The following is a 72,089-nucleotide window of genomic DNA, read 5'->3' as shown; positions in this document are numbered from 1 at the left end:
GGAACGAAAACAGAGACAGACACAGACTGACAAATGTGGCACCGCTCACACGGAGACATTCAGACAAACATCTAACTCACTTCCAAGGGGTCTTCGGAGTCTGGGGTGGTCGTGCAGATCCCGGACGAGCCCCCATTATGAAAGATCCCACACAGAGAGACCCTTACTCAAGTCTTGGGAAATCGCGGACCCCAGACACAGAGAGACCATTTTGGATGTAATAAGCAAAGATGAGGTTTATTACGGAGAACTATTACAGAGATCTCCGGGCCGACACGTATCCCACTCAGGAGACAGAGGTGTCGACCCCGAGAGGCTGGGAGAAAGAGTATTTAAAGGCAGAGGCTGTGAGCCCAGGGGATGGGGGATGTCAAAGGGGAAGGCACTACAAGTTACAGGATTGTTTTATGGCTCCAGGAGATAAGGGGACGCCAGAAGGTTTTATGGCCCCCTGGTTCCTGGAACAGAGCTACTAAATCAGGAGAATGGTTGGGTCTTTAGGTCCTCATTATTTTTAAAAGTTTGTCAAAATTGATGAAGCATTTGTATTTGAAACACCTCTGGTTAGGCTTGGGCCACTGGTTTCCTGGAGTACTCTCTATAGGACACAATGGCTAGAAAGCACAAGTAGAGGCTTATCATGGTCTGGAGACATCTGGTTAAAGTATGACTCTGAGTAAGCTGGGGGGATATCTTTGGATGGTTTATGGGTCAGTCCTTGATAGCCTGAGCTGGTTTTTTTATTCCTTTTCTTTATCTTTATGGCCTGCTATTCCTGGCGGAGGGGCTTACTGAGTCTGTGACTTTTGGGGCTTACTCTTTTAATTTTATATTTCTAAACCTTTAATTCGTATAATTTTCCTTTCACACCCAAGTCACAGGATTGTTTTATAGCTCCAGGAGACAAGGGGACCCAGAAGGTTTTATGGCCCCCTGGTTCCTGGAACAGAGCTACTAAATCAGGAGAACGGTTGGGTCTTCAGGTCCTCATTATTTTTAAAAGTTTGTCAGAATTGATGAAGCATCTGTATTTGAAACACCTCTGGTTAGGCTTGGGCCACGGGTTTCCTGGAGTGCTCTCTGAAGGATGCAATGGCTGGAAACCACAAGTACGGGCTTAAATAAACATCAAAGGGGCAGAACAAAGAACAGTTACTCACACCCGGTGATAAGCAAAGTAGTTCTCTTGCATTCCTTTTCTTTATCTTTATGGCCTGTTATTCCTGGCAGCAGGGCTTAGCCCTGAGTCTGTGGCTTTTGGGGCTTACTCTTTTAGTTTCATATTTTTAAACCTTAAATTCGTATAATTTTCCTTTCAGTACCAGTTTACAATCCCACCAACAATAGAGGAGTGTTCCTATTTCCCCACATCCTCACCATCATCTACTGCCATCTGAGTTTTTGATCTTAGCCTTTCTGACAGGTGTGAGGTGTTACCTCAGGGTTGTTTTGATTTCCCTGACAACTAAGGATGTTGAAATTTTTTTAGGTAATTTTCAGCCATTCAGAATTCCTCAACTGAGAATTCTTTGTTAAGTTCTAGACCCCATTTTTTAAAAAGATTATTTGGTTCTCTGAAGACTTTGAAGAATTCTTTGTATATATTAGATAGTAGCCTTCTATTAGATATAGGATTGGTAAAGATCTTTTTCTCAATCTGTTGGTTGCTATTTTGGTCCTAAACACAGTGTCCTTTGCCTTACAGAAGCTTTGCATTTTTATGAGGTCCCATTTGTCAATTCTTGATCTTAGACATAAGCCATTGGTGTTTTATTCAGGAAATTTTCCCCTGTACCTATGTGTTCAAGACTCTTCCCCATTTTTCTTCTATTAGTTTGAGTGAATATGGTTTTATGAGGAGATCTTTGATACACTTGGAATTGAGCTTTGTACAAGAAGAAAAAAAATGGGTCGAAAAGGGCGGCACAGATCTTCCTGGTTGTGGCCGCCGAGGAGAGCTCATAAGCAACACCGCACGAGCAAACTTGAGCCTTGGAACCACAGGTAAGACCAACTTTTCTGCTGCAAGCGACCTGCTGGTGAACTCAAGACATACAGAGGAAAAATTCCTCTAGGACTGGACACTTCCAGTATTTAGAGGGAGTCCCAAACCTGCGAATCCCTGCCCGCAGCAGCTCTCTGCTCCCAAACCCCATGGGAGAGAGCCCTCACCACCTGGACAGGTGGGCACTCCTGAGACTGCAGAGTGGAAGAGACCACAAACACTGCCCACCCCTGCCCACATCCCTGGCCCAAGAGGAAACTGTATACGGCCTCTGCGTTCCCTTGGATAAGGGCACAGCTGCAGCGGGTCCCCTGCGTCTGAGACACCGCCAGAACCTGAAGGGACCGACCAGATACACAGTTCTCTGCACCCAAATCCCATGGGAGGGAGAGCTAAACCTTCAGAGAGGCAGACACACCTGGGAAACCAGAAAAGACTGCACTCTGCACACATCTCTGACGCCAGAGGAAAACGCCAAACGCCATCTGGAACCCTGGTGCACTGAAGCTCCCGAAAACGGCGGCACAGATCTTCCTGGATGTGGCCCCTGCGGAGAGCTTATAGGCAGCACCCCACGAGCAAATTTGAGCCTCAGGACCGCAGGTAAGACCAACTTTTCTGCTGCAAGCGACCTGCCTGGTGAACTCAAGACAAAGGCCCAAAGGAACAGCTGAAGAACTGTAGAGAGGAAAAACTACACGCCCGAAAGCAGAACACTCTGTCCCCATAACTGGCTGAAAGAAAACAGGAAAACAGGTCTACAGCACTCCTGACACACAGGCTTATAGGACAGTCTAGCCACTGTCAGAAATAGCAGAACAAAGTAACACTAGAGATAATCTGATGGCAAGAGGCAAGCGCAGGAACCCAAGCAACAGAAACCAAGACTACATGGCAACATTGGAGCCCAATTCTCCCACCAAAGCAAAAACGGAATATCCAAACACACCAGAAAGGCAAGATCTAGTTTCAAAATCATATTTGATCATGATGCTGGAGGACTTCAAGAAAGACGTGGAGAACTCCCTTAGAGAACAAGTAGAAGCCTACAGAGAGGAATTGCAAAAATGCCTGAAAGAATTCCAGGAAAACATAAATAAACAAGTAGAAGCCCATAGAGAGGAGACACAAAAATCCGTGAAAGAATTCCAGGAAAACACAATCAAACAGTTGAAGGAATTAAAAATGGAAATAGAATCAATCAAGAAAGAACACATGGAAACAACCCTGGATATAGAAAACCAAAAGAAGAGACAAGGAGCTGTAGATATAAGCTTCACCAACAGAATACAAGAGATGGAAGAGAGAATCTCAGGAGCAGAAGATTCCATAGAAATCATTGACTCAACTGTCAAAGATAATGTAAAGCAGAAAAAGCAACTGGTCCAAAACATACAGGAAATCCAGGACTCAATGAGAAGATCGAACCTAAGGATAATAGGTATAGAAGAGAGTGAAGACTCCCAGCTCAAAGGACCAGTAAATATATTCGACAAAATCATAGAGGAAAACTTCCCTAACCTAAAAAAAGAGATACCCATAGGCATACAAGAAGCCTACAGAACTCCAAATAGATTGGACCAGAAAAGAAACACCTCCCGTCACATAATAGTCAAAACACCAAACGCACAAAATAAAGAAAGAATATTAAAAGCAGTAAGGGAAAAAGGTCAAGTAACATATAAAGGCAGACCTATCAGAATCACACCAGACTTTTCGCCAGAGACTAGGAAAGCCAGAAGATCCTGGACTGATGTCATACAGACCCTAAGAGAACACAAATGCCAGCCTAGGTTACTGTATCCTGCAAAACTCTCAATTAACATAGATGGAGAAACCAAGATATTCCATGACAAGACCAAATTTACACAGTATCTTTCTACAAATCCAGCACTACAAAGGATAAGAAATGGTAAAGCCCAACATAAGGAGGCAAGCTATACCCTAGAAGAAGCAAGAAACTAATCGTCTTGGCAACAAAACAAAGAGAAGAAAAGCACACAAATATAACCTCATATCCAAATATGAATATAACAGGAAGCAATAATCACTATTCCTTAATATCTCTCAACATCAATGGCCTCAACTCCCCAATAAAAAGACATAGATAAATAAACTGGATACGCAACGAGGACCCTGCATTCTGCTGCCTACAGGAAACAAACCTCAGAGACAAAGACAGACACTACCTCAGAGTGAAAGGCTGGAAAACAACTTTCCAAGCAAATGGTCAGAAGAAGCAAGCTGGAGTAGCCATTCTAATATCAAATAAAATCAATTTTTAACTAAAAGTCATCAAAAAAGATAAGGAAGGACACTTCATATTCATCAAAGGAAAAATCCACCAAGATGAACTCTCAACCCTAAATATCTATGCCCCAAATACAAGGGCACCTACATGCGCAAAAGAAACCTTATTAAAGATCCAAAGACACATTGCACCTCACACAATAATAGTAGGAGATTTCAACATCCCACTCTCATCAATGGACAGATCATGGAAACAGAAATTAAACAGAGACGTAGACAGACTAAGAGAAGTCATGAGCCAAATGGACTTAACACATATTTATAGAACATTCTATCCTAAAGCAAAAGGATATACCTTCTTCTCAGCTCCTCATGGTACTTTCTCCAAAACTGACCATATAATTGGTCAAAAAACAGGCCTCAACAGGTACAGAAAGTTAGAAATAATCCCATGCGTGCTATCAGACCACCACTACCTAAAACTGGTCTTCAATAACAATAAGGTAAGAATGCCCACATATACGTGGAAACTGAACAATGCTCTACTCAATGATAACCTGGTCAAGGAAGAAATAAAGAAAGAAATTAAAAACTTTTTAGAATTTAATGAAAATGAAGGTACAACATACCCAAAATTATAGGACACAATGAAAGCTGTGCTAATAGGAAAACTCATAGCGCTGAGTGCCTGCAGAAAGAAACAGGAAAGAGCATATGTCAGCAGCTTGACAGCACACCTAAAAGCTCTAGAACAAAAAGTAGCAAATACACCCAGGAGGAGGAGAAGGCAGGAAATAATCAAACTCAGAGCTGAAATCTACCAAGTAGAAACAAAAAGGACCATAGAAAGAATCAACAGAACCAAAAGTTGGTTCTTTAAGAAAATCAACAAGTTAGATAGACCCTTAGCCAGACTAACAAGAGGACACAGAGAGTGTGTCCAAATTAACAAAATCAGAAATGAAAAGGGAGACATAACTACAGATTCAGAGGAAATTCAAAAAATCATCAGATCTTACCATAAAAGCCTATATTCAACAAAACTTGAAAATCTGCAGGAAATGGACAATTTCCTAGACAGATACCAGGTACCGAAGTTAAATCAGGAACAGATAAACCAGTTAAACAACCCCATAACTCCTAAGGAAATAGAAGCAGTCATTAAAGGTCACCCAACCAAAAAGAGCCCAGGTCCAGACAGGTTTAGTGCAGAATTCTATCAGACCTTCATAGAAGATCTCATACCAATATTATCCAAACTATTCCACAAAATTGAAACAGATGGAGCACTATCGAATTCCTTCTATGAAGCCACAATTACTCTTATACCTAAACCACACAAAGACCCAACCAAGAAAAAGAACTTCAGACCAATTTCCCTTATGAATATTGACACAAAAATACTCAATAAAATTCTGGCAAACCGAATCCAAGAGGACATAAAAATAATCATCCACCATGATCAAGTATGCTTCATCCCAGGCATGCAGGGATGGTTTAATATACGGAAAACCATCAACGTGATCCATTATATAAACACACTGAAAGAACAAAACCACATGATCATTTCATTAGATGCTGAGAAAGCATTACAAAAAATTCAACACCCCTTCAGGATAAAAGTCCTGGAAAGTATAGGAATTCAAGGCCCATACCTAAACATAGTAAAAGCCATATACAGCAAACCAGTTGCTAACATTAAACTAAAAAGAGAGAAACTTGAAGCAATCCCACTAAAATCAGGGACTAGACAAGGCTGCCCACTCTCTCCCTACTTATTCAATATAGTTCTTGAAGTTCTAGCCAGAGCAATCAGACAACAAAAGGAGGTCAAGAGGATACAGATGGGAAAAGAAGAAGAAAAAAAATATCACTATTTGCAGATGATATGATAGTATACTTAAGTGATCCCAAAAGTTCCACCGGAGAACTACTAAAGCTGATAAACAACTTCAGCAAAGTGGCTGTGTATAAAATTAACTCAAATACATCAGTAGCCTTCCTCTACACAAAAGAGAAACAAGCCGAGAAAGAAATTAGGGAAACGACACCCTTCATAATAGTCCCAAATAGTATAAAGTACCTCGGTGTGACTTTAACCAAGCAAGTAAAAGATTTGTACAATAAGAACTTCAAGACTCTGAAAAAAGAAATTGAAGAAGACCTCAGAAGATGGAAAGATCTCCCATGCTCATGGATTGGCAGGATTAATATAGTAAAAATGGCCATTTTACCAAAAGTGATCTACAGATTCAATGCAATCCCCATTAAAATACCAATCCAATTCTTCAAAGAGTTAGACAAAACAATTTGCAAATGCATCTGGGATAACAAAAAAACCCAGGATAGCTAAAACTATCCTCAACAATAAAAGGACTTCAGGGGGAATCACTGTCCCTGAACTCAAACAGTATTACAGAGCAATAGTGATAAAAACTGCATGGTATTGGTACAGAGACAGACAGATAGAACAATGGAACAGAATTGAAGACCCAGAAATGAACCCACACACCTATGGCACTTGATTTTTGACAAAGGAGCCAAAACCATCAAATGGAAAAAAGACAGCATTTTCAGCAAATGGTGCTGGTTCAACTAGACGTCAACATGTAGAAGAATGCAGATCAATCCATGCTTATCACCCTGTACAAAGCTTAGGTCCAAGTGGATCAAGGACCTCCACATCAAACCAGATACACTCAAACTAATAGAAGAAAAACTAGGGAAGCATCTGGAACACATGGGCACTGGAAAAAATTTCCTGAACAAAACACCAATGGCTTATGCTCTAAGATCAAGAATCGACAAATGGGATCTCATAAAACTGCAAAGCTTCTGTAAGGCAAAGGACACTGTGGTTAGGACAAAACAGCAACCAACAGATTGGGAAAAGATCTTTACCAATCCTACAACAGATAGAGGCCTTATATCCAACATATACAAAGAACTCAAGAAGTTAGACCACAGGGAGACAAATAACCCTATTAAAAAATGGGATTCAGAGCTAAACAAAGAATTCACAGCTGAGGAATGCCGAATGGCTAAGAAACACCTAAAGAAATGTTCAACATCTTTAGTCATAAGGGAAATGCAAATCAAAACAACCCTGAGATTTCACCTCACACCAGTGAGAATGGCTAAGATCAAAAACTCAGGTGACAGCAGATGTTGGCGAGGATGGGGAGAAAGAGGAACACTCCTCCATTGTTGGTGGGATTGCAGACTGGTACAACCATTCTGGAAATCAGTCTGGAGGTTCCTCAGAAAATTAGACATTGAACTGCCTGAGTATCTAGCTATACCTCTCTTGGGCATATACCCAAAAGATGCCCCAACATATAAAAAAGACACGTGCTCCACTATGTTCATAGCAGCCTTATTTATAATAGCCAGAAGCTGGAAAGAACCCAGATGCCCTTCAACAGAGGAATGGATACAGAAAATGTGGTACATCTACACAATGGAATACTACTCAGCTATCAAAAGCAACGACTTTATGAAATTCGTAGGCAAATGGTTGGAACTGGAAAATATCATCCTGAGTGAGCTAACCCAATCACAGAAAGACACACATGGTATGCACTCATTGATAAGTGGCTATTAGCCCAAATGCTTGAATTACCCTAGATGCCTAGAACAAATGAAACTCAAGACGGATGATCAAAATGTTAATGCTTCACTCCTTCTTTAAAAGGGGAACAAGAATACCCATGGCAGGGAATAGAGAGGCAAAGATTAAAACAGACACAGAAGGAACACCCATTCAGAGCCTGCCCCACATGTGGCCCACACATATACAGCCATCCAATTAGACAAGATGGATGAAGCAAAGAAGTGCAGGCAGACAGGAGCCGGATGTAGATCGCTCCTGAGAGACACAGCCAGAATACAGCAAATACAGAGGCAAATGCCAGCAGCAAACCACTGAACTGAGAATAGGACCCCCGTTGAAGGAATCAGAGAAAGAACTGGAAGAGCTTGAAGGGGCTCGAGACCCCATATGTACAACAATGACAAGCAACCTGATCTTCCAGGGACTAAGCCACTACCTAAAGACTATACATGGACTGACCGTGGACTCTGACCTCAGAGGTAGCAATGAATATCCTAGTAAGAGCACCAGTGGAAGGGGAAGCCCTGGGTCCTGCTAAGACTGAACCCCCAGTGAACTAGATTGTTGGGGGGAGGACGGCAATGGGGGGGAGGATGGGGAGGGGAACACCCATAAAGAAGGGGAGAGGGAGGGATTAGGGGGATGTTTGCCCAGAAACCGGGAAAGGGAATAACACTGGAAATGTATATAAGAAATACTCAATTTAATAATAAAAAAAATTAAAAAAAAAAAAGATCCCACTGCTGACTTGTGTGATCTGAACTGCTGATATCCTGACAACACAGATTGGATTTGCTCCAAAGAACTATTTCTAAACAGGTCCACATCTAAGACATTATTTCCTTTGGCAGCCTCCTAGGCAGACCAGCAATTCTGGTATATCCAGAATCCCTCTGTTGCTAAACAACATTCCCCCACTTTCATTCAATTTCACACCCCTACCTTTACATATAAGCAACCCAAACACTCGCATTAGTATCTCTACTAGCTACAGACTCTCTGGTTCCAGCCCCCCCAGGAAAATCAAGAGTCAACCAATTGTAACCCAACAGTAAGATTTACATGTTAAATTCTCAATCCACAATACATTTACACAATAAGCTTACAACCAATGAATAAGAATATAAACCACCCACCTACATAAGCTATAATTTGCCCATCTAGACACACAAAATCATGTACACATCTATCCTTTAAGAATAGCCATCACAACCTGTAAATGTGCAGAGAAGAATCTTAACAGCTACCACAGGTTCTCTCAGCTGCCTCCTCCTTGCTCTGACTCCTCCCTCTCCTTCTAAAACCTCTGTTCCTGCCTCCCATCCTTCTCATGCAATGACGGGCCTCATTTTATCTTATCAGCCTTTACTTGTATAATGACATCAACCTATATTTCACCCTTTCTAAGGAAAAAAACTTTTCTCTCAATGTAAGTTGAGCACAACTATTATCATTTTGTAATTTAAAGGTATAACATATACCTAACACCCAGTCCAACATTTTATCCATTAAACAGAAGATTTAGTTATCTATTCTAGCTTAAGAAAGGTTTAAGTCCCTGCACCTAAATCCCATGGGGGAGAGAACTAAACCCCAAGAAGTGCAGAAAATCCTGGGACCTAGGGACAGACAGCCACTTCTGCCCAATTTTGCTCACATCCTAGCCCAAGAGGAAACTGCATAGTGCCTCTGGATACAGGAGTATAGGAGCAGTGAGTAGCAGGAGCCTGCTGGTTTCTGCCTTCGCCTGAAACTGAACTGAAACAGTCCCACAGTTCCCTGAACCCAAATCCTAGGGAGAGATCTAGACCCTCAGAAGTGTACACACTCCTGAGAATCAGAGGAGACAACTACTTCAGCCCACATTCCTGACCCAAGAGGAAATCTCCTAGTGTCATGTGTGCCTTCTGGGCACAGGGACCTAGGAGCAGTCCGGGGCAGGAGAATTTGGGCTTCTGCCTTCACCCAGAGTTGAAAGCCAGTCGCCAAGAGCAGCCACACAGCTGAGACCAGAGCTCACTCTTCCCAGATCCAGCTGAAAGAAAACAGGTCTACAGGACTGCTGACACACAAGCTTACAGGAGGGTCAAGCCACTGTCAGAAACAGCAAGAAAAGCTAACACCAGAAACAACCTGATGGTAAGAGGCAAGCAAAGGAACCTAAGCAACAGAAACAAAGATTACTTGGCATCATCAGAGCCCAGTTCTCCCACCAAGGCAAATCCTGGATATCCAAACACACTGGAAAACCAATATTTAGACTTAAAATCACATTTTATGATGATGATGGTGGAGGAATTTAAGAAGGACATAAATAACTCCCTTAAGAAATACAGGACAATACAAGTAAACAAGTAGAAGCCCTTAAAGAGGAAACACAAAGCTCCCTTAAAGAATTACAGGAAAACACAACAAAACAGGTGAAGGAATTAAACAAAACTGACCAGGATTTAAAAATGGAAATAGAGGTTTCTGACTGTGCCCAGAACTGAACTGAAATGGTCAAATAGCTCCCTGCACCCAAATCCCATGGAGGAGAGAGCTAGACCCTCAGAAGTGCACATGCTCCTGAGAAATCAGAGGAAATTACCCTCTGCCCACAGTCCCAACCCAAGAGGGAAACGAGTAGTGCTATGTGTGCCCCCTGGGCACAGGGACATAGGAACAGTCAAGGACAGGATCCTTCTGATTCCTGCCTGCACCAAGAGCTGAAAGACAGTCACCAGGAGCACCTACACACCTGAGAACAGAGCACTCTGTTCTGTTTCCAAAAATGGCTGAAAGGAAACAGGAAAAAAAGGTCTACAAGAGTGCTGACACAGAGGGCCACAGAAGGATCAAGTCACTGTCAGAAACAGACAGACAAGCTAACACCAGAGACAAGCTGATGGTGAGAGGCAAGCAAAGGAACCTACGCAACAGAAACCAAGAGTACTTGGAATCATCACAGCTCAGTTCTCCCAGTAAAGCAAATACTGGATATCCAAACACACCAGAAAAGCAAGACTTAGATTTAAAATCACACTTTATGATGATGATGGAGGACTTTAAAAAGATCAAAAATAACAACTCCCTTAAAGAAATACAGGACAGCACAGGTAAAGAAGTAGAATCCCTTAAAGAGGAAATATAAAAATCCCTTAAAAATTATAGGAAAACACAACCAAACAGGTAAAGGAATTGAACAAAACCATGCAGGATTTAAAAATGGAAATAGAAACAATAGAGAAAGCACAAAGGGAGACAATTCTGAAGATAGAAAATCTAGGAAAGAGATCAGGAGTTATCACTAACAGAATACCAGAGATGGAAGGGAGAATCTCAGGAGCAGAAGATACCATAAAAAACATCAACACAGCCATCAGAAATAATGTAAAATGCCAAAAGCTCCTAGCCCAAAACATCCAGGGAATCCAGGACACAATGAGAAGATCAAAACTAAGGATAATGGGTACAGAAAAGAGTGAAGACTCCCAACTCAAAGGGCCAGGAAATATCTTCAAAAAAATTATAGAAGAAATCTTCCCTAACCTAAAGAAAGAAAAGAAACATACAAGAAGCCTGCAGAAGTCCAAATAGATTGGACCAGAAAAAAATTCCTCCCATCACATAATAGTCAAAACACTGAATGCATAAAACAAAGAAAGAATATTAAAAGCAGTAAGAAAAAAAGGTCAAGTGACATAAAAAGGCACACATATAAGAAATACAGCAGACTTCTCACCAGATTCTATGAATGCCAGAAGGTCCGGGGCAGATGTCATGCAGACCCTAAGAGAACACAAATGCCAGCCCAGGCTACTATATCCAGCAAAACTCTCAACTAACATAAATGGAGAAACCAAGATATTCAATGAGAAAACCAAATTTACATAATATCTTTCTACAAATCCAGCCCTACAAAGGATAATAGATGGAAAACTCAAACACAAGGAAGGAACCTACCCCACAGAAAAAAGCAAGAAAGTAATCTCCTTGCAATAAAACCAAAAGAAGAGAGACACACAAACAGAATTCCAGTTTTAAATATGAAAAGAACAGGAAGCAACAATCACTAGTCCTTAATATCTCTCAACATCAATGGACTCAATTCCCCCGAAAAAAGACATAGACTAACAGACTGGATATGTAAAGAGGACCCAGCACTTTGCTGCATGCAGGGAACACACCTCAGAGACAAAGACAGACACTACCTCAGGGTAAATGGCTGGAAAACAAATTTCCAAGCAAATGGCTGGAAGAAAGAAGCTGGAGTTGCCATTCTAATATCAAATAAAATTGACTTTCAACCAAACATCATCCAAAAAGATAAGGAAGGTCACTTCATGTTCATCAAAGGAAAAATCAACCAAGATGAACTCTCAATACTAAATATCTATGCTCCAAATTCAAAGGCACCTACATTCATAAAAGAAACCTTACTAAAACTCAAATCACACACACAAAATGACAGTAGGAGATTTCAACACCCCTCTCTCATCAATGGACAAATCATATACACAGAAAGTAAACAAAGACAAGAGAAACTAACAGAAGTTATGAATCAAATGGATTTAACAGATATTTATTGAACATTCTATTCTAAAACAAAAGGATATACTTTCTCAGCACCTCATGGTACCTTCTCTGAAATTGACCATGTAAACGGTCACAAAACAGGCCTCAAAAGACACAGGAAAATAGAAATAATCCAATGAATCCTATCAGTTCGCCATGGACTATGACTTGTCTTTGATAACAATAACCACAGAATGCCCACTGCCCATATATACATGGAAGTTGAACAACGCTCTACTCAATGAAAATTGGTCAATGAATAAATGAAAAAAAAGCAATTAAAGACTTGTTAAAATTTAATGAAAATGAAGGCACAACATACCCAAAATTATGGTACACCATGAAAGCACTGCTAAGAGCACTGCTATTATTTATAGCTCTGAATGCCTCCAAAAAGAAACAGGAGAGAGCTTGACAGCACACCTAAAAGCCTCTAGAACAAAAAGAAGCAAATACACTCAGGAGGAGTAAAAAGCAGGAAATAATCAAACTCAAGGCTGAAATCAACCAAGTAGAAACAAAAAGGACTATTCAAAGAGTCAACAAACCAGGAACTGGTCCTTTGAGAAAATTAACAAGAGAGATAAACCCTTAGCCAGACTAACCAGAGCACAGGACCAGATGGGTTTAGTACAGAATTCTATCAGCCCTTCATAGAAGACCTCATACAAATACTGTCCAAACTATTCCACAAAATAGAAACAGACAGAGCACTACCCAATTCCTTCTATGAAGCCACAATTATGCTTATACGTAAACCACACAAAGACCCAACAAAGAAGCAAAACTTCAGACCTTATGAATATTGATGCAAAAGTTCTCAATAAAATTCTCACAAACTGAATCTAAGAACACATCAAAATGATCATTCATCATAATCAAGTAGGCTTCATCCCAGGGATACTGGGATGGTTCAATATATGGAAATCCATCAACATAACCTACTATATAAACAAACTCAAAGGAAAAAAAAACACATGATGATCTCATTAGATAGTGAGAAAGAATTTGACAAAATTCAACACCCCTTCATGATAAAAGTCCTGGAAAGATCAGGAATTCAAGGCCCATGCCTAAACATAGTAAAAGCAATATACAGCAAATCAGTAGCCAAAATCAAACTAAATGAAGAAAACTTTGAAGCAATCTCACTAAAATCAGGGACTAGACAAGACTGCCCACTCTCTCACTACTTATTCAATATAGTAATTGAAGTCCTAGCCAGAGCAATCAGACAACAAAGGGAGGTGAAAAGGATACAAATTGGAAATGAAGAAGTCAAAATATCATGAGTGCAGATGATATGATAGTATACTTAAGTGACCCCAAAAGTTCAACCAGAGAACTACTAAGCCTGATTTAAAAAAAACTTTGACAAAGTGGCAGGGAATAAAATTAACTCAAAGAAATCTTCCTCTACTCAAAGGATAAACTGGCTGAGAAAGAAATTAGGGAAATGACACACTTCAAAATAGTCCCAAATAATATAAAATACCTCGGGGTGACTCTAACCAAGAATTGGAAGATCTGTATTACAAGAACTTCAAGTCTCTGAAGAAAGAAATTGAAGAAGATCTCAGAAGATGGAAAGACCTTCCATGGTCATGAATTGGAAGGATTAATATAGTAAAAATGGCCATTTTGCCAAAAGCAATCTACAGATACAATGCAATCCCCTCAACATTCCAACTCAATTCTTCAGAGAGATAGAAATAGCATTGTGCAAATTCATTTGGAATAACAAAAATCACCAGAATAGTGAAAACTACTCAACAATAAAAGAACTTCTGGGGGAATCAACAACCCTGACCTCAAACAGTATTACAAAGCAATAGTGAAAAAAGTGTATGGTATTGGTAGAGACAGGCAGATAGATCAGTGGAATAGAATTGAAGACCCAGAAATGAACCCACACACCTTTGGTCACTTGATTTTTGACAAAGGAGCTAAAACCATCCAATAGAAGAAAGATAGCATTTTCAGCAAATGGTGCTGGTTCAACTGGAGGTCAGCATGTAGAAGAATGCAAATCAATCCATTCTTATCACCCTGTACAAATCTTAAGTACAAGTGGATCAAGGACCTCCACATCAAACCAGTTACACTCAAACTAATAGAAGAAAAAGTAGAGAAGAATCTCAATCACATGGGCACTGGGAAAATTTTCCTGAACAAAACATCAATGGCTTCTGCACTAAGATCAAGAATCAACAAAAGGGACCTCATAAAACTGCAAAGTTTCTGTAAGACAAAGGACACTGTCATTAGGACAAAACTGCAACCTAGAGATAGGGAAAAGATATTTACCAATCCTACATCTGATAGAGGGCTAATATCCAAAATATACAAAGAACTCAAGAAGTTAGACTCCAGAGAGCCAAATAACCCTATTAAAAATGGGGTATAGAGCTAAACAAAGAATTCTCAGCTGAGCAATATTGAATGGCTGAGAAGCACCTAAAGAAATATTTAACAGCCTTAGTCATCAGGGAAATGCAAATCAAAACAACCCTGGGATTCCACCTTATACCAGTCAGAATGGCTAAGATAAAAATCTCAGGTGACAGCAGATGCTGGCAAGGATGTGGATTAAAGAGAAACACTCCTCCATTGTTGGAGTACTACTCAACTAACAACAATGACATCATGAAATTCATAGGCAAATCGATTGAACTACAAAAATATTATCCTGAGTGAGATAACTCAATCACAGAAAAACACACATGTTATACACTCACTGATAAGTGGATATTAGCCCAAAAGCTTGAATTACCCAAGATGCAATCTACAGACCACATGGATCTCAAGAAGAAGGATGACCAAAATGCGGATGTTTCAATCCTTATTAAAAGGGGGAACAAAAATATCCATAGGAGGGTATTTGGAGGCAAAGTTTAGAGCAGAGACTGAAGGAATGGCCATTCAGAGTCTGCCCCACATGTGGCCCATACATAGCCACCAAAACTAAATAAGATTGATGAAGCTAAGAGGTACATGCTGACAGGAACCAGATATAGCTCTCTCCTGAGAGACAGACCCAGAACATGTCAAATACAGAGGCAAACACTAGCAGCAAGCCATTGAACTGAGAACAGGACCCCCATTGGAGGAATTAGAGAAAGGATTGAAAGAGCTGAAGGGGCTTGCAACTCCATAAGGGCAACAATGTTAACCAGCCAGATAGACTATACATGGACTGAACCATGGCTCCAACTGCATATGTAGCAGAGGATGGCCTTGTTGGGTACCAGTGGAAAAAGAAACCCTTGGTCCTGCCAAGGTTGGACCCCAGTGCATGGCAATGTCGGGTGAGGGGTAGTAAGTGGGGGTAGATGGGGGGAACACCCTTATGGAGGAGGGGGAGGGCATAGGTGGCTTATGGACTGGAAACTGGGAAAGGGAATAACATCTCAAATGTAAATTAAAAAATCCAGGGGTTGAGGATTTAGCTCAGTGGTAGAGTGCTTGCCTAGCAAGCGCAAGGCCCTGGGTTCAGTCCCCAGCTCCGAAAAAAAGAAAAGAAAAAAATCCAATAAAATAAAAATAAAAATTAAAGGAAAAAAGAAAGCTTAAAATCTGTGTTATATCTTGGCTTGCTTGTATACTAACTGATAACTATCTACTTAAATATGTATCCTCAAAATTAAACAGCCTGGGTAGGCTATGAAACTATAATCAGTCTTCAATGCCATCAAAAATCTGAGAATGACCAATATATCTGTAAATATAGTAAGCCTAAAATGGCTTCTGTAACTTAGACAGGTTATAGAAACAATTTTCTGTTTGCACAGTTTCCTGTCAGGAACACATGAGAGCAAATCTTCAGCCTTCTGGCCTAGCATCATTTCACAGACTTTTGAAATGCAGAAAACTAGAAAGGCTGATAATTCTGGCTTAGCAAAGATTATCAGTTGACTATTCTGCATAGTGTGTCCCTCTTTGTGTAGTTTTAGTCTATAGGTGAAATAGGCAGTTTCTGCCCAGTGGCTGCCTAGCCACAAAGTATTACCTCACCTGGAGGTAGAGATGTTCAATTTCTTCATTAAATCCATCAAAGGGTGTCATCTCCGTCTCCGTCCCGCAGAAAGGAGCAACACCATGACGTTCTTCTCAAAGCAGTTTATTCAGGAACCTTTCTTTCTGCATGCAAGCAGCAATCTCCTACCCCCAAGCACACTCCCTACTAAAAAAACCGTAACCACGCCCCATCAGTCTAGTCTACATAGTCTCAGTTCATAGGTCCACACCAAATGGCCTGATCTTGTGACATGGTGAGCCTGCGCAGCTCTCCCGATGGGCATGGCTGACTTTTGGGTGTATGAGGAAGTCAGGTGCTAGTCATAAGACTTGGTAGCAGTCCCGGGTGCCATCTTGGGATTGCCGCCACACCCGCTCCCCATAAAAGGGGAACTGTTAGGAGCAGATATGTCTTAACAAAAGATAAAATAACTTTAAATGTCATATTTTGTGGATTTCTGATGTTTTTGAAAACCATCTATCTATATAAGGTAAACTGGACTGTTGATCGTTAACTCTTCTCAGCTATTTCTGATGAGAATATTTGAAAAACACCCTAATTGTGAACTAGGAGCCATGAATTTGTTATTTGTCCTCTTTCCTATGTTTAATAAACTCAGAAGTTCGCAATGGCATCAATAGAAGGACTGGATCCAAACTTTATACTTTTAAATTTTTTGTAACAAGTAAGTTCTATACCAATGTAAAGATATGACTTTAGTTTAGATACCAAATGAGATTATGTCTGTACAAATCAACCTAGCTAATTCCTCCCTGTTACATTATGACCATTTCTAAATTCCTCATAAAAACAGCATAAAAATACCACCTTCAGACCCCCCAAACTCCAGGAAATTGGGGCGATGACTCTTCAAAAGCTTTTTCAAGCTATACGTGGGCATTGGGGGGTAGGAGGTAGGGAAAACGGAATGAATGTTGTAGCCTGATGTGTCTACCTTGACTAGACCCAGCTTAAAGTTCTTGAGATCAGGAATCAAAACAGGTACATTCTGCAATACATAATTCTCAAGACAAAAGTTTAGAATCAAGATATCTCTTTGTTTGATTCTCTTGAATTCAGTTCTTCAGGTGGTCTCTCTTTACCAAATCTAATCAGTATTTAACTCTGGAAGGTGTCTAAAGCCTAATCACCCTCTTTAAAAAAAAAACACAAAGACAAAACCTTTCTCCCAAAATATCATGTTCTTTAGTCTGTAACCAGAAAAACTTGTATCTTGCATTATCTCCCAGAGGAATAATATACTCACAAGACTTAAAATCACACCCATTATGAAAATTAAAACATTCATAAAAGAAACTGTACTAAAGCTCAAAGCACACACTGCACCTCACATGGTAATTATGGGAGCCTTGGAAACTCCATTTTCATCAATGGACTGATCGTGGAAACAGAAAATAAGCAGAGACACAAAGAAACTAACAGAACTTATGAACCAAATGAATTTGACAGATATCTATAGAAAATTTCATCCTAAAATAAAAGAATATAGCTTCTTCTCAGCCCCTCATGGTACCTTCTCCAAAACTGACCATATAATCAGTCACAAAACAGGCCTCAACAGATAAAAGATGATTGAAATAACGCCATGCATCCTATCAGATCACCATGGACTAAGGCTGATATTAAATAACAACAAAAATGTCAAAACACCCACATACACATGTAAGTAGAACAACGTTTTAGTCAATGGTAATTTGGTAAAGGAAGAAATTTTTAAAAATTAAAGAATTTTTAGAACTTAATAAAAATGAAGGCACATACACAAACTTATGGGATACACTGAAAGCAGTGCTAAAAGGAAAACTCATATCTCTGAGGGCCTCCAAAAAGAAAGAGGACAGAGCATACACTAGTAGCTTGCCAGCACACCTGAAATCTCTAGAACAAAAACAAGCAAATACATCCAAGAGGAGTAGAATGCAGGAAATATTCAAACTCAGGGCAGAAATAAACCAAGTAGAGACAAAATATTATATAAAGAATCAACAAAATCAGGAACTGGTTCTTTGAGAAAAATCAGCATGATAGATAAACACTTAGCCAGATTAACCAGAGGCCACGGAGAAAGTATCCAAATTAACAAACTCAGAAATGAGAAGGGAGACATAAGAACAGAAACTAAGAAAACCAAAAAAAAAAAAAAAAAAAAATCAGATCTTGCTCCAAAAGCCTATACTCAACAAAACTGAAAAATCTGGAGGAAATGGACAATTTTCTAGACAGAAACCAGGTACCAAAGTTGAATCAGGATCAGATGAACCATCTCAACAGTCCTATAACCAGTAAAGAAATAGAAGCAGTCATTACAAGTCTCTGAACCAAAACAAGCCCAGGACAAGATGAGTTTTATCAGACCTTCATAGAAGACCTATGCTTTTCAAACAATTCCACAAAATAGTAACAGAACGAACACTACAGAATTCATTCTATGAAGTCACAATTGTGTTTAAACCTAAAGCACACAAAGACTGAACAAAAAAAGAGAACATCAGGCCAATTTCCCTCATGAATATCCATGGAAAAATACACAATGAAATTCTTGCAAACCAAATCCAAGAACACATCAATACAAACATTCACCATGATCAAGTAGGCTTCATCCCAGAGATGCAATATACAGAAACGAGTAGCCAACATCAAACTAAATCGAGAGAAACTTGAAGCAATTCCACTAAAGTCAAGGACTAGAAAAAGCTGCCGACTCTCTCACTACCTATACAAGAAGTCCGAGCCAGAGCTAATAGAGGACAAAGGATACAAATTAGAAAGGAAGAAGTCAAAATATCACTGTTTGCAGATGATATGATAGTACACTTAATTCACTTAAAAATCCCACCAGAAAAATCCCACAGCTGATAAAGAACTTCAGCAAAGTGGCTGGATATAAAATTAACTCAAACGAATCAGTAGCCTTCTTCTACTCAAAGAATAAACAAGGTTAGAAAGAAATTAGGGAAACAACACCCTTCACAATGGTCACAAATAATATAAAATTCCTTGGTGTGACTCTAACCAAGCAAGTGAAAGATCTGTACGACAAGAACTTCAAGTGTCTGAAGAAAGAATTTGAAGATCTCAGAAGATGGAAAGACCTCCCATGCTCATGGATTGGCAAGATTAATATACTAAAAATGGACATTTTGCCAAAAGCAATCTACAAATTCAATACAATCCCATCAAAATCCCAACTCAATTCTTCACAGAGTTAAGAAGAGCATATTTGCAAATTCATTTCAAATGACAAAATACCACAGGATAGCAAAAATTATTCTCAACTGCAAAATACCTTCTGGAGGAAATACCACTCCTAACCACCAGCTATATTACAGAGCAATAGTGATAAAAACTGTATGGTGTTGGTACAGAGAAAGGAAGGTAGATCAGTGGGATAGAATTGAACACCCAGAAATCAAACCAAACACCTATGGTCACTTGATCTTTGACAAAGGAGCTAAAACCAATCAGTGGAAAAAAGATAGCATTTTCAACAAATGATGCTAGTTCAACTGGCAGTCAGCATGTAGATGAGTGCAAATCCATCAATTCTTATTTTCTTGAACAAAGCTCAAGTCCAAGTAGATCAATGACCTCCACATAAAACTAGATACACTAAACTAATAGGAGAGAAAGTGGAGAAGAGCCTCGAACACATGGGCACATGGAATAAATTTCCTAAACAGAACACCAATAGCTTATGCTCTAAGATCAAGAATGGACAAATGGGACCTCATAAAATTGCAAAGCTTCTGTAAGGCAAAGGACACTGTCATTAGGACAAAATATCAACCAACAGATTGGGAAAAGATCTTTACCAAACCTATATCCGAAAGAGAACTACTATCCAATATATACAAAGAACTCAAATAATCTTCATAGAACCAAATAAACTTATTAAAAATGGCGTACAGAGCTAAACAAAGAATCCTCAACTTAGGAATATTGAATGGCCAAGAAGCACCAAAAGAAATGTTCAACATCCTCAGTCATTAGGAAAATGCAAATCAAAACACCCTGAGATTCCACCTCATACCAGTCATAATGGTAAGATCAAAAATTCACGAAACAGTAGATTCTGGCGAAGATGTGGAGATAGAGGAATACTCCTCCATTGTTGGTGGGATTGCAGCTGGTACAACCACTGTGGAAATCAGTCTGGTGATTGAACTCAGAAAATTGGACATAGTACAACCTGAGGACCCAGTTAAATCACTCCTGGGCATATACACAAGCCCCAGCATATAACAAGGCCACATGCTACACTATGCTCATAGCTGCCTTATTTATAGTAGTGAGAAGCTGGAAACAACCCAGATGTCCTTCCACAAAGAAATGGATGCAGAAAATATGGTACATTTACATGATGGAATACTACTAAGATATTAAAAACAATGACTTCATGAAATTCTTAGGCAAATGAAACTAGAAAATATCATCTTTATTGAGGTAACCCAATCACAAAAGAACACACATGGTATGCATTCACTAATAAGTGGACATTAGACCCAAAGCTCAGGATACCCAAGATAAAAATCACAGACAACATGAAGTTCAAGAAGGAAGACCAAAGTGAGTATGCTTCAGTAATTCTTAGAAGAAGGAACAAAAATATTCACAGGAGGATATATGGAGACAAAGTGTGGTGCAGAGACTGAAGGAAAGGCCATCCAGAGACTGCCGCATCTGAAAGATCCATCCTATATACAGTCACCAAATCTAGACAATATTGAGGATGCCAAGAAATGCATGCTGAGGGGAGCCTGACATAGCTGTCTCCTGAGAGGCTCTGCCAAAGCCTGATAAATACAGAGGTGGATGCTTACAGCCAACCACTCAGATGAGAACGGGATCCCCAATGGTGGAATTAGATAAAGGACTGAAGGAACTGAATGGGGTTGCAACTCCATAAGAAGAACAACAATATTAACCAACCCAACCCCACCAGAGCTCCCAGGAACAAAACCACCATCCCAAGAGTACACTGGGATAGACCTACGTCTCCAACAGCATATGTAGCAGAGGATTGCCTTGTTGGGCATCAATGGGAGGAGAGATTCTTGGTCCTACCAAGGCTTAATGCCCCAGTGTAGTGGAATGTCAGGATGGGGAGGTGGGAGAGGGTTGGTGGCAGGTTGGGAAAACACCCTCATAGAAACAGGGGAAAGAGAGATGTGATAGCATATTTCTGGAGGGGAAAATGGGAAAGGGGATAACATTTGAAATGCATATTTAAAAATCCAATAAAAGAAAAAATTATAAACTAAAAAAAACTGAATAATATTCTATTGTGTAAATTACTACATTTTCATTCACAAGTTGGAACACACCTACTAAGTGGACTCTGCTTCCTGGCTATTGTGACTAGAACAGCAAGTATATCAGTGGAAGCTTTGGCCCTAAAGCCATATGCCCAAAATCATGTGGTATTTCTATCTACTTGAGAAACCTCCAAATAGATTGCCATAGTAGCAATGCCAGTTTGCATTTCCACTAATATGTAGTAACCATACTTCTGTCCCCATATCTATGCAAGCATGTGTTATCATTTGTTTTCATTAATTGATTCTTTTTTAAGATCTTAACCATCATGCCTTGAGAAATATGAAATCTAAATGTAGCTTTAATTTTCATTTCTCTGATTGTCTTAGTTCGGGATTCCATTGTTGCTGTGAAGAAACACCATGACTACGGCAAATTGTATAAGGACAACCAATTAAAGGGCCTGGCTTGTAGGTTCTGAGGTTCAGGCAATTATTATCAAAGCAGGAAGCATGGCAACATCCAGGCAGGCATGGCCCTGAAGGAGGCGAGAGTTCTATATCTTGTTCCAAAGGCAACCAGGAGAAGGCTGTCTTGGAGGCAGCAAGGAAAAGGGTTTCAAAGCCCACCCCAAAAATGACACACTTCCTCCAACAAGGCTACACTTCCAAATAATGATACTCCCTGAACCACCCATATACAAACCATCACATTGATATTAAACTATGGAAATGATTTATAAGTCACATATTTTTCATCTTTTGAAAATGCTCTGTTTAGGTTCATACTCAATTTTAATTGGGTTATGTGCTGTTTTCTTGAGGATTAATGTCTTTTGACTTTGCCTATTCTAAATAGTAGACAACTGTGAAGTGTATAAGATGGGAAAGATTTTTCCCTAATTATTGTTTGTTTATAGAACATATTTTATTATTGATATGGACACAGGGTATAGGTGTATTGAAGATATGGTATTATAGGTTTTGTCTTGTATTGAAAATAGATTTTTTAAATACAGTTTGTTCTGATTAGTTTCCCTTCTCCTTATTCCTGCCCATACCAACTCCCATCTGGATTCTTATCCTTTCTGTCTCTCATTTAAAAACAAACAGCTACTTAAGGAATAGTAATAAAGTGACACAAAATATGATGAGATAAATTAAAGCAAACAAATTTTAATAAAAATACAAACAAACAAGAATCGGAGCCAAAGGAAAAGCACAAGAAATACATATAGGAAGAGACACACATGCTCCCCCACACATAGGAATCTCATTAAACCCAAAAACTAGAAGCCACAACATATACACAAAGGAACAGTAAGGTTTCACTCCTTCTTTAAAAGGGGAACAAGAATACCCTTGGCAGGGAATAGGGAGGCAAAGTTTAGAACAGAGGCTGAAGGAACACCCATTCAGAGCCTGCCCCACATGTGGCCCATACATATACAGCCACCAAACTAGATAAGATGGATGAAGTAAAGAAGTGCAGGCCTACAGGGACAGGATGTAGATCTCTCCTGAGAGACGCACCCCGAATACAGCAAATGCATAGGCGAATGCCAGCAGCAAATCACTGACTGAGAACAGGACCCCCGTTGAAGGAATCAGAGAAAGGACTGGAAGAGCTTGAAGGGGCTCGAGACCCCATATGTACAACAATGCCAAGCAACCAGAGCTTCCAGGGACTAAGCCACTACCTAAAGACTATACATGGACTGACCCTGGACTCTGACCTCATAGGTAGCAATGAATAGCCTAGTAAGATCACCAGTGGAAGGGGAAGCCCTGGGTCCTGCCAAGACTGAACCCCCAGTGAACATGATTATTGCGGGGAAGGTGGTAATGGAGGGAGGATGGGGAGGGGAAACCCATATAGAAGAGAAGGGGGAGGGGTTAGGGGACGTTGGCCCGGAAACCAGGAAGGGGAATAACAATCGAAATGTAGATAAGAAATACTCAAGTTAATAAAGATTTTTTTTAAAAAAAGGAAGGTAGAAGTAAGCAAATAAAATATGATGCATTGATGGATTTTCACATCCAAAAAAAAATGACCTTGATTCAACATCATGACACAGAAAACGTCCGAAGATGCATTTGAATTTGTTTTGTCTTGTTTGTTTTTTGTTGACCATCTATAACTAAGCACTGGGATTGCAGTGAGACTCTCATGAAGAAAACTAGATTTCTATTATTAAGAGACTATCGATCAGAGTCAAGAATGTGTTCACTTCTCTCAGCTCTAGGACCCCTCCTAATACAGATGAATGCCAGCCCTGTGCGTGCTGTCGCAATCCCTGTGAGTTCATATGTGTTCTAGTCCTGCTGTGTCTAGAATGTCGTGACTGTTCGGGGTCCTCCGTCCCCTCTGGTTTGTACAGTCTTTCTGTCTCCTCTTCTGCAGTGTACCCTGAGTCCTGAGGGGAGGCATTTGATGCTTGCCTCTCCTTCTTTATCCTGCTTCTTATCTCAAATGATCATGTCCTTTGCTCTTCTTGTTCAGAAGATTTTCAATTTCATTTTGTTCCATTTATTAATTTTTAGTTTTAATGTTTGTGTGACAAAGGTCTTCTTCAGAAAGTTCTTTCCTGTACCAGAAGATTCAAGATTTTCTATTATTTCTTCCATTGGGTTCATGTTCTTAAATCATTTATTATTTAGATTGGTACAGGGTGGGAGATAAGAGTCACATGACATTCTTCTACATGTGGACACAGATTAACCAGCACCATTTGTTGAAGATGCTGTTTTGTGACAATGTATATTATTGGCTTCACCATATAAAATTATGTGTCATATAGGAGGGTGGATTTACATATAGAAAATCAGTTACGGTCCGTCAGTCAGTGAGTTCCTTTTTATGGCCACACCGTGCTGTTCTTATTACTATATCTCTGTAGTATAATTTGAAATCTGAGATGGTTATACATTGAGCGATTTCCTTTTTACTGGTTAGAATGGTTTTGGTGTTACTGGGTCTTTTGTGTTTCCACTTGATATCCAAAGATTTTTTTCAATTTCTGTGAAGAATTCCATTGCTGTTTCAATGACAATTTCCTTGAATCTATATATTGCTTTTGCTAGAATGGCTATTTTCACCATCTTAATTATACCAGTCCATGAGCATAGAAAGGTCCATCTTCTGGTGTCTTTAATTCTATTTGAGAGTCTTAAAGTTTGCATTGCACAAGTCTGTTATTTCCTTAATTAGATATATTCTAGATTGGTATTTATTGTTTCCCTGCTTTCTTCCCTGGTATGTTTGCCATTTATATACAGGAAAGTGTGCTCACTAGTTTATGTCAATGTTACACCAGCTACAGTTATTTGAAAAGGGAAAGACTCAATTATTGCAATTTTATATTTACATATCTATATGTTTACACATTTATATATAATTAATTTATATATAGTATAATTTCTATATTTGATATATAATTATATATAATATAACATACATATAATTTAACGTGTGTGGTTTATTTACAGGGGTACTTATACATTTAAGAATATATATATACATACACACATTTATGTGTATGAGTGTGCATGTTTGTATGTATGTACAAATTGGGATGGAAAAAAATCAAAGTATCACAATTTGCAGATGATATGATAGTGTGTATATGCAACCCCGAAAATTCTACCAGAGAACTTTTACAGGTGATAAACACGCTGTAAAACATTTCAGAAATATTGCTGAAAAAATTAACTCAAAAAAATCAGTAGCCCTTGTTTCTATGAATGATAAGCTTTTCACTCAAGTGATTTTCATAGAATTGAACTTTCACAAACTGTTGGACCTTGACATAAAGTTAGTTTCCCAGGTTTTCAATTTAGCTTTTGGTGTTTGATATCTATTGACTGGATTTCTTGACAATATTGGTTTTAGTTTTGAAATATGGCTGTACGTTCTATCCCTTCATTGACTAAGACTTTCCAGTTATCAGTCTCACAGCTTTGTGAGAGTTGGCTTTGTAATTACTTACTTTAAACTGGTAAGGTATGTATGTCCAGACAGGAATTTGATCATGATTTCAAGATCCAGCCTTCCCAATCCCAGCACTGTAGTCATATTCACCTGATCTGTTGTGTTTCCCAACCCATTTCTTTTTTTTTTTTTTTTTTTTTTGGTTCTTTTTTTTTTTTTTTCCGGAGCTGGGGACCGAACCCAGGGCCTTGCGCTTCCTAGGTAAGCGCTCTACCACTGAGCTAAATCCCCAGCCCCCCAACCCATTTCATATGACCATTTGTCCCTAAGCGTAAATATGGACACAGGTAAGCCAAAGTGATAATTGTGTTTGTGGAAAGGCCTGGCTGCAGTAAAACTTTCTATACTGCCATGTTTGTCCTTGGCCATGACATTTAATTCCTTGGCATCCCTCAATGCTGTGTGTATGCTATGCTTTTTGCCAATTTGGCCCATGGAATGATCCTTGTGTTCCCAGTGAAGACCCCTGGACCATAAAGAATGCTCTTCTTTACCATATCATTGGCTATGGGGTAAAGCATCTATTACCCTCATTAAGGATTTTATCATCTTGGTAATCAAATGCGTTGTCAGATACTTGGAGGTTTTCAGTGTGTAGTGTGTTTACTTGGTTAGACAGTAAGGGTAACACTTGTTTGATTAAGAGTGTGAAAAACAATGCCAACAAACCAGAGCTTCCAGAGACTAAGTCACTACCCAAAGACTATACATGCACTGGCCCTGGGCTCCAACCTCATAGGTAGCAATGAATAGCCTAGTAAGAGCACCAGTGGAAGGAGAAGTTCTTGGTCTTGCCAAGACTGAACCCCCAGTGAACGTGATTGTGGGGGGAGGGTGGTAATGGGGGGAGGATGGGGAGGAGAAGTCCATATAGAGGGGGAGGGGTTAGGGGGATGTTGGCCTGGAAACCGGGAAAGGGAATAACAATTGAAATGTAAATAAGAAATACTCAAGTTAATAAAGATTTTTAAAAAAGAAAAAAGAAAATAAATAAAAGAGTGTTAAAGCGCTTCTTTCCTTAGGTTTATGGACTACTGGAATATTTGTGGATCACTGCTATTAGCTCTTTAATTTCCCTGTTAATTTCCCTGGCTATAATACAAGACTATTTTGATGCATTAGTTCTTTTAGAATCTGTTGCCTGGTTTTATTATTCAGATTGTAAGTGTTCCACTGATTCTTTTCTCTCTCAGTGTTGTGTGAATTTGTTTCTATTCTGGGTGAGCAGGATAAAGAAGATAGATACACAGGGACAGTGATGCTAGGAAAGATCTCCTTTCAGGCAAAGAGTCTTCAGTAATGAGGCTCACTCTGCGGCAGTCTGAAGGAGACAATTTCTGATTATTTTTGCTCTCATCAAATAAAATAGGTCTCCGTAGACTGAATGTTTCTGATGGAATAAGAATTCCTGTGCTACTAGGTTCACATGAGACCTATGCTACATGACAGAGGATGAGGCTAGAATTGAGGCTACTTTGTAGGGCTGCTTGTGTCTCTGGAAGGGTTGTGTAACTGTGTGACAGCAATGAATCTGCCTTGAATTCTAGGCAATATAGATAGAGTGGAGATGAGCAGTAGCTCTCTTGTCTAAGGGTGGATATATTGATGACTATTCTGTTTTGTGTGTGTGATAAAAGTTCATGAACATGAGGTAGAAGCATGGCAGTTAGCTGGAGCAGCCATCTGGGAGCATCACAAATAAAGACTAGGCTTGGCTCCCTCAAGGAGACTCCAAGTGATGAGCTTCTGTTGCCATGGCTACACAATATAATGTTCCATAAACTGTTTAACAACTGGTGTACATGTGTCCAAATGCACTAGATAGTGGGAGAAATTACACATTCAAAACCACACTGGTTGTTTTCAATCATCTCAGATGTTTAAACATTTGATTTCTAGTGTGTGTTTTTGTGGAACAGAGGGAGATGGAGTTCCTTAGCTAAAGGAACTGCGTCATTAGGTGATAGAGAATATCTAATGCAGTGTTACTTTGACCAGATAACTACATCATGTATAGTACAAGATGCTGACAGCAGTATGGCTTCCTTGTCTCTTCAAAGCCAATGCACAACCAAAACCTTCCTTCTTAGAGGTGATTCTGGCCAGGGATTTGGTACAGCCATGAGAAAAATAACCAGGGCACCGGGTGTAGCACAGAACCTGAGGAAAAACACTGTCAGCTCTGACAAGCCATCATTGGTTGGTTGCTTGAGATGTCATAACAAGAAAGAATAATGAAGAATGCTAGCAACAAGTCAATACTAGGCACTGCCTGCATATTCCTCCTCTCCTTGTATCCTGGAGTAGCTCCTGATGCCTACAGAGCAGTTGGACTTAAAATTCATCCTTATGGCTTGGAATCTCCAGTCTACTGAGTTTGTTCCTCGGATTGTTGGTTTTGTGTCCAGGGTTTAACTATGGTATTCCATGTTTTCTAATTTATATTATTAGGTTTTGTCTGAGTTTTGATTTGTCTATGTCTTATCTCTTGATTATTAGGCAAATTCTGCTTTAAAAACTCATTTGGTTACTCTTTTTAATTTGGTTTCTATTTCCTCCTCTAAAAACATGTAGAAGTTATGTCTGGTTCTACTTCCTAGCCCCATGTTCTCAGAAATAAAACTCAGACTTAAATACTTTGTCCATACAGCTAGTCTCAACTCTGAATAGATCATAACTAAAATATCCTATATATTTTATACTACATTCTGCCACATGACTGGTTACGTGGACTCAGGCACCATGCATCCATCTCCTCACATCTTTCTGGCAAATCTAACAGGCCTAGCTTTATCCCTGAATATTTTCTCCTCCATGATGGATGTCCTTCCATTTCCTGACTAAGTCATAGGTCACAGGCTATTTGGTAAGTGATACATACATATAATACATAAGACATTCTATACATATGTGTTGCTAAAATACTGACAAATTGATTTCCAGAGTGGTTGTACAAGTTTTCACTCCAATATAAAACCACATACACAAAATTTAATAGAACACAAAGTGGGGGAAAGCCCTGAACAAAATGATACAGGAGACAACTTCCTGAACAGAACATCCATGGTTAAGGCACGAAGATCAACAATAAGTGGGACTTCATGAAACTGAAAAACTTCAATAAGACAAAGGACATGATCAAAAGGGTAAAATATCAGGCTACAGAATGGGAAAATATTGCCCTAAATCCCATATCTAATAGAGGGCTGCTGTCCAAAATATATAAGTAAATCAAGAAATGGAACATCACAAAACCAAATAATGTAGGTAAAAATAAGGTGCGGATCTAAATAGACAATTCTCAGCGAAGGAATCTCTAATGGCATGGCTGCAAAGCACTTAAAGAAATGTTCAACACCTGAAGATATCAGGTAAATGCAAATCAAAACAACTCAGAGATTTTATACAATATTTGTCAGAATTGGTAGGATCAAAGACACAAATGACAGTGAAAGGAAAATTATACAGATTTAAGGTTTAAAAATATGAAATTAAAAGAGTAAGTTTCAAAATTCACAGACTCAGGCCTAAACATTGTGAAAAGCAAGTTCTGGCAGCCCCGCCCTGCCACTAGGACTAACAGATGATAAAGATAAAGAAAAGGAATGCAGGAACCAGCCCAAGTTATCAGGACTGACCCAAACCATCTGGCAGAAAGGCACCTCCCCCAGCTTACTCAGAGTCACACCTTAACCAGATGTCCTTCAAACCCTGATACGCCCCTAGCTTCTAAAATTCTGTACGCTCCAGTCAATACGTACTCTCCTGCTGTGCTGTAATCTCACTGCCATGTTTAAATGAGCCAATTACTTATAGCCGCACCAGAAATTAGCCAATTGTGTGTAACCACGCTAAAACCCCTAGCCTTCCCTATATAAACCCCTGACTTTTGAGTTTCTGGGTCGACACCTCTGTCTCCTGCACAGGATACGTGTCGACCTGGAGATCCCCGTAATAGATCTCCGTAATAAACCTCGTCTTTGCTTATTACATCCAAAATGGTCTTTCTGTGTCTGGGGTCCGTGATTTCCCGCGACTTTAGAGAGGGTCTCTCTTCGGGGATCTTTCAACAGCTCATGCTACCGAGGATGTGGACCAAGGGAAACACTCCATTACTGCTAAATAGATTGAAAAGTTATATAGTCACTTTGGGAATAAATACGGCAGATTCTCAGAAAACATGCAATCGGTCTACGTCAAGAACCAAGTGTAGTAATCCTGGGCATATATCCAAAGGACACCAAACCTCAAGGACACTTGTTCAAGTATATTCATTGCATTTTTATTCATAAGCCAGGAACTGGAAACAACTTAGATTTCCTCAACTAAAGAATGGATAAAGAAAATGTGGTGCATTTATAAAATGGAGTATTACTCAGCTGGTAAAAATGATAACATCATGAAGTCTATCAACAAAAGGATGTGAGTAAAAGGATGTAAGTGCAGTACCCCAGATACAGAGAGCCAAAAATTGTATGTATTCACCTGTAAATGGATATTTTCTGTACATAAAGGATAACCATGCTATGACCCACAGACCTTAAATGCTAATCAGCACAGAGGACTCAGTGGAGGACAAGCATATCTCACTGTGAAAGAGAAACCAAACAGATGATGTCACTGTTGGAGATGTCACAGGTGAATGGAGAGGGGCCTGGATAGGATTGGGGGTTAAGGATGGGACCAGGAGGGATCAGGTTTAGGTCACACAAAGGGAGAGAGTACTGAGAGGAACAACAGGAATGGAAGAGAGACACATCTCCAGGACAAACTAGAAAGCTAGGGCAATGGAAACTTTGAGGAATCAATGATGGTGACTCTAGCAAGACTATTAGCAATAAGGGAATATCAAGACTGAAGTGACCATCTCCTGTAGCCAAGGAAGACTTCCAGTGGAGATACTGGGACACCAACCCTGCCACTACATCTCCAACCTACAATTTATCTTGCCTAATAAATGTGCTGGGGTAATGGTGGTTTACAAAAATGTGGAACTGGCCAACAAATGAGACCCATGCCATGAGAAGGAGTCCATCCCTGACATTGCCTGGAAAGCCAGGAACCTGCCTTGGCAGACTGATACCCACAGGAGGCTCGCCCTTTTTTTGAAGAAAAACAGAGGAGGAGTGAAACGAGGACCAAGAGGGGAAACTTTAATCATGACATAAAAGAGAGAGAGAGAGACAGAGACAGAGACAGAGAGAGAGAGAGAGAGAGAGAGAGAGAGAGAAAACCCTCACGCTGTCTTTGTTTGCCAAGAAATTGACTTGCAATTATTTTCCATCATTACATTATCTCAAGATTTCTATTTATCTATTCAGTGTTATGCTAAATACCTGTATCCTAGCACTCAGGAGGTAAGGCAGTAGGATTCAAACACTGAGATTTCTCTTAGGATAGTCCTAGTATAATTTGTATTTCTTATAGACACCAATTAATGTGGGGTAAACGATTTTATTTGGCTTACTTGTTTTGATCAAAGTCCATCATTTATGGAGGTTGGGAGAGGAATTTATACAGCAAGAGAGCCAGAAAACAATGAGGAAACCAGTCTACAGTCTTGTTCTTTACGCCTTCCACGCATACACACACACACACACACACACACACACACACACACACACACACACAACTCAGGACCAACTTAAAGAGGTGGAATCACCAACAGTAGGCTGGCCCCTCCACATCATTAATCAAAAACAATGGGTTTGTAGCCTTCTACCAACTGTAAATTCAAGCCTAGTTTCAGATGTTCAACTCCTTAAAGCTCTTTGTTTCTGAGCCATATTTTTGGGTAAAAGGATGGATAAAGGAAACATATTGAGTCTGGGAACACATATCTAGATAGACAATTACCAGAACGTTTGTTTTAAATACACACCAACTTTATTAGAATAACAGAAACTTCCAATTTACAAGACGGAAAACACCATGAACCCAGCACTGCCTGGGAAGTGTCATATCACATTACTATTCTGATGGCACCTGGTCACACTGAGGGTCACAGGAAAACCCCATCATAGCTGCTGCAAGACCACACTTCTAAGTGACAGTCAGGGCTGCACACAGACTTGTTTTGAAGCTTGGGCCGTGGAAAGGATGAATGAGGAGAGCACAGATTTCCTTTTCCATTTAATTACAAACAGAGTCCGCGAGAGAGCTGTATGGGAACTCGCTTCCATTTCTGCAACACGGGGAGGGAAAGAAGGGATGACAGGGGTCCAGGACACTAGCACTAGCAGGCTGCTCTGGTGACACTCTGAGCTCCCTTCTCGTTCTGAAGGTGGTAATAGGTGTCTTTCCTGGCAGCTGCAGCAGCTTGATGGGGGAAGACGGGGCCACCCAAGCACTACCTTTCTTGAAGCCGTATTTTTTTAACTTATTTTTACAATACAGATTTATTCCTGTCCCAGTCCAACCCCAATTCCCCAACTGTTCCACATCCCATACCATCTCACCACCCTACCCCATGTCTCCACAAGGATGTCCTCACCCCACCCACCCCACCAGACCTCTAAACTTCCTGGGGCCTCCACTCTCTCAAGGATTAGGTGAATTTTCTCTGACTGAACCCAGACCTGGGGGGCGTCCGCTGTATATGTGTTGGCGTCCTCATCTCGGCTGTTGGAGGCTGCCTGGATGATGATCCACTGTCTGAGAGATGGGTGTATAGGTTAATGGAGACTGCTGATCCTCCTACATGGTGGTCCTCCTCCTCAGCTTCCTCCAGCTTCTCCCTAATTCAACAACAGGGATCAGCAGCTTCTGTTCATTGGTTGGGTGCACATATCTGCATTTGACTCTCTCAGCTGTTTCTTAGGTCTTTCGGAGGGCAGTCAAGATAAGTCCCTTTTTGTGAAAGCCCCATAGCCTCAGGAACGGTGTTAGGTCTTGGGCACTCCCCTTGAGCTGCATCCCGCTTTGGGCCTGTATCGTTTGTGCTCATAGAACAGGGCTCGCTTAGAGCTCCCCAAATTGACAAATTTTGGGCAACAATCTCTATCTTTCTCCAGAATGATACACTGTTTACAAGAGTAGGCATCAAAGAATTCGGAACCTTCAATGATCACACAACAGCCTGGTTAGATCCAAAGTCACACTCATCACATATGCAAACGAGGGTGCAGGGCTACACATAGGAATCACAGATCACACATTTGCCATCCTATTTTTCACACAGTCTTCTGAAAGCTACACAAGCCTGCTTGTAGCAGAAAAATCTGGATGTTTAGCCATAACTCTTTTCCAAGCTTGTGGCCCCAGAAGATCTTTATATCCTCTGTTCCTAATCCTGAGATGTGAATATAAGACATGGAGGGAGACACAGTTAAGGGGTTAACTAGAAGGACTTGACACCTATTCTTATTTTTGAGCTTTTGCTGGAGGGAAAAGGTTACCAAGCAGGACTCAATACCTAGGTTCCTGTTTGCTTTGGGACTTTAACTGTAGGGAAGAAGGCTCTTAGCAAGAGCTGAAACTTAACTCTATGTGTATTGTGGCTTTGGCTGCATGTGAATGCCATGTAGAACCAGACAAAGCCATGTATTGTATGAGGCTTTTAGTTACAGGTAGGAGACACATAATTGAACCTACATCTAAACATGTGTGGAGAATTAGTTGATTGGGAAGATATCAGTAACTGAAACCCAGCTCATGTGTATGTGTATTCATACCTAACAGGCCAAAAAATGTAGCCATGTGTATATCTGTGTGCATACATGGACCTTTGTCCATAGCACAACCCAACTGGTTGCCATGACAGCATGCTTGCCTCTGTATAGGAATCTATGTATCTGTGCTTCTGTTCTATTTCTGTCTCCCTCCCTCCCACGCCATCTCTTTTCAATCTCCTGGGGTGTGTGTGTGTGTGTGTGTGTGTGTGTGTGTGTGTACATGAATGCATGTGTGCATGTTCCTAGTGTGGCTCTAGGGACAGGTATACATGTATCTGAACATGTGAGGATTTGTAAAAGAAGATGTTACTGTGAGGATCTGAACCATAGCTGTGTAAGAGAGCCTTTGGTTGTAGGGAGGTATACCCAGCAGACCCTAGCACCAGGGGTGTGTGTGTGCATGCATGGATGTGACTTTGACTATAGGGAATAAGAACTTACCAGGACCCTATACCTAGAAGTGTTATGGAGATCTTTGTCTATAGGGCAATATCTTGAATGACATGAAAGTCAATTTAGGGCTCTGAATGGGGTTAGATACCTAGCAGAACCAGCTACCTAGCCATGTGTTCAGAGACCTAAATTGACTTTCACATTATTCAAGATATCGCCATGTACACAAACATCCACATCCCTAGGTATGGGGTCCTGGTAAGTTCTTATTACCTACAGTAAAAGTGATATACGCTCATGTACACACACACACACACACACACACACACACACACACACACACACACACCCATAGTGCAAGGATCTGCTGGGTATACCTCCCTAAAGTCACAGGTTCTCTACACACACTGGCTAACATCCATTTCACTGCTTTCCAAGGATCGTTGTCTTCCATGATATCAGGTTCCAAGGAAAACTCACTAAATCACCTCACATTCACAGATGTAATCCAAAGTGCATTACAATCCACAACAACAGATTTTAGGTTCATATTCACTGCAGGTGAAAACACCACACCAAACTTTATAACCCCTCACAATACACACACACACATACACACACACACACACACACACACACACACACACACACACTGTTCCATATAACATCATAATTACCACCTGTGCTCCATACATACTATTGATAAGTTACTGCTGGACAGCAACCTGGTCCCCTGCACAGACCAGTATATCTCAGGTCCCTACTGCTGGAACTCAATACACATTACTGTGTTCATAAGACATTACAGAACATCTTGCTAATGCTCTGGAAATCAATCATTTCAGTATCAGGAGCTTCTACCACTATCTTACTAGATACCCTCAATCCTACTGCCAAACCCACTCAGGCACTGCTATTTATCAGGTCCACAAGATAATCCATCCCCTGCCACCGTAGCTTGGTTTCAGGTTTCACTGGACACCTTGTTGAGCCCTTATGCACTACTGTGTATCAAATTGTTCAATCCTGCAGTCTTGAGACTTATGTATGACATAGTTGGTATCAGCAACGCTAGACACAGAGGATAGATAGTACATGGGGCTTTGTACTGGAGGTGTCCTGATGACTCTAGTACATTTGGGGGTGTCATGGGTGGGGACATCTGGCTAGCACAATTACTTGCATGGGTGTTGGAGCACAGCAGCTGAGGACAACATATCTGGCACGTCCTGAATCCTACTGGTGTGTGTTGACTAGAGTGGTAGGAGAGGGTCATATAGAACAGGCACCTAGTAGTGGATGTGGAGTGGCTATGTCAGAGGACAAGTGTGAGGGCAAGGCCAAATATATAGAAGAATATGTGATACGGGGGAAGCAAGTGTTCCCAGGTCCTGACACCTAGCAATGCAGAGGCATGTGGAATGGACAGCACAGGTTGGTCCCTGGCATGGATTGAGCAGCAGCAGCTGGCTGAGATGTTTCATGTGGGTGATATGTAGCAGCATATCTGAATCAGTGGACACTTGCAGCTCTGGCCTTCCTGTTCTCCATGAGCAACAGCAAGACACACCAGGTCCAAAGAGTCCTATATGTCTCCCATCTTAAACCTCTTCCCTCTATTGGCTTCGGGTATTTGGGAGCCAAAATGGTGCTGACTGTCAGAGCTGGAATTAATCACCAAGGCTTGAATAGTGATCATTTTCGACCTCTACCCCTTCTGCTTATGCAGTAATTATTAGAGTTGCATGGATGGAAGAGAGTGTATGTTAAAGCACTTCTACTTGTTAATCTCTAGGTAGTACAGGGATGTGTTGTCTCCTGGGGTGTGTTAGGAGTCAGGTTCCTTGTAGGTGCCCTAGGGAGGCTTTTGCTCCAGCCATTGTCTGGTTCTTGATTTTCTTAAGGATTTCGTTTGCACAGTTCATCTTCTACATTTTCTCTGATCATCCTACTTATGAGACAAATTCATATATGCCTCTTCTTTAACATGTATATAAAAATTATATTGTGTGCATTTGGAGACACAAGTAACTTTGTTGACTGTGTTCTGTTTTTCAATGGATTTTCTAATATTTGCTTTAACACAATTCAACATTTTTTGACGGCAGCTCACTTTTTTGTGCCTTGATTTCCCTGGTTGCCTTTGACAAAATTAGCTGGCCTGATTTAGGTAGGTCTATTGCTAGACTATGTGCTCAGTCATATCTGTCCAGTCTCTGTTCTTTTTCTGGAGCACTTCCTCTAACTCTGAGACAATGTGGGAAGGGATGGAATGAGAAGGGCCGTGTAGGGAGGAATCTCGTCTTCATTCTGTCAGATCTTCTAGGTTTAGGACCAGCTGTTTGCTCCATTTGGTGTTTGGCCATCGAAGTGGTTTTGCTGAGCATATAGATGATGTATAAAAAGGATGTATGCAGTGCTGCTGAGACTACATGTCTCAGGGTGGAGTGGTGCCCAAAGGAGGCTCCCTCTTTCTCTGAAAAGAAGGTAGATGGGGCAATGAGAGGAATGATATATAAGGCCCTGACTGGGAGCACAGGAAAGAAGGTGGCTGTGATCAAAGTGTAAAGTGTATAAAAAATGAACTGTTGAAGAAAAGAACAGTGACTAGGCAGGCATAAGGGTTCAGGTCAATTTGTATTTCTCTCAGCCATGTGTGAAAGTGTTCTGAATACCAATTCAAAGCTGATTTTGGAATTGTACTGAAACACTTTAGTACTTTTTGACTGTGAATATTATCTACCCAACACCACTAAGACATGGCCCAACAGAACGCCCTCAATTTCACCATCTTCCTGTAAGTGGTCCTTGGGTCCATGGCCACTGGCCTTCTCAGGAGATCCAGTCTAGACAACAGACATGGAGGCACATTCACTTGCTCAGGCTCTGCGGAGACACATACTTCATCTGCTCAGGAGTGATTCCTTGAATATCTGTGAGGATAGAGAAGCATAGGTGACAGTTGTTCACAGCCAAAATGCAAACTATCTAAGATGGGCAGTGAATCGGCTATATCTACCCAGTGGGTGGTTTCACGAAGAGATCCTCCTGTAGAGTGCCCAGATATGGTTGGAAATGTGGAGTGGTTGTGTGTAGTTGGATGGTAGAAGGGAAAGCATTTCATTGTCTTCCACAGCATGTCCTCCTGGTGTTGTGTGAAGCCTCTGAGCTCCTCTAGATCTCAGGCAATGACATGATACTCATTCATGAGAAGTGTAGGTGGGAGATGCTCTCCACAGCCAGTGTCATAGTAATGTGTGCCACATCCTGAGGCAGGAATTTTCTGGGTACATGTTTCAAGATGTGGACAGACGTCTATCTACTAGAGAAGGCTCATTGAAGATACATGATGATGTTGCCAGAAACATTCACTGTCCTACCTAAGACTTGTGACTATTCAGATCACACAGCCTGTTCATTTTGGGTGGACTTCAGTACCCGATGAAGCAGGGATAATGTTTATTTTCCCCTTATGTGACTTGCGTGATAAAGAACTCAATGGTTCTCTTCAGGAAATAATGTTTTCAGGGACTGGTCTGGCTTGTTTGCCTGCGTCTGTCCCATAAACAGGAACTAGGAGAAAGGAATTAAGCAGTTTCCCAACATTCTATGTGGATTGGACACTGCATTTCCTATACCATCTTCTTTAACAATTTTCTAGATGAGTCAGAATGCAAGGATGGTGAAAGGATCTTTGACCACAGATCTTGTTCAGCAGAACCTGCAGATTAGAGAAGACAGAACATGGCCAGTGACTGTAGTGTACACAGTAAGACTACAAGGAAGTCAGTGTGCTTGTGGTCATTCTGTCTGAGTCAAATATCTGGTTGGGTTTCTATAGTATATGAGCCAAACATACATTGTACAAAAGAGCAAGCTACGGATCATCTCTGGGACTCAGTTTTCTTCTCTGGGAGATGAGTATTACTGGCCTGTAATGTCATGTTTGGATAGGTCCTGGTTGAAATAGCTTGTGTTGACTACACCTGTCCAGGTGTCTCTCTCAGGCAGGCTGTGTGGAAAGGAAGGTGTTGAGTCTGTAAGCTTGGCCCTAAAGAGCTGACTTCTCTTCTCTCAGGTAACAGGCAGCAACGTGCTCCCTCTAGTGGCTGCAACACAAAATGTCCACTTTATACTCTTCTGGTCTCTTGGGCATCAACTCTGCACTGGGAAATTCACATACTTGGAATCAATGGCAAATGGTGGGGCCAAACATTCATTTCTGCTGTCTCTCCTGGGATTTCGTGACATGGCTACCTTACTAATGTCTTTTTTGCTCTGGTCTGGCTTTCCATAAGGTGCATCAGTATTGAAGACTACATTAGTGGTCACTAAAAGCAGACCAGCTATGGGCGAAGCAAAAAATGACCAATTGCCTCTTGGCTATCTTCTTCTGAAAGATCCCCGAATGGAGACCCTTACTCAAGTCTCGAGAAGTCGCAGACCCCAGACACAGAGAGACCATTTTGGATGTATACACAAAGGCGAGGTTTATTATGGAGATCTACTAAGGAGATCTCTGGGCCGACACGTATCACATGCAGGAGACAGAGGTGTTGACCCTGAGTGGCTGGGAGAAGGGCTTTTTAAAGGAAGAAGTCACAAACTCCAGGAGATGAGAGGATGTCAAAAGGAAATACCAAAAATGTCACAAGGGAAAACTCTCAAAATTACAAGATTGTTCTTAAGACTCTAGGACTTAAATGAGGGGAAAGGGCAAGCATTCTCCTGAGAACAGATCTTGATTGTCCTTTAGGGTAAATGTTTGTCAGTGTTGATGAGGCATCTGCATCTGAAACACATCTGGTTAGGCTTGGCCAGCCTGTTTCCTGGAATACTCTCTGCAGGACTCAATGGCTGGAGGGCACAACCGGGACTTGAACAAGTATCTATCACAGGGGCAGTACAGAACTCATTACTCATTTACTCATATCTGGTGATAGGGGGAGGGTCAGTGAGTCTCGATAGGTTCTCCTGCATTTTTAACAATCTGTCTTCCTGAGTCAGATCCTGTTCCTGAGTTTTGAGCTAATTTGAAACTCTATCTTTCATTTCTGGTAGGTTATTTGTACCCTAGCTCTGGAAGCCAATACAAATGCAGTAAAAGTCCAGTGGCAGTATGAATGTCAGGACATAGATGTGAGTGAAGATGTTTGCACTCTTTGTTTCAAAGTTTCCTCTTCAACTGTTTTAGTACAGAGAATCGCCTACACTAAGTTATCTCATGTTCCCTGAGAGCCACTCCTTAGTGTCTGTGTCTCTATCTCTCACTATCTCCTTCTGTCTTTCCATCACTTATCTTGGGATTGAAGGAACCCTTCCAGGGCATCCTCATGGTTGCTAACATGTAGTGCTAAGTTTAGACAAGATTCCAAGAATTTATCTTCTATTATCACTGTGCTCCTGGCTACGTAAACCCACCCCCTCAAAAGGGAAGCAGGATCCAAGTACTCCTACTAAAAAGGATTCCTATTTCCCTTCATTGCTGGTACTCCCCTGTTAGGAGACAGATACGGTCCTGATAAAACTCCCCACCGTGAGTCTCCTAAGCATACAGAAAAACTGAGGCAGCATGCAGTGAGCTATGACTTCTGTGATGGGAGGGATACGGGGATACAGGGAGGCTGCAAATGCAACATCAGAGAGGGGACCATGAGGAAAGAGGGATGGAGCTGGTCTTTCCTCATGTGGGAAATCTGATGAGAAAAGCAGAGAAATGAGTATTGCTGTAGTATTTCTGTACAGATTTGCCCAAAGAATTGGCACATTCATGGGCAGATTGGACATGGTATTGGCTCAAGGTACACTCTGAAAACAATGCTGTGAGAGGGTAGGCCTGGGCCATGTTTCCTTCTTAAATATGGTTTCCTGTGGAGAAAACACTCATAGATGGTTTACCTGCTCCTGTGTTGGATAGAGGCCTCTATATTGGGTAAATCAGTAAATGGACACAGACTCTATGGATTTCCTACAGGATTCTTCATTCTGTTCTCTCGCTCTACAGCAGGAAACCCCATGTCTCACAATATATAGGGCTCATCCCTTCAAACAAGGAGGATATATGAACCATGCAAAACATTAGTTCTCCACCCTCCATTTTCAGCAAAAGTTAATGGAGTTCATGCTGCCTCTGCAACCTGTGCTTCTCATCCTCGGAGGTCCATCTTGAGCTCAACTATGATGGTTTACAAAGAGCTAAAAGCTTCTGGGGAACGGCATTATGAAATCAGATTTTTGAATGTGTATACCCATCCATGGAAAACATTTAATGTTTCAATGGAATAAGACAAATTTTAAAAGAAAATATAATGAAAAAATTATATGAAGATGATATAGGAAGAAAACTCCACATAACCAGCCTCAATTATGAAATTTTGACATTTTTCAGAGACAGATAAAGATCAGGAGGACTGTGCTGTGTGTCACAAGCTTTCCCCAAGGACAGAAATGGCTTGTTTTCACTCAATAGAAGTTTGGTGGTTAGGAACCTGAACATAAATGACAAAGCTCTAAGGATATGGAATAGGACGGGGTCTCCCTAACATGTTCGACAATTCCTATGTGGAGAGTTTACCTGTCCCATCACAGACGTTCCATGAGGTATTGTACAGTGCTTTGGGTGATGCAGAACTCAGATTCTTACATCCCAATCTCCACATTAGCCTGCCAGGATCAACAGGTTTCAGTGGTTTAAAACTCAATCCAAAGTGGTTTGAGAAGCAAAGACAGCACTGTGGGACCCATGAAATCCAAACTAGTCATGAAAGTCAGCAACTGATCAGACTGTATCTTGGTGTTGAATCAGGAGAACAAGAGTCTTTCCTCTACCATAGATGACCATGAAGTGAAAGCTGTGCTTTCAATAATAAATGACAGGTACCAGTTGTCTCAGTGACCCACCTTATGTCTTCATCTATGACCACTTGGCTCAGATGGAAAGAATTCTGTCGACAAGACTGGCTAGGTAGTCTACGGTATCCTGAAGTTGTCACTTTGAGGTCATGTGACTTATGCCCAGAAGGCAGCTAAGGGATCCTGTGAAAGCAGGCAAGGTAAGAGAGTCACACTCTGAGGCCTATATCCAAATGGTGTCAAGCATGACACACAACGCCTATCCCACTGGCTTCTCTCCACAGAAGTATTCTAGACTGAATTCCCACCATCAGGTGTCCACTCCCATGGGAACATAGACTTCTATTCTGAAGGTTACATTTGAGGTTGGTTTGCTCACTGTTCCTAGTCGACCCTGGATGTCAGTGCCTCCAGCTCAATTCCTGGCCATGCACAAATGATGAAAGCTCAGGACTGGAATGGTTCTACATGGAAAGATTACAAGAATTTATTATTGCTGCTGTACCCATGTACAATCCTAGCATACAAGATGCAGTGCCATGGAAGATCTCACTGAGTTTTGGAACCACCAATTCTACATTATGATTTACAGAACAAAAAAAATGCTATGTACTAAGTTCTTGTCTCAAAAAATAAAAACTAAATGTTAGGACAAGAAATTTCACTGTCCCCTTTAAAGAATTAAAAAGAAGCCCATCCATTCAACAGCTCTAGCTTCCATGATGTGCAATAGAAACACAAGCTGACCCTGGTTGATCCCATGAAAGTCAAAATTCTCAACCACTATGAACTCAGCTTTCTGTTCTGTTGACACAGGACTCACCAGATGATACAGATTCTAGGAAGTATTGACAGCCAAACTTCCCATCATCCTGTTGGGAAGAAGATTTGACCAATGCTGTCAATGTGCCCAGGGACAGCTGGGCAGAATGGAAGCTGGATGCCAAGTATAAAGGAGCAGGCAGTTCCTGCCTTACCACAGCTCTGTCGTCCCTCATGTTCCCATTGGTTGTCAGTAAACAGTCAACAATTTCCCTAGGAGAAGGCGATGCTGGCATAAACCACCTTCTGTGTTCCTTCCTTCACTATATGAAGACCAGGCTTCGGACACTCATGGTCTACAGCACACAGATACTTACTGGACTCCATCTTACTTTCAGCTGCATGATTCACTCACCTTAGGCCTCTGGATTGTCTGTGAAGCTCGGTTGCCAGGTCAACCCTGAGAGTTTCTCCTTCCCTGAAATGTGTCCTGAAAAACACCTCACAGAAACATTCATTCCATTCTCCATACCCCACCAGGGGCTGACATCTACAATTCCATGATCACCATTGTTCTTGTCTAAGCCTGGATTCTTGATTGGCAGTAGATACAATCCAGTACCATGGCTGCTGGCCTCTTAGAGGCAATATCTGGCATCAGGCTCGGTAATACCTATTTAACTTGCCATTGTTGAGCAAAACAAACATAGCTCAAATGATAGTTATGAATCAGTCCATGAGACGGGAGAATGATAAAAGATTCTTCAAACATGACATGGGAGGAAACGTGGAAGGCCTGGATGAAAGAGGCTGTGAAGAAAAAGACACAGGTACCAGATGAGACGTAGTCTGCATAAGACAAGAGCAGCAGACTCCCCAGTGCCACACCCTCCATCAGTCACCCCAAACAGGAGGGTATTTATTGGGGCAAACTCCTACTTCTGTACCTTGACACATGTCAGTAACCATCAGAGCAGGACCACTTCACATGGTGTGCAGTGTCCTCACAACTCACATTGTCTGCGGTGGACAATGGTTCCTAGTCTTTCTTCATCAAACTCCTGCCCGAGACCACACATTCCTCCATTTCTGCTTCATCACTGACAGGAAGTGTCCCAGCACACTCTTGCTTTGTCCCTCTCCATGTCCACTCATTTCTTCTTTTCCCTAATCCTCCCTCTTATCTCCCTTTGTGTATCCGCAGCTCCAACAGTTCACTCGGGGTTAATGGCCTTCTTCCACAGAACCTTCAGAAGGGAGCTTGGGTATGATGAAGTGAACAGAGTGGAGTGGAGCCTGAGAACTACATGGATGTCTGCTCTGTTTGCAGAGGCCACTGTTCTAGATGCTCTCAAAGCCTTTTTCCACAAACATGACAAAACTAGGGACATAGACTTTTATCAGGTCACAGCTGCATGTGACTACTTAGGGAAATCTAGCAAGCAGGGCAGGCGCTCCAGGGAGGTGAAGGGTTTAAACACCGTAGCTGAAACTGTATATTTGGAGGATGGGTGCTATGACCTGTAGCCCTGGTATATTTTTACACAGCACCTCCAATATCTGACTTGCGTCCCTCTTGTTGCACATACAACACCAAAGGCATAGCTCAACTATGCCATTTCACTTTCCCCTCAAAAGAAACAAAGAATCCTGAAGGGCCTGTTATTGACATTGAAGACAGGACTTCCGGAGTCCTGAGCAGGATAGGAACCAACTGACTTTACAGGGCTATACCTTTTTCCTGCCACTTGACAGCTCAGGAGCATAGAACAGGATGATGCTTCAAGGCAGCTTCCTACTTGTCTGCCTTGACTCATGCAAGGAGCCATCCAAGCAGGCCCTCTTCTCCTCATCGTTGGCCAGGCTGATCTAGTTACATGCTGTACCTCTCAGGAACTCTATTCCTACTCTTGATTGCCCCAAGCTCCTGCCTAGTCCAAAACAAGCATCTCTTTCATGGCACTTTTTGGACAGGAAGTTCCTAAGGACAGAATCTATTCCTCACACTACACCCTCTCATTTCTGTTTCCCATTCCATCCCATTTGCCAATTGTTCCGCTTACCTCCTTTCACCTGTTTTCCTCCTTCCAGGGGACTTACATGGTTCTTGCAGGCCTTTCCAAAGGACAGTCACAAAATAAGATGGAGGGTATAAAGTGACCAAGGTGATGACACTCGTCCTCCTCAGGACTGAGTAAGTCCTGTCTTCAATGTCCATGACAGAGGCCTTGTCATGAGACAGGTCATTCCTGCCTGTAGAGGCCTCTGTTTTAGATGCTGTAGGCACTGGTCCTATAGCATGTCCAGAGCTGGGGAGGTGGAGCCTCCCCCGCTAGATGTTCCTTATGCGCACCTTTCTGTCCACGAAGCAGTGCTGGGGCTGGAGGAAACTGAAGGAGCTGCACACTGAAAGTTCAGACCCAAGAGCTGGAGAGGGACACAGAAGCGTGTAGCCCTGGGTTGGAGGAACACAGCAGCCTGGGGTTCTGTCCTGACTTTCTGCTGTGGCATCACTCCTCAATAGGGCCGGAATTCTATTAATTCATTTCAGTTTCCCCACTTCAAAGCAAAAGAAATACGAAAGTGCATCTATTACTGACCGTGACAGAGGTAGGACTTATTCAGCACTGAACTCACCTGATCTGCCATAGCTCTCACCTTCCTCCTTCCTCTATAAAATTTCTCCCCTTTAGCTAAACTGTCCTCTATCTCTTTCAACCCAATGTGCCCCATGCTATGCTATCTGCTTGTGACTCAACCCTCTAGACATTTAAATGAGGGTAAAGCTGTGGAATTGGGCCATTTAATGTGCTAGACATCTTATATTCTTGCCGTATTAGAGGGTCCATCTTATCGTTTGCAGAGGATATTAAAAGGCATATCCTAACCGCACAGGAATTGTGAATCTGGGTAGCCAGTCCAGCTGTGTTTTCTAAGGGACTTCACTATCCCATCTTTTCTTTGTTGCACCTAACACAGGGATTCAGGCTCACCATGGGGAGGGCAGACAGCAGCAGCAGCAGCAGGCTTCCAGGAAACGGAAAATTCGCTTCTTCATCAGCTTCCAGCCCCTAAGTGGCCTAGAAGCAGAAGCTATGGGTCCAACTTGGGGCTGGTCCCTGGAAATGTCGAGCTCTGGGGATGGTTCTTCTTCAAAAAAGCCCATGTTCACAAACCCTGTGGCTGTTCCATCCTGGGCTGATAATGGAGAGAAGTGTTCGCCACGTAGGCTGTCCATAGAATTTCTGTTGACTGCAATGTCCTCTGTAGCAGTATTAGTGATGTTAACTGCCAGAGAATATCCTTCTGGTACTGGGTCATCTGAACAGGGCATTAGGTCCACGGAGGAGTATTTGGTGAGCATGGGGTACCTTCTGCAACTCTCGCCTCTTTCTTCCACACCATCCTCCTGAAAGTGACTCTTGCCAGCTTCTATACGGGTTGAAGGAACAGGTTCACTCGCTCTCCTCTTCAAAGCTGGAAGTAGGCTAAGGGCACCTGCAGGGCTGCTGTTTGCCCAGGGCTTCTCCACTTGTTGATGGCTGTCCCCACAGTTCAGCTGGTATTTTAAAATATTAAAGGTTGCCATTACTTCACCTTTGACTTGCCTGTGTGTTAGGGATGACACAATCTCTTCACAGGTATAACCAATGGTGCACATTGTGTTCACGATCCTGGGAAGTATTCCTTTTGTGGCAAGCAGCCTATGTTCTTGAATGGGGCCCAGCCACGGTCGTTCCACCAGCTGATATATTGTCAACCTGTACCAGGTGGGGACCATGAGTAAACGTGCAATGATGATGTGACACGGTTTTGACAAGTGGTAAGGAATGGGACACATCGTAGTAGTGATGAGCCTGTGCATATCCTCAGTGGTAGCTTCTAGATATGGAAAGTGCCCAGTGACCAGAACATAGAGGACGATGCCCAAGCTCCACATGTCACCTGCCAGCCCATCATAGGGTTTCCTTGCCAAGATCTCTGGGGCCCAATAGAGCAAGGAGCCACAGATCTCCTCCAGCATCTGCCCTTCTGTAATCTTAATTGCCATACCAAAATCACAAAGCTTTGCATTTCCTGCCGCATCGACCAGAATGTTTTCTAATTTAATATCGCGGTGTGCTATGCGTCTTTGGTGGAGGAAGTGAACCGCCGACACCACCTGCTGGAAAATAGGTCTGGCCTCCTCCTCTTTCATACAGCCCAGTGATCTGAGGCAGCTCTCAAGGTCCTCTCCTGCCACATATTCCATGATAATGTAACTTGCTGTCAGTGTGTCGATCATGTGAAAAAATCGAACAATGTTTCTGTGTTCTAAAGATTGAAGGAGTTCCACCTCCAAAGTGATGTCAGCCACACTGTTGATGTTTTTATCAAGGACCTTGACAGCCACCCTTGTGCCTGTGGGAAGGTGACAGGCAAGTTTCACCTCTCCATATGAGCCAGAACCCAGAGATAGCAAGATCCGGAAATCTTTTTCAAGGATGTTCACTTCTGTGTGGCCGGCCATGATGCTTGCTTCAAGGTCAACCACCTAATCGCATGTGTTACACCAGGAACATACAAGGCTAGAAATAAAAATGAATGCAAGTTTGGAATGAAGGCTTACAACTAAGAATTCTCTGTCATGAAACCTAAGATATCCCAAACCACCCAATGATGCACCTCAAGGACATATAAATCCCAGAAGATCCCAACCAAAAACTGGTAGAGCAGGAGTCCTGGTAAAGAGCAGAAATGGTTCCAGTGAACTGGGCATGCAAAGGGAAATACTGACATGACATCAATAATGAGCTGGCACTCATTGATAAGTGGCTATTACCCAAATGCTTGAATTACCCTAGATGCCTAGAACAAATGAAACTCAAGACGGATGACCAAAATGTGAATGTTTCACTCCTTCTTTAAAAGGGGAACAAGAATACCCTTGACAGGGAATAGAGAGGCAAAGATTAAAACAGACACAGAAGGAACACCCATTCAGAGCCTGCCCCACGTGTGGCCCATACATATACAGCCATCCAATTAGACAAGATGGATGAAGCAAAGAAGTGCAGACTGACAGGAGCCGGATGTAGATCGCTCCTGAAAGACACAGCCAGAATACAGCAAATACAGAGGCAAATGCCAGCAGCAAACCACTGAACTGAGAATAGGACCTCGTTGAAGGAGTCGCGGGGGACTGGAAGAGCTTGAAGGGGCTCGTGACCCCATATGTACAACAATGCCAAGCAACCAGAGCTTCCAGGGACTAAGCCACTGCCTAAAGACTATACATGGACTGACCCTGGACTCTGACCTCATAGGTAGCAATGAATATCCTAGTAAGAGGACCAGTGGAAGGGGTAGCCCTGGGTCCTGTTAAGACTGAACCCCCAGTGAACTAGATTGTTGGGGGGAGGGCAGCAGTGGGGGGAGGATGGGGAGAAGAACACCCATAAGGAAGGGGGTGGAGGGATTAGGGGAATGTTTGCCTGGAAACCAGGAAAGGGAATAACACTCGATTTGGCTCAGTGGTAGAGCGTTTGCCTAGGAAGCGCAAGGCCCTGAGTTCGGTCCCCAGCTCCAAAAAAAAAAAAGAAATACTCAAGTTAATAAAAAAAAAAAAATGAGCTGGCTATTTTCAAGACAACCATGCAGTTAACCTGAGTTATCAATTGAGACTTCTACAGACTATAAAAAGAAAACAATGAGATGATTTTTTTAATTTAAAAATTACTCAATTATTATTCCTTGTACCAATATCAAAATTTACAGGGCAATACATCTGATGTAATAAAAAGAAAAAGAAAAGGTTACAACAAATGAAAGACCTCAGAAATATACATCTAATTGACACTGTTGCCTTAATCGGTGGCTGCACTATTTTGCAAACTGTGGTATGACAGTCCTGAACAAGAGGGGCTTCCTGTTTAAGCTGCAATGACTTCTCTGACTATAGATCGTCGTTCCTTCTCTGGCAGATTTTTACAGTTCCTCCACTGCATTCAGGATGAGTGTCTCATAGGAGCCTACAGCTTTCCTGACGACTCCTCATTCTCTCTCCCACTAAGACTGTAGTAGAAAGTAGCCGTTTCTGTTTTATTTTAAAACCTTCTGCTGCCACATCCACCACTTCACCTCCAGAGTCGTAGGCACCACCATCGGGACTGCCTGAGCTTCTTCCAGCAAAACTGCCCCCCTTCATGGCTCCATAATTTGATGGCTGCTTCCCACTATAATTTCCAAAGTCATTAAACTTACCACCACTACCATAGCTACCTCAAGCAAAATTTCCTTCTTCATTGTAACCATCATGTCCTCCTCCACCATCACCATATCTACCACCTTGGTTTCCATAACCTCCTCTACTATTGTAGCCAGAACTGCTACCATAGCTGTCACCATCACCTCCAAATCCATTATATCTAACACCACCGCCACCATGACTATCTCTGATGCCACCACATTCATTACCGTAGCCTCATCTTCCACCAGTTTCCTCCACAACCCATCAAGTAGACAGATCCACCTCCATGACCTCTCTGTGATCCAGCAGACTGCATGTCTTGTTTACAAAGGGCCTTTCAGTTCACACTTATGCCCATTGATATTATAGTTTTTCTGAACAAGAATTGTGTCAACTGTGTCATGACCATCAAAAGTTATAAAAGCAAATCCTCTCTTCCTCCCACTCTGCCTGTTTCCATAACTTCTATGGTTTCAATCATGCCATACTTTTTAAAGTAGTCTGTCTGATTATATTCTGGGGTTTACTCTTTAATAACACCAACAAAAATTTTCTTCATTAAATGAGCACCAGGCTTTGCAGAATCCTCTTTAGAATATCTCTCTTTGGTTCCACAACACACCCAGCAACATGGTGTGGCTGACCACACATCGTGGTATATGCTTCTTTTTTTTTTTTTTTTTTTTTTTTTTTTTATTAACTTGAGTATTTCTTATATACATTTCGAGTGTTATTCCCTTTCCCGGTTTCCGGGCAAACATCCCCCTCCCCCCTCCCCTTCCTTATGGGTGTTCCCCTCCCAATCCTCCCCCCATTGCCGCCCTCCCCCTATAGACTAGTTCACTGTGGGTTCAGGTATATGCTTCTTTAACACAAGAATAGGTAATAAAAACAAAACCACTGGAAGGTTGTTTGAGCATCTCTCCTTACCACACAGTGTGTAATTGTGCTCTATTTCTCAAAATGTTCTCTTAAGCTATCATCTGTCAGTTCAAAGCTCAGACCACCAATAAACAGCTTGCTTCACTGCTCTGGTTCCTTTGGATAGTGGCTCTCCAATTTGAGACCAGACTCTCCTCTTCCAACTAGAGTGCAATATGGCTGACATGATGTTCTACAAATACTCTACTATGACTACAATCCAGATGATCTTTCAGGGACATTTCAAGTTTTATGCTTCCAGAAATAAGAATATACGAAAGGAGATTGTAGACCTGTGTGAATTTTGAAATAAGATGAAATAAAACACATAAACACAAGAATCATAAGCAACGAGTATTGAGTAGCAAAAATAGTAGCTGCCAAATATTCAAAGAATTCAAGAAGTGAGGGTCCAGAGAGCCAAATAACCTTATTAAAAAATGGGTTACAGAGCTTAACAAAACATTCTCAGTTCAGGAATATTGAATGGCCAAGAAGCACCTAAAGAAATGTCCAACATCGTTAGTCATCAGGGAAATGCAAATAAACACAATCCTGAGACTCCATCTCACATCAGTCAGAATGGCTAAGACCAAAAATTTAGGTGAAACCAGATGCTGGTGAGGATGTGGAGAAAGAGAAACACTCCTCCATTTTTGGTGGGATTGCAGACTGGTACAACTACTCGGGAAATCAATCTGGAGGTTCCTAAGGAAATTGGACATTGTACTACCTGAGGACCCAACTAAACCACTCCTTGGCATATACTCAAATGATGCTCCAACATACAACAAAGACACATGCTCCACTATGTTCATAGCAGCCTTATTTATACTATCCAAAAGCTGGAAAGAACCCAGATGCCCTTCAACAGAGCAATGGATTCAAAATATGTGATACATCCAGAAAGACATACATGGTATGCACTCACTATTAGCCCAAATGCTTGAATTACCCTAGATGCCTAGAACAAATGAAACTCAAGACGGATGATCAAAATGTGAATGCTTCACTCCTTCTCTAAAAGGGGAACAAGAATACCCTTGGCAGGGAAGAGAGAGGCAAAGATTAAAACATAGACTGAAGGAACACCCATTCAGAGCCTGCCCCACATGTGGCCCATACATATACAGCCACCCAATTAGACAAGATGGATGAAGCAAAGAAGTGCAGATCGACAGGAGCCAGATGTAGATCGCCCCTGAGAGACACAGCCAGAATAAAGCAAATACAGAGGCGAATGCCAGCAGCAAACCACTGAACTGAGAATAGGACCCCCGTTGAAGGAATCAGAGAAAGAACTGGAAGAGCTTGAAGGAGCTCGAGACCCCTTATGAACAACAATGCCAAGCAACCAGAGCTTCCAGGGACTAAGCCACTACCTAAAGACTATACATGGACTGACCCTGGACTCTGACCTCATAGGTAGCAATGAATATCCTAGTAAGAACACCAGTGGAAGGGGAAGCCTTGGGTCCTGCTAAGACTGAACCCCCAGTGAACTAGACTGTTGGGGGGAGGGCGGCAATGGGGGGAGGGTTGTGAGGGGAACACCCATAAGGAAGGGGAGGGGGGAGGGGGATGTTTGCCCGGAAACCAAAGAATTATTATTAAGTATTAAATAAATTTTAAAAAAATATGTGATACATCTACATAACAGAGTACTACTCAGCTATCAAAAACAATGACTTCATGAAATTCTTAGGCAAATGGAATGAACTGGAAAATATCCTGAGTGAGGTAACCCACTCACAGAAAAATATACATGGTGTGCATCCATTGATAAGTGGATATTAGCCAAAAAGCTCGAATTACCCAAGATGGAATCCACAGGCCACAGGAAGCTCAAGAAGAAGGATGACCAAAATGCTGATGCTCCCACTCCTTCTTAAAAGGGGGAAAAATATTCATAGGAGGGGATATGGAAGCAAATTTAGAGCAGCGACTGAAGGAATGGCTGTTCAGAGGCTTCCCCACATGTGGCCCATGTATATATAGCCACCAAAACTAGATAGGATTGATGAAGCTAAAAAAAGATGCGTGCGGAAAGGGACCGGATATAGATCTCTCCTGAGAGACACAGTCAGAGCATGTCCAATACAGAAGTCAATGCTAGCAGCAAACCACTGAACTGAGAACAGGACATCCTTGGGGGGAATTAGAGGGAGGATTGAAAGAGTTGAGAAAAAGTAAAAGAAAGAGTTGAAGGAGCTTGCAACCTCATTAGAACAACAATGTGAACCAACCAGAGCTTCGAGGGACTAAACCACTACCAAAAGATTAGACATGGACTGACCCAGGGCTCCAACTGCATAAGAAGCAGAGAATAGACTTGTTGGTGCACTGCTGGAAGGAGAAACGTTGGTCCTGCCAAGGTTGGAACCCCAGTGCAGGGGAATTTGGGGATGATGGGATAAGAGGGGGTGGATGTCGGACAACACATATATGGGGGATTGGGAGGGCATGGGAGGTTATGGGCCGGAAATCACAAATGGGAATAACATTTGAAATATAAATATAGCAATATATCTAATAAAAAAAGACAAAAATAAATCAAAAAAATTATTATTTGTTAACTTTTACGTATCAATTGCCTGTAACATAAGTGTTTACCCAAAGTAATAAATTCGTGTTTTAGATGAAAAAAAGAAATAAAATAAAAGAAACTCAAAAAAAAAACAAAAACAAAAACAAAAACAGTACTCCCAACAATCTGAGGCCCGCCCCCGTGGATTACCCAAATGTGTAAAAACATTGGAGAAAAATATATACCAGACTTACAGAAATTATGTCATGAACGAGAAAGCAAAGGACTACATCCAAACTCATGTCTGTTAGTATTGCCCTCTTCCTCCAACCAAATAATCACGATGGAAAAGAAAGCATAAGCTAGCTCCCTTCCTTGGTGAACATAAACATGAAAATTGTAAATGAGAGCCCTCGGTATTTCACATCCATTTCAACAACAGACTACAGAGCCCTTCATTCACAATCAAAATGGCCTCATTGAGGAGCAGTAGGACAATTTGTATCAAAAATAAATTGAACAACAGCAAAGCCTGTAAGGAGTGACTGGGGAAGAGTACATGTAGTAAGCACTGTGACAGTGAACTGTTGAGGGACGAGGAAAGTCGCTGCACATACACAAATTTTTACTTGAAAGAAAGCAGTTCCACAAAGAGAAATGGGCTACATTTTTGTCCCTTGTGCTTCAGGAGAAAGGAGAAGCCTGAGTACAAACACATGGTGGACAGAATGTGGTGTTCAGGAGATAATGATCAAAGTCCACTCTACACAAGCCTTGGGGTTCCCAGAGAATGAACCACCAATCCAGGAGAGATCATGGGCTAGACCTAGGTGCCCCGACTCCCTGTGCACAAATATAGCATAAGTACAGCTTGGTCTTCATGGGTGTTCCCAACAACTGGAGAAGGATTGGTAGAAGATATATGAGGGGGTATTGGGACGTGAGGTACGCTGAGATTGGTATGTAAAAAATAAAATATAATGGCTTGTTTATTTTTTTATTTTTATTAACTTGAGTATTTCTTATTTACATTTCGATTGTTATTCCCCTTTCCGGTTTCCGGACCAACATCCCCCTCCCCTTCCATATTTGTTTCCCCTCCCCATCCTCCCCCCATTTCCACCCTCCCCCCAACAATCACATCCACTGGGGGTTCAGTCTTGGCAGGACCAAGGGCTTCCCCTTCCACTGGTGCTCTTACTAGGATATTCATTGCTACCTATGAGGTCAGAGTCCAGGGTCAGTCCATGTATAGTCTTTAGGTAGTGGCTTAGTCCCTGGAAGCTCTGGTTGGTTGGCATTGTTGTTCATATGGGGTCTCGAGCCGGTACTTTCTCTGATTCCTTCAACGGGGGTCCCATTCTCAGTTCAGTGGATTGCTGCTAGCATTCGCCTATGTGTTTGCTGTATTTTGGGTGTGTCTTATTGATAATATATTTATAATACATGTAAGTGCAATATAAATTTAGTGTAGTGTATTATACTTGTTTTATAATCACGATATATATAGTATGATATTACAATTTCAGCCTGTAATAATTTGTAGTCATAAAATAGTATATTTATAGTTTCAAATAACAAAATACTTTGATATATAATATAAGCAATTACCATAAATACCATATTATATAACATATAACATATATGTCACAACTAATATATATCCTGTGTACCATACATATTGAGGCTAAGTATGCTTGCAGACAGGAGTCTTGCACAGTTGTCCTCTGAGAGACTCCACCTACCAACTGACTCAGACAGATGGAGACACCTGCAGCGAACAGTGGATGAAGATTGGGGACTCCTGTAGAATAATGGGGGAAGGACTGTGGGGACCCAGAGAGAATAGGAACCCTACAGGAATACCAACAGAATCAACTAACCCTTGAGAACCCTTGGGGTTCTCAAAGTCTGAACCACCAACCAAAGAACATATACAGTTGAACCTAGGCCTCGCCTCCACATATGGAGCAGATGTGTAGCTTGATCTTCATGTGGGTCATGAACAACTGGAGTGGGGGCCATCCCAGAAGCTGTTGCCTGTGCATGAAAAATGTTCTTCTAGCCTCGGGTGCTTTGTCTGTGTCCGTGGGAAAGGATACATCTAAGCCTGCAGAGACTTGATATGCCAGGGTGGGTGGATACCCTGGGGGCCCACCCACTGAAAGGGGAAGGGGAGAGGATGGGAGGCAGGATTGTGGGAGGAAGTGATCAGGAGGGGGACAGTGAGCAGGAGGTAAAGTGAATACGTTGAAAATAAGAAAAATATATGTTTTATACAAGGAAAAGGTAAGGAAGGAAATTACAAACTTGGTTTTCAAAATGAAAATTAGGTCATAATTAATGAAGAAACAGATACCATAGGTAAGTTAACCCTAGAAGAAAATCCAACAATATTAATAAAGGCTTCTTACATCTAGTTCTGCCATGTTCCGTCACTGTCCACGGGAGGCCACCTCTCTGAAGGAAATGGGAGCAGGGGGCCCGTGGGGACTTTGGGAGACAGAGGAAGCAAGGGGAAACCTTGGAGGAGTGAGTGAGGTGAGGATGCTGTTAGGAGGTTCGGAATGAGAGAAGAATCAAAGAAAGTAAAAATATAAATGTGAATATAAACTTACATTTACATGAATATAACTATGAAAGTCCAAACACAAACCCCAAGAGCAAAACCAACAAACTGTGAAACAACTCCTGCAGTCTCAACAACTAACAGCAGTGATTGGCAAGAAGTTCAGTACTCTGTGAAACTGAGGGAAGGCACACTTTCCAACTCTTTTCATCATCAGGCAACATATGAGATGAAATAACTTTGTCAGGGCAATGTTTCAGGAAAACGAGTGGAACTAGAGAAGTGTGACTTCAAACACGCCGATCCCACAAACACAAGTGTCTCATTTTGTTTCCTACAGGCCATGAGTAGGCAGGGGGATTGCACCCTTGAGCTATGGGAAAGACTTGTCACATCCAATGGAAGGGAAATGAAGTAAAGCCAATAAATAGAATCCAAAGGCAGGACAAGCAAGATGTGTGAAGTCATGATGATTTCCTCATTGTGTACAGTTAATACAGACCACCAAAGGTGTAAAATAGACAGAAACAAAGGCAAACAGGATGAGTAAATGAACTTGATCAAAGGAATAGCAGTTGAAATGAAGAAAAAGAACATAAAAGTATCCTTAAAACCCAAACCAAGAATGTAAATAAATAAAAAGTAAATGAACGCCAAATGCCAAAGCCCAAACTGAAAACCTAGGAAACAAACTCACTATGTTCAGATCCAACAAGTTGAGGAAAAGGCCAAATCTGTGAGAAACAACTGAGTCCAACTGCTCTCTCACAAACCAACTGCCTCTCTGAAGCACAAGGACAGAACCCAGCCTTAGAGAGAACCCTGCTATTGGCTGGTATCTAACATTCTAGCAGTCTCATTATGATGTCACATGCAATAGGCCAATCAGAGATCTGATGGTTTTTTTAATGTATTTCCTCTCACATTCTTGACCCCAACTTCTGTAATGCTGTTTCCTTGTGATTGTGATCAAATGCAGACAAGGATCTACTTATAGGAGCAAGGTTTTGTTTAGCCTCAGATTATCAGGAAACATAATTCACCATAATGGGAGCCGCCAATGCCATGCAGATCAGCATAGCTGTGCAGTTGGTTCCATGGCATTTCCAATCCCGGACGTCCTCTGTCATGTCCCTGTCTTTTCTATGTAGCACTAGTGCAAATCTTAAGTCTGTTTCTCTCCTCAGTCAGTGTGACCTCCTCAGTCTGGACAGGCTATGCAGACCTTGAACATGAACCCAGAAAGGCAGGAGGAGCAGACCTTGAGCTGTAGGTTTCATCAGACAGAACAGCAACACCTGCCTTGGCTGCAGCTGCAAGCTTTGATGTGCTGGAATTCACAGACTACAAAGATATGGAAACCTGTTGCATAGACAGATGTGCTGTTGCTATGCTGTTCTGGGGATGGGTTTTGTAGTTGTTCCCTTTATATACACTGTGCTGAATATTAAAACTTTGAGCCTTAATCAGAACACTCTATTGGTTCCATGTTTCTCTCACCCCCTGCCCTTTTCATTTCCACTATCGTTTTGGCTGAGCCCTGCTCAATGTTAAGCTGCTGGGGTGAGGCTCTATTCTAGCTGCCATGACCCTCACAGTCAGTCAACCAGTCTGTCTCTCTCTCCCCAAGCCTTCTCTCCTTTATCTCTAAAAGGCACATCTATGACCTGAAACTGTTCACGTTTAATAGTGTATCCTCCTCCAATGGTTATTCTCATGCATTTAATCATGTATGTGAAAATGTGTACATGTTCCCTGTTCCAGGAAGACTCTACATTCTAAACAAGGCCCATTCAATCCCCTGACCTACTACACTTGTAAAATTTCCCCCTTGATCACTGCTTCCTGGGATTTTCAGGTCACCAGCAGGAAAGCCTTTTGTGATGATTGGTATATGTTTGGCCCAGGGAGTGGCACTATTGAGAGCTATGGCCTTGTTGAAATAGAAGTGTCACTGTGAGCCTTTGCCTTAATACCATGGGCCTAGCAGCCTCCAGATGAAGATGTAGAACCTGCAGCTCCTCCTGCACCAAGCCTGCCTACACACTGCTATGTTCCTGACTTGATTATGACAGACTGAACCCCTGAACCTGTAAGCCAGCCCCAATTAAATGTTGTTCTTTATAAGATTTGCTTTGTTCATGGTGTCTGTTCACAGCAGTAAAACCCTAACTAAGACACGCTTTGTATTCTAACACAGTGTCTTCAAAAATAATCAGTGTATCTACACGTAGGAGGCATCAGTGTTTCTCTTCTGTAATCTGTTAAAAGATTGTGATGTTGCACTATGTCTAACCTCTTGTCTAACCTCTTCTTGCCTCTTTCTGGACAGATTTATAAGAAAGATGTGTAAGAGATGATCTACCTATATGAGGAAAACTGTACTGTATTCTAGAGAAATAAAAAAGTTTCATCCAAGTCCTATATTGAGCAGAAAGAAGGCCTTTGGGCAACACAGGGAACAGGAAGTTCAGGTATGCAGCTGTCCTGAGACTCAAAAATGGTATGGAAAAGCCCATCTACTCTTTGTGTTCATTCAGGAGGTCGACAGAGGGTTTGCCCAGAGGTCACTGACTGCTGGGATAAGCTTGGCCTGGATAGGCTAGCTGCTCTCCTGGCACTAGAACCTGCCTCCTGCCAAAAGGCCTGAACCAGGACCCTGAGCCTCCTACCCCACTTAGTTTCCCATTTGAAACAGAGAAAACATCTTCTTATGACGAGCTTCCATCGGGAATTATTTTTTCAGCTCCATCTTGAGAACCAATAACCACAAGACGGCCCTTTGAGAGCCTGAGAGTTTATCTTGGTCCTCCAAGGGACCCAGCCAGCGGCCACATGGTATCATAGCTGAGCCCAAATTTCTGACTCAGAAGTGACACTCCTCCTAGTTAATCCTGAACTCCCACAGATTCCTCCTCTATCCTGAGTCCTGGGATAAAGGCATATACCACACTGCCAGGGGAGAAGGAACACAGGCGAATGGCCCAGAAAGGAAGCAAACTCACACACGCTCTACCTCCATTTGTCTCTCCCTTATAGAGCTAGATAAGACAGTCATTAACTGCTCCTGTATTCCAGTCTCTTCATACACATTAGACAAGCAGAGCTGTCAGGTGTCCACCTCGAAATGGAGGAAATATTAGGGATAGACTCAGAGCAACTTAACTACCTTGTTCATGAAGAGTATAACTTCAGAGTTCCTGCCATGACAGAAGCCAGTCTATTCAGCCAAGCTAGTGCCAGCAGTCAGAGGCCGCTGGGCAAACCCTCCTTCTGTCTACCACCATAATTAACACAAAGAAGTATTGAGGCATTGAATCTGCCTTTTTAAAGTCATTCTGACCACCTGTCACTGGTCTTGTATCAAACACTGAGGCATATTAACAGCATTAGCCAAATCTTCCCGGCAATGTGACAGGCTGGTAGTATGTTCTACCATGTGACAGGCTGGTAGTATGTTCTAGAATAGAGATTATCTGGTGAGTCCCATATGGACAGAAAAAACTGCTTGCTTAGTGGATGAGAGGTAATTATATCTTTTGGAGTATCAGCTGGGGCCAGCCTGTTGCACATCAGGGAAGCTAGAGCTGTTGAATGGATGGGGTTCTAAATAAAATGGGGAAATTTCTGGTCCTGAACTTTTATTGATTAGGTGTTGAGGAAAGTCCTCACAATACAATCCTTACTAGCCTGGCAATTTTATTTAGAATTGGAGGCTCTAAAACTCACACAGAGATGTCTCAGGCCTCTGTACTGCCCTGCCTGGCTTCATACTGTACAGCAGCAGTCAGGAATTCTTTTAATCTTTCAATGTAAAACTCTACCAGTAGAGAGCTTTCTTCATTTGACACATACAGCAATTGAACAAGAGGCATTTCCATCCAGTGCATCCAGGGTGGACTATGAACAGGCAGGAAACCAACCTCCAATTTCAACTTCACAATAGTATTCTATGTTCCCATGGGAGTGGATACCTGAAGGTGGGAGTTGACTTAGAATATGTCTGTGGAGAGATGCCAGTGTGCCCTAGCGGGCACATCCTGGGAAATAAGGCATAGGCCTTGCCTGGATACCTCAGCTGCAGTCCAAGTACAAGTAATGTAATTTCAACATGACAACCTAGGACACTCTAGACTGGCTAGCCGGTTTGATTAGCAGACTTCTTTTGATTGGAGCCAAGAGGCCACAGATGAAGACCAATGGTCCTCTGAGGCAACTGTACCTGTCATATATTATTGAAGTCACAGCTTTCACCTCACAGTCACCTAGGGTACAGGAGAGCCTCTCGTTCTCCTGATTCAACACCCAGATACAGTCTGATCAGCTGCTGGCTTTCATGAGCAGTCCAACTTTCATGGGTCCCACAGTGCTTTCTCTCCTTGTCAAACCACCTTGGATTGAGTTTTGAACTACAGACATGTTCCTCCTGACTGGATACTGGGGAGACAGCGATGCTGGAATCTCAGTTCTGCACCACCCAAAGCACTGTGCAGCACACCCTGGAATGTCTGTGATCGGACAGCTGAACTGTCCAAATACCAAAAAGTTGTTGAACACCTCAGGGAGACCCACGTCTGATTCCATGTCCTTAGACCTTTATCATTTATGTTGAGGTTCCTAACCAATAAACTTCTATATGAGTGAAAAGAAGCTAATTTTGTCCTTGGGGAAAGGTTGTGACACAAAGCATAGTCATCCTAATCTTCATCTGTTTCTGGAAAGTGTCAAAATTTCATAATGGAGGCTGGGTATGTGGAGATTTTTTTCTGTATCCCCTTCATATAATTTTTTCATTAATTTTTCTTTTGAAGTTGCCTTATTCCATTGAAACAGAAACATTATTTCAAAATGCCAGTTCCCCAGAAGTTTTTATGTCTTTGTAAAACAAAATAGTTGAGCACAAGATGGACATCAGAGGATGAGAAGCAGAGGTTGCAGAGGAAGCACCAACTGCATTCAGTTTTGCAGAATTAGGAGGGTGGAGAACTACAGTTTGCCTGGTCCCTTTCCCATGTCACTCTTTTTGAAGGGATGAACTCTATATATTGTGAGACATGGGGTCACCTGCTGTAGACTGAGAGTACAGAAGAATCCTGCAGGAAATCCATAGAGACTGTGCACATCTACCGATTTACCCAACATAGAGGCCTCTATTCAACACAGGGGGATGTAAATTATCTATCAAAGGTTTCTCCTTAGGAAACCAAAGTTCACAAGGAAACATGGCCCAGACCTACCCTCTCATAGCATCGTTTTCAGTGGGCACCTTGAGCCAATACCATGTCCAACCTGCCCATGAATATGCCAACTCTGCGGGCAAGTCTGTAGAGAAATACCACAGCAATACTCATTTCTCTGTCTTTCTCATCAGATTTCCCACATGAGGACAGAACAGCTTGATCCCCTCATTCTTCCAGGTCACCTCCCTGCTGTTGTGTCTGCAGCCTCCCTTTATCCCTGTATCTCTCCCATCACAGAAGTCATAGTCCACTGCATGCTGCCTCAGTTTATCTGTGTACTAAGGAGCCTCACTTGGGGAACTTTATCAGAACCGTATATTTCTCCTAACAGGGGAGTACCAGCAATGTAGGGAAATGAATAGCGTTTTTTCCTGCTTCACTTTGGAGGAGGATTAGGGTTTATCTAGCCTAGAACACAGTGATAATAGAAATACATTCTTGGAATCTTGTCTAAACTTAGCACTTGCCTACATGTTAGGAACCATGAAGATGTCCAGACAGGCTTCCCTCAATCCCAAAATATGTGACAGAAAGAAAGAGGAAGACAGTGTGAGATAGAGACAGGGAACCTAAGAATGGCTTTGAGGGAACATGAGATAACTTAGTGTAGGTGATTCTCTGTACTAAAACAGTTGAAGAAGAAGGTTTGAAAGAAAGAGTGTAAACATCTTCACTCACATCTATGTCCTGACATTCATTCTGCCACTGGATGTTTACTGCATTTGTATTGGCTTCAAGAGCTATGACCTTTAGGGTACAAATAACCTAACAGAAGAAGCTAGCTAAGAGGCACTTTGTTGTGGTTTGCTCTTAAGTTTTCTCTATTTTGATGCTAATTCCACTGCCCCAAGGACCGCTGCCTTGTCACATACTCAGAACTCTGGTGACTTCACCAGAACCACCTCCCCATTGAATTTGTAAAGTACAGTTGAGGGGCAGGTACTGGATAGAAGGAGGCCTGTCATTGGAGGAGAAGGAAAGATGGGCAGGAGAGAAGTTTGAAGGAAGAGGAGGAGACTGGATCAGAGAGGGGACACAGGACTGAGGAGAGGGTGAGAAGCCTTGGCAGGTGATGTTAAGATTCTGCTCTGTGTGTGTATTTACAGGTTGTTATCAATGTTCCTAAGGGATAGATGGTACCGGGCTTTGTATGTTTAAGTGGGCAATTATATCTTACCAATTGCATCAAAGATTAATGTGTTGTGTGTTCTTTTATGTGAGGGTTTGGGTGTAAGAAAGTGTGTGGCTGGGATGTGTTTCTGCCAAGATATCTAGTGGATATCTTGAGACACCGCGGTGCAGAACTAGCGGAGTAAAAGACAACAATACTACTTTTTATTTTTATACTTTTACAACAATAGCACTTAGCCATTTTTTGCTTTGCCCATAGCTGCTCTGCTTGTTAGTGACTACTAAGGTGGTCTTCAGTCCTGATGCACTTTACTGAATGCAGGGACAGGGCAAAGGAGACTTTAGTAATGTAACCATATCAAGGAATCTCAGGAGAGACAGCAGAAGTGAATGTTTGGCTCCACCTTGTGGCATTGGTTCTAAGTATGTGAATTTCCCAGGGCAGAGTTGATGCCCAAGAGACCAGAAGAGTATAAAGTGGACATTTTGCTTTGCAGCCACTAGAGGGAGCATGTTGCCGCCTGTTACCTGAGAAAAGAGAAGTCAGCTCTTTAGGGCCAAGCTTACAGACTCAACACCTTCCTTTCCACACAGCCTGCCTGACAGAGACACCTGGACAGGTGTAGTCAACACCACCTATTTCAACCAAGACCTGCCCAAACATGACCCTAAAATTGGCCAGTAATCTTCATCTCCCAGAGAAGGAAACTGAGGCCCAGAGGTGCTCCGTAGCTTGCTCTTTTGGACAGAGCATGATTGGCTGCTACACTGTAAAAACCCAACCAGATATTTGACTCAGATATGATTCTCAGTTCCTGCTAAGGATCTTCTGTCTTACAGGAAAAGACCAACATACACATCCAAGTTTATGCTACATAACTCTATCCGAACCCAACTAGCTGTTACAACCTTCTACATACCCTCTGGCTGGAAGCAACGGTGACAGTGTTGCATATTTGGACTAGCCAAGTGTCAGGTTTGATTTCTGTCTTCCACTACATCCAGAGCATCACGTGCTTGTGCGTGTGGCAGACCTGGCACCCTCTTCTATATCCAAAGACATACAATCACATGGTATGCTCGGTGTCAGGTCCTCCCGTATGTACCTTCCCCTATAGTTAATGCCTTCACACACACAGCTGTGTCAACTCCTGCTAGCAACACACTTCCCTATAACAGAAGCTGCAGCACGAGGTAAGACCTTGACTATCTCAGGAACACAGCCTCTTTGTTCTCTCAGAAAACACTTCCCAGAAGACTTCGCCTCAGTGATGCTGGTCTCTTCATAATCACCATTAACTTAGCTGCAGCTAAAACAGCATCAATTGTTTCAGCAGTCCCTTCAGGTCTGGCCTCTTAAAGCAGAGCCATGTGGACAAACCTGCCACATTCTGCTGCTTGCAAGAGCTGGAACATGTCCCCCTTGTTCTATCACATTATCACTAACTCTGATTTCCAATTCCTTCACTGCCTAAGGTTGGCTGTCCCGGAACTTGCTCCATAGACTGACTTTGTACTCAGAGATCTGCATGCCTTTCTCCTAAGCACTGGAACTAAAGGTGTGGTCCATCAACCCTAGACTTAAGTTTTTCTTCATCTGGAACTTGCCTTGTTCTAGGCTGGCCTTGAACTCAGAGATCTGTTTGTCCTTGCCTCCTGGGTTGAAAGGCTTGTACTAAGGTTCCTGGACCTAAATTTAGCTAGATGGGATCTTGTCCCAAGGTCTCCCTTAATTCAATTTGATTTCCTTGAACACAGGATTCAGCTCCATTTTATTGTCTGGTGCCCCTTTAATACCATATATTTTATATTTTCCTTTCTAAGCTTGCTACACTTGTTCAAAATGTTCCTTATGGGACCTAACCAGAGAACAAAACCTTTCCTGGATTTCTTTGAGATTTTCTTTGTCAATGCAATTAATATGAATCTCTTTACATTAGCCTAAGGCAGACTTTTCAGACAAGGGCAAAAAAGTAGCCACATTCTTCACCAAAAGACCCCAAAACAATCTCTAGGCCACATGTTGAAATTTTCCACTGAAACCTCTTGAGCCAGGTTCTCACAGTTCCTACGCAGTAACTAAGCCCAAATTCCTACTAGGATAGCCCATTAAACCCCATTTAAACCATTCTACTGTTTTTCCAAATTCAAAACCCAAAGTCCATATTCTTCCAAACAAAAGCATGGTCAGGCCTATGACAGCAATGCTGCAGTCCCTGGTACCAACTTCTTTCTTAGATAGGGTTTTACTGCTGCAAACAGACACCTTGACCAAGGCCAAACATTTAGTTGGGACTGGTTGACAGGTTCCGAGGTTCAGTCCATTATCATCAAGGAAGGAACATGGCATTGTCCAGTTGTAGGAGAAGGTATAGGAGAAGCTGAGAGTTCTACATCTTTATCTGAGAGCTGCATTAGAATACTGGCTTCCAGGCAGCTAGGATAAGGCTCTTAAAGCTCACACCACAGTGACACACCTATCCCAACAAGGCCACACTTCCTAATAGTGCCACTCCCTGGGCCAAGCGTATTCAAAGCCTAACTCTTAGATACCTAGATTCTCACATGGATGTGAGTGTGCTGTCATTGCAAGCTGTTATGTCATGCTAGATACAAAGCTCCATGCACACACACACACACACATACACACACACACACACACACACACACACACACACACACGGCTACTTTTCTGGTCTTGTAAGATACAAAGGTTCTCTCTCTCTCTCTCTCTCTCTCTCTCTCTCTCTCTCTCTCTCTCTCTCTCTCATTCAGGCTGCTTCGGTTATTGCTGGATAGCTTCCCATTCATTCAATCAACGCTTCACACAAGCACCTAGATGCAAGCCTAGGTGGCCCCCACCCTGTAACCAAAACCCTCATACGATATATGGCTGTGTCTGGTTCTACATGGTATTTTCTCCCACAGAGCCAAAGGCACACAGGCACATACAGCTTGGGGTTCAGTTCCTGCTAAGCACCCCTTCCCTACATCCCAAGTCCCAACACCTAAACCTAGGTATAGAGTCCTGCTTGGTAGCCTCTTCCCTACAGCAAAAGTTCAAAATACAAAGATAGGCATCAAGTCCTGCTAGTTAACCCCTTCCTAATCTTTTCCTTCATGTTTTATACTCACAGCTAATGATTGGGGTATAAAGATAATAAAGAACTAATGGCATTTAACTGTCTAGATCTGGGTTCACCAACTCAAAGTAATGCTTTCCTCATCCAACCATTTCCCCAAAAACATGGATCACATCACAGAGGTTTAATGTGCTGAGTGCCTGAAGCTGGGCTTATGATTTTTCAGTTGGTGGAATTAATGATGTGAAAGATACCACCCTACTATGGGCGACTCCACCATTTCAAGTTAGTCATGAGTTGTGTGTGTGTGTGTGTGTGTGTGTGTGTGTGTGTGTGTGTGTGTGTGTGTGTGTTAGTCAGGGTCCTCTGGAGTCACAGAACTTATGGAATGTCTCTGTATATTAAGGGAATTTAATGTAATGACCTTCACAGTCTGCAGTTCAACTAATCTAACAATGGGCAGCTGTGAATAGGAAGTCCAGAAATCCAGCAGTTGCTCAGTCCACAAGGCTCGTTGTTTCAGCTGGTCTCCTGTAGAAGCAGGAGATAGGTTCCAACAGACATGTTGGCAAGTAAATGCAAGCAGGGGAAGAGTCTTCCTTCTTCCAATATCCTTATGTAGGCCTCCAGCACGTGTGGCCCAGATTAAAGGTGTGTCCACCACACCTGGATCTGGAAATTGCTTTATTCCAGGCTGACCTCGAACTCAGGGATCTGCTGGCCTCAATCTCCTGGGATTAAGGGTGCATATCATCTTGCCTGGGCCTAAGCTTTTCATGGCCACTATGCCTCAAGATCTCCAGGTCAAGATCTGGGTCAGAAACCTGTGTCTTCTAGCCTCAAGATCTGGATCACAGGTATGCCCTCCATTTCTGGATTGTAGTTCATTCCAGAGGCAGTCAGGATGACAACCAGGAATAGTCATCACAATTCACCCCTTGTCAACTTGGACACAAATCATATCTTATGTCCAAATTAAACAATAACCAGATCATAAATATACCTAGCATGATATTACTGTCCCTCATACAGTCGCAAAAGCATTGTAAATTTAGAAGACTAATGTCCCTAGGGAACATCCTTTTAGTATCTCAACTTAAATACTGATAGATAATCTCTTAATTGATGCTAAAGAAACTAGAAGATAGTGTAAATATCTATATAAATGTCTTCCTAACAAACTAAAACAGAAGCATTCATACCACTTAAAACCCTCACTTCTACAACTGGACACATCGTCTTAGGTGATATTTATAACTGCCTTCCTCTACTACCCATTCTGTATTTTCAATACCCTCCGAGAACACCTCAGCAGGTCTTGGCTCTTTTCCTGGAGAAGTGACCTGATGGGTCTGTGCCCTTTGTCATTCTGCTTGGATTAGGCTTTTGTAGTTTCCCATTGACTTTAATCACAGGTCAAGATACTACTCAGCGACACCCTAAAGGATCTCCTGCATCCAGACATAATCCTTCTAACCTCCACTGAGGAGAGGCAATCCCATTTCCCCATGGCAATCTGGATCTCTCTCACTCCCTCCTAATACTGTTATTCCTTTCTTAGCTTGTTGGTTTAAAGGCCTTAGAAACCCAAAATGACCAGGGGGAAGACTGCGCTTCAGTTCAATGGAATGTTTGTTGTGGCTCCTAGTAGAAGCACCCTTTGGCCATTTGGAGAAATCTATCCACATACTTCTTTCCCAGATGTCTTTCTCACTTATTTTCCAATTATGACCTTTCCAAGTCCCTAACCAACCAATCCATTGGCTCCAGTCCCTGAGTCAGTGAACAATCCTACATCTGGCCATTTCTTCCTCCAAACAAGCTGTAGTACCATGTTTACTGCCCAAAGTTCTGCCCACTGTGAAGATTTCCCTTCACCGGTATCTTCCAGGGTTGTCCTGGAAAGGGGTTGTAAAGCTGCAGCTGTCCATTTCTGGGCAGTGCCTGCATATGTGCAGAATTGTCAATAAACCAGGTACTAGTCTAAAACCAAGAAAGTCATAAAGAACAAGTCAGTGTCCAGCTTCCCTCCAGGTTTTCTCTTTCCTCCTGTTTAAGTTCCCGCCCCTCTTCCATAAATGATGGGCTTTGATCACAAGCTGCCAACTAAAATCACATCCTCACATTGATTTTTGTCATTATGTCCATCAGCAATACAAATTCTATGAGGAAAATATCCAAAGACTAGTCTTAATTTTGGAGTCCTACTTCTCTACTTCCTCAGTGCTGGGATACAAGTGTGTACCACAACACCAAATAAATAGAAATTTTGAGATGAGATTGATGCCATGGTGAAAAGTCATTGTAAGTCAATTTCTTGACAAATAGAATTTGCCTCTTCACAGGGTGAGGAGGTTTGTTTTCCAAACAATACATTGTTTATTATTTCTTGTCTGTCCTGACTACAGTTTCCCTTCCCTCCTACCCCTACTTCTTTTCCTACACCTCCCCTCTTATCGTCACCTTCTGCTCTTCCCTGTTTCTCTTCAGAAAAGGGCAGGCCTCCTGTGGATATCCATCTGCCATGGCAGTTTTGTGACCTTCCAGGCAGTGTCAGCGGTGGAGTCCCTCTCATTGCATGGGTCTCAAGCTGGACCAGTCATTGATTGGCCACTCCCATGATTTCTTTACAACCTTTACCCCAGCACATCTATTAGACAAGATAAATTGTAGGTTGAAGATTTAGTGGCAGGGTTAATATCCCAGAACCTCCAGTGGAAGTCTTCCCTAGTTATAGGAGATGATCAATTCAGGCTCGATATACCCTCATTGATTCCTGAATGTTTCCATTGTCCTAGCTTTCTAGCTCATCCCAGAGATGTATGCCCTTCCCATTCATTCCAGCTGTCACTCCCAAAACTCTCTCCCTTGTTCCTCCCCAAACATGATCCCTCCTGGTCACCCCTCTCCTATCCAGTCCCTCTCTCCATTCACCTGTGACACCTCTTTGGTTTCCCTTTCTCAGTGAGATTTGCTTGTCCCCCATTGTGCCCTCCATGTTACTTAGCTTTTGGGGGTCTATGGATTATAGCATAGTTTTCCTTTACTGTACAGATAATATCCATTTACAAGTGAGTACATACAAAGTTTGCCTTTCTGTATCTGGACTACCTCAGTCAGGATAATCTTTTCTACTTACATCCTTTTGCTGGCAAACTTCATGATATTATCATTTTTACCAGCTGAGTAATACTCCATTCTAGAATGCACCATGTTTTCTTTATCCATTCTTTAGAGGAGGAAATCTAGGTTGTTGTCCCCGCCAGCGGGGACCCAGTTATTCAGGGTCCCGAAGAGGCTTTCTACCTGTGGGCCAAAATGGGAGTGAAGAGAAGAAGGAGACCAAGCAAAAGTTCTGTTGTCAAGGTCTCGTTTATTGGGATGAACATTGCAGCTTTTAAGGCTTTCAGGTAGGGGGAGTGACCTTTGTGAAATATGAAGGAGAAGGAGATGAGGGTATAGGCAGTGATAGCTGGAGGCAAAGAAGTCAGGCGATGAGGTCAGGTGGTGGAGACACTGGGTGTTGACTGAGGAGATAACTGGTATCTGCTTGAGCTGAGGCATCCCTTGAATGTTATACTCCTGTGCCGTAAATTCATGGGAGAGGCTTTATCCAACAATCTTAAGATTTATGGCAGTCATCTTCGGGGTGAGTCTCTGTGGCCAAACAGCCCAGAGTCACTTTGAACCATGCAGTCAAAAAGCGGCTAGGCCCAAATCCAATATGGCTCCGTGCAGGTTGTTTCCAGTTCCTTACTTATTATGAATAAAACTGCTATGAATATACTTGACCAAGTGTCATTGTGGTTTGGTAGAGTATCCTTTGAATATATGCCCAGTATTGGTATACCTGCATCTTGAAGTAGATCTGTCCCCAATTTTCTGAGAATCTGTCATATTGATTTCCAAAGTGGCTGTATAATTTTTGCAATCCCATCAGGGACAAAGAAGTGCTTCCCTTGCTTCACATGTGGCAGCATGGGCTGTCACTGTGTCTTTGATCTTACCGATTCTAACAGGTGTATCTGATGGGAATATTATTTTGATGTTCATGTACCTGATGGCTACAGATGTTGAACATTTCTTTAAGTGCTTCTCAGCTACTAGATGTTCCTCTGCTGAGAATTACCTGTTTAAGTCTCTACCCCACTTTTAACTGGATTATTTACTTTGTTGGTGTCCAGTTTGTTGGCTTCCTTATATATTTTGGATACCAGCCTCTGTCAGATATGGCACTGGTGAATGTATTTTCCCATTCTGTAGGTTCCAGTTTTGTCCTTTTGAATGTGTTCTTTGCTTTAAAGATTTTCAGTTTCATAAGGTCCCACTTATTAATTGTTGATCTTAGTGCCTGAGCTATGAATGATCTGATCAGGAAGTTGTCTCCTGTACCAATGAATTCAAGGTTATTCCCTACATTCTGTGTTATTAGATTTAGTGTATGTGGGTTTACTTTAGGAGTGGAAACTTCTACAATCACTCTGGAAATCAATTTGGCCGCTTCTTGGTAACACATGTTATTACAGAAGAAAGCAGAATTTTACCACATTAAAAAGAGTAACTAGAGGGCTGGAGAAATGGCTCACACTGGTTAAGAACACTGACCCTTCTTCCAGAGGTCCTGAGTTCAATTCCCAGCAACCACATGGTGGCTCAAAATCATTTGTAATGAGATCTGGTGCCCTCTTCTGGTGTATCTGAAGACAGCTACAGTGTACTCATATAAATAAAAATAAAGAACATTTTTAAAAAAAGAGTAACTAAATGAGTTTTTAATAGGAAATTGAATAGTAAATAATGAAGAAATAAATAAGACATAGCAAAATCAAATATCCCTCTATTTCAGGAAATAATCAAACTCATGGCTGAAATCAATCAATTAGAAACAAAGAAAACAATACAAAAAATCAAGGAACCCAAAAGCTGGTTCTTTGAGAAAATCAATAAGATAGATAAAGCCTTAGCCAGACTAACCAGAAGGCAGACAGTACCCATATTAACAAAAACAGAAATAAAAGGGACATAGAGCAATAGACACCAAGGAAAGACAAATAAACAAACATTAGGTCTAAATTCAAGAGTCTATATTCCACAGAATTGGAAATTCTAAATAAAATGGGTGATTTTCTAGAGAGATACCACTTACCAAATTTAAATAAAGATCAGTAAGCAGATCTTTAAATAAAGATTGGTAAACAGAAGCAGTGATTAAAAATCTCCCAACCCGAAGAATCTCGAACACATGGGCACTGGAGAAAATTTCCTGAACAAAACACCAATGGCTTATGCTCTAAGAGCAGAAATCGACAAACGGGATCTCATAAAACTGCAAAGCTTCTGGAAGGCAAAGGACAATGTTGTTAGGGCAAAACGGCAACCAACAGATTGGGAAAAAACTTTACCAATCCTACAAGTGATAGAGGGCTTATATCCAAAAATACAAAGAACTCAAGAAGTTAGACCGCAGCGAGACAAATAACCCTATTAAAAAATGGGGTTCAGAGCTAAACAAAGAGTCCATAGCTGAGGAATGCGGAATGGCTGAGAAACACCTAAAGAAATGTTCAACATCTTTAGTCATAAGGGAAATGCAAATCAAAACAACCCTGAGATTTCACCTCACAACAGTGAGAATGGCTAAGATCAAAAACTCAGGTGACAGCAGATGCTGGCGAGTATGTGGAGAAAGAGGAACACTCCTCCATTGTTGGTGGGATTGCAGACTGGTACAACTGCAATCTGCAATCTGGGGTAGAGTACAAACTGCAAAGTGCGTGGCTGGGATGTGTTTCCGCCAAGATATCTACCAGATATCTTGGGACACCGAGGTGTAGGACCAAGTGGGATAAAAGACAATATTTTTTTGATTTTTTTTTTTTATATTTTTACAACAACAGATAATTGCTCAGGTGAACCAATGTGATGGGCCAAAATCCACTAATAATCCTAAGAGTTGAGAAACAGTTTTTATTTCCTAAGTAAGAGGAGGCCAGAGCCATGTTAAGTCATGTGATATCTTAAGGGCATTAATTCAAACAAAGAAACAGGAAGCCACCTGGCCTGGCAGGCTATAGGTCCCCTGCTGTGTGAAAAGTAATGGCTGCTCAGAGAGTTAGAGATTAAAAGCTGCTTTTTTTTTTTTTTTTTTTTTTTATTAACTTGAGTATTTCTTGTATACATTTGGAGTGTTATTCCCTTTCCCGGTTTCTGGGCAAACATCCCCCTCCCCCCTCCCCTTCTTTATGGGTATTCCCCTCCCCATCCTCCCCCCCTTGTCGCCCTCCCCCCAACAATCTAGTTCACTGGGGGTTCAGTCTTAGCAGGACCCAGGGCTTCCCCTTCCACTGGTGCTCTTACTAGGATATTCATTGCTACCTATGAGGTCAGAGTCCAGGGTCAGTCCATGTATAGTCTTTAGGTAGTGGCTTAGTCCCTGGAAGCTCTGGTTGCTTGGCTAAAAGCTGCTTTTTTAAGAAAGTTGTTTAAAAGGCTTTCAGGAAACTCATATTCTTTTTAACTTGGGCTCCTTGGGAATTTGGGGTTGAAATCCTAGCTAGACAAGCTACTTCTTAATTACAGGTACTATTAAAAGGTAACAAGAGATTACCTGAATCAGGTGGAGATTTTCATCCACGGTTTGGAACTTAGATAGGGAAAAATTAGTCACTAACTCCAAGTACAGAGTTGTGATAAATGTCTGTAACACCAGGGAGAATGAATGCAGACATATATTATAGAAGTTATTAAGGTTAAATAAAAATCTGTGGCCCCGAGAAGAGAACTTAACAGATTGAGATATTTTGGGCAAAAGTCCTGGTTTGATGTGTTGCTTATCGATATTGGAATTGATAAAAGGTATTTGGTTTATTTTATGAATTACCCCACTAAAGGCCATATGGCTCGTGGATCCCGACTAGCGAGGGTTTGTGGTTACTTTTGATATTTACCACAATAGGAAGCACAATTTTCTTGACATGGGCTCCACAGGAACTTTGGGTTCATTTCCTGATATTATAGAATACAAAAGCCTATCAGGCTCATTGTTTAGCTTACTTCCTTTTGTAAAAATCGTTTAATCTTCATAATGGGTGTGACTTTGAGTTTTATGGTTATATTATTACTCTGGGAGAGAGTGCAAGATACAAACTTTTCTGTTCACAGACTAAGGAACACAGTATTTGGGGAGAAAGATTTTGTCTTTGTGTTTTTAAAAAGTGTGATTAGGCTCAGAGTCATACTGATCAGATTTGATAGAGGGAGACCACCTGAAAAATTGATTCAGGAGAATCAAACAAAAGATATCTCGATTGTAAACTTTTGTTTTGAGAGTTATATTTTACAGAATGTGCCTACTTGGATTCCTGGTCTCAAGGACTTTCAGCTGGGTCAAGTCAGGACACGTCTTGCTACTGCATTTGCTTCATTCTTCCTACCACTTACCCCCAAGGATATCTCAACGCTCATGTACAGCTTGAAGAAGTTATGGAGGTGTCGTCGTCCCAATTCCATGGACTTTTGGGGGACTAGAAGTGGTTATTCTAAAGTGGTTTTTATGAGGAATTTAAAATTGGTTGTAATTGAACAGGGAGGAATTAGCTAGATTGAGTTGTACAGTCATAATCTCATTTGGTAACTAACCTAAAATCATATCTTTGGTTTTTTTTTTTTTTTTTTTTGGCTTTGAATCTTTTTATTGGATAATTTTAACTTACATTTTTTTGTTGTTGTTTTCAGGTTTTTTTATTTATTTAATACTTAATAATAATTCTTTGGTTTCCGGGCAAACATCCCCCTCCCCCCTCCCCTTCCTTATGGGTGTTCCCCTCCCAACCCTCCCCCCATTGCCGCCCTCCCCCCACCAGTCTAGTTCACTGGGGGTTCAGTCTTAGCAGGACCCAGGGCTTCTCCTTCCACTGGTGCTCTTACTAGGATATGCATTGCTACCTATGAGGTCAGAGTCCAGGGTCAGTCCATGTATAGTCTTTGGGTAGGGGCTTAGTCCCTGGAAGCTCTGGTTGCTTGGCATTGTTGTACATATGGGGTCTCGAGCCCCTTCAAGCTCTTCCAGTTCTTTCTCTAATTCCTTCAATGGGGGTCCTATTCTCAATTCAGTGGTTTGCTGCTGGCATTCGCCTCTATATTTGCTATATTCTGGCTGTGTCTCTCAGGAGCGATCTACATCCGGCTCCTGTCGGCCTGCACTTCTTTGCTTCATCCATCTTGTCTAATTGGGTGGCTGAATATGTATGGGCCACATGTGGGGCAGGCTCTGAATGGGAGTTCCTTCAGTCTCTGTTTTAATCTTTGCCTCTCTCTTCCCTGCCAAGGGTATTCTTTTAAAGGAGGAGTGAAGCATTCACATTTTGATCATCCGTCTTGAGTTTCATTTGTTCTAGGACTCAAGGGTAATTCAAGCATTTGGGCTAATAGCCACTTATCAGTGAGTGCATACCATGTATGTCTTTCTGTGATTGGGTTAGCTCACTCAGCATGATATTTTCCAGTTCCAACCATTTACCTACGAATTTCATAAAGCCGTTGTTTTTGATAGCTGAGTAATATTCCATTGTGTAGATGTACCACATTTTCTGTATCCATTCCTCTGTTGAAGGGCATCTGGGTTCTTTCCAGCTTCTGGCTATTATAAATAATGCTGCTATGAACATAGTGGAGCATGTGTCTTTTTTATATGTTGGGGCATCTTTTGGGTATATGCCCAAGAGTGGTATAGCTGGATCCTCAGGTAGTTCAATGTCCAATTTTCTGAGGAACCTCGAGACTGATTTCCAGAATGGTTGTACCAGTCTGCAATTCCACCAACAATGGAGGAGTGTTCCTCTTTCTCTGCATCCTCGCCAGTATCTGCTGTCACCTGAGTTTTTGATCTTAGACATTCTCACTGGTGTGAGGTGAAATCTCAGGGCTGTTTTGATTTGCATTTCCCTTATGACTAAAGACGTTGAACATTTCTTTAGGTGTTTCTCAGCCATTCGGCATTC

At 41.8% G+C, this 72,089-nt stretch overlaps 1 protein-coding gene across 11 annotated transcripts; it reads right to left on the bottom strand.

The window, feature by feature from the left end:
- Positions 1-25,177: 25,177 nt before the first annotated feature.
- On the bottom strand, positions 25,178-54,457 carry LOC134480323 (putative sperm motility kinase W). 11 transcript variants are annotated; one of them, XM_063267851.1, is made up of 7 exons: positions 54,334-54,457; positions 44,384-45,958; positions 43,454-43,949; positions 41,806-42,200; positions 41,008-41,092; positions 40,677-40,811; positions 36,395-36,709 (listed from the first exon to the last, which is right to left on the bottom strand). In XM_063267851.1, exons 2-3 carry the CDS (start codon positions 45,898-45,900, stop codon positions 43,928-43,930), a joined length of 1,539 nt encoding a protein of 512 aa, XP_063123921.1. In that variant the 5' UTR covers positions 45,901-45,958; positions 54,334-54,457; the 3' UTR covers positions 36,395-36,709; positions 40,677-40,811; positions 41,008-41,092; positions 41,806-42,200; positions 43,454-43,927. The 11 variants fall into 11 exon arrangements, with proteins under 11 accessions (XP_063123922.1, XP_063123921.1, XP_063123924.1 ...); XM_063267854.1 differs by lacking the exon at positions 41,008-41,092 and adding an exon at positions 36,796-37,497; XM_063267858.1 differs by lacking the exon at positions 41,008-41,092 and adding an exon at positions 36,796-37,497 and having other exon boundaries at positions 43,454-43,817.
- Positions 54,458-72,089: the final 17,632 nt, after the last annotated feature.

This window comes from Rattus norvegicus, chromosome 9 (assembly GCF_036323735.1).
Source record: "Rattus norvegicus strain BN/NHsdMcwi chromosome 9, GRCr8, whole genome shotgun sequence".
Lineage (NCBI taxonomy): Eukaryota > Metazoa > Chordata > Mammalia > Rodentia > Muridae > Rattus > Rattus norvegicus.
Note: the sequence above shows the minus strand (reverse complement) of the source record. Positions and strands in the feature narration are given on the sequence as shown.

What these genes read in the sequence shown, in the direction of transcription:
- LOC134480323 (XM_063267852.1), bottom strand. Translation starts at nt 45,900, where the DNA reads ATGGCCGGCCACACAGAAGTGAACATCCTTGAAAAAGATTTCCGGATC. An exon ending in TGCTGTCTGCCCTCCCCATG is followed by an intron (nt 43,950 to 44,383) that starts GTGAGCCTGAAT and finishes TTTGCTTTGAAG; the next exon opens with TGGGGAAACTGAAATGAATT.